This window comes from Amblyomma americanum, chromosome 1, assembly GCF_052857255.1.
Source record: "Amblyomma americanum isolate KBUSLIRL-KWMA chromosome 1, ASM5285725v1, whole genome shotgun sequence".
Taxonomy (NCBI): Eukaryota; Metazoa; Arthropoda; class Arachnida; order Ixodida; family Ixodidae; genus Amblyomma; species Amblyomma americanum.
The window spans coordinates 16,588,312-16,651,868 of record NC_135497.1 but is presented as its reverse complement, the minus strand read 5'-3'; the positions used below and the strand labels follow the sequence as shown (position 1 = coordinate 16,651,868).

The following is a 63,557-nucleotide window of genomic DNA, read 5'->3' as shown; positions in this document are numbered from 1 at the left end:
GAATATGCATTAGTAGCATGGAAGCCCCATCAAAAGGTAATGTGGGCCAAAATAGAGAAGGTGCAGCGCCGGGCGGCGCGCTTTATTTGCTCGAAATATAGAAGGACAGACTCAGTTTCTGCGATGTTAAAGTCTTGCGGTCTTGAATTATTGGAAGATCGGTGCAAGAGACAGAGAGTAAAAACGTTATTTCAAATAATTAACGGCGAACTAAAAATTAATAAAGACTTGTATTTAAAACCTCCAGGCAGACTGAGCTCCCGCTTAAATCATAGTGAAGCTATTCGACCATACTTGTCCCGAACCAATGCCTTTCGTTGTTCGTTCTTTCCAGAGTCAATAGAGCTGTGGAACAAGCTGCCTACAGAAATTGTTCGCAGTTCTGATAGCGCATTGTTTACGAATGCAATCAACGTTCTTCACTAAAACTGTACCGTGTGGATATTGTAAAGTGCTTTTTCTTTTCTCTTTTCTCTATTTTTTCTTTTTTTTTCTGTTTGTGCGCGTGCGGCAGCTGGGTGAACATTTGAATACATAGTCTGTATATCATATCTTGTGTTATATCCTTAGGGCGCTGTAGTGCATGTGCATATTTCTTTTTGTATCTGGCAGTTTTTTTTTGCATGAACGTATATGTAACATCCCTCCCTGTAATGACCCTCAACTGAGGGTTGACAGTATTTCTAAATAAATAAAAAATAAAATGTATGCACATAAAAAAGTACACACAATACTTTCATAAGTGCCCATAAAATAAAGTGTGTTGAGCTGCGATGATGTTTCCAGCAATTCTATATTTTAGTAAAAGAACATCCTAAAATATTGTATGAATATCTACTAGTTGATATCCACATGCAGTAGTTCACACAATATCCACAGAATATCAACAAATGACATTGGACGTGGCGCTCGGCTGCTGGCCCTAAAGATGCGGGCTCGATCCCGGCTGCGCCGGTGCACGGAATTTCGATGGAGGCGAGATTTAAGAGGCCCGTGTACTGTGCGATGTCAGTGCACGGTAAATAGCCCCAAGTTGTCGCAATTTCCGGAGCCCTTCACTGCGGCGTCCCTTATAGCCTGAGTCGCTTTGGAGACGTTAAACCCCTACAAACCATAAACTATCTTATGCTTACATTCACAGCGCAAAGACGAACACGGATATGAGGGGAGACACCACAATGCGCCAAAGACAGCACAAACGTCGCTTTGTGGTGTGTCCCCTCATATCCGTGTTCGTCTTTGCGCTGTGAATGTAAGCTTGAAATACCAACTCGCCCAGCAACTGATCTTAAACTATCTTAGTCTAGCGATGCAACGGAGGTAGGCCGCAGCGATTCGCGGAGCTCGGCGCAGCAACCACCTGTTTCTATAGACGCAGATCCGGTTCCTGGGGGCGCCGTTCCTAACCACTGGCAACACGCAGCGAAACTTTGGTTCGCTCTTGTCGCGCCACAGATAGAAGTTGATGACGACGCTCTGCAGTGCTCAGCGCGAGTGTGTGCTTCAGTTTGACACGAGTCGTGTTCGGCTGCGGCCATGCCTAGTCGCCTCGCGCAGTGGTCTTTGAAGCTGACATGCTCGTGCCGCCGCGAGTTCGTCTCAGAGTCGTGGATATATGTTTTTATTTTTTTAAAGCGAAAGCTTTACTTGCCTAATAAAATGAAAATTGGTTTATGAGGAAAGTAAATGGCGCAGTAACTGTCTCACACATCTCGGTGTACACCTGAACCGCTCCGTAAGGGAAGAGATAAAGGAGGGAGTGAAATAAGAAAGGAAGAAAGAGGGGCCGCAGGGGAGGTATCCGGGTAATTTCTACCACCTGGGGACCACCCGGAGATATTCACCTACGTCAGCAAGTACGTCCGCTCGTTGCCTGCCTGTTTTGCGTCGCAAGCCCGGTCCTCACCACTCAGTCGGCCTGATCAGCCCCTTTCTTGCCATTCTCCGCCTTTTGACCGCGTTGGGATTGACCTCTACGGACCGCTTCCTTACACTGATGCTGACAACCGCTGAGTTGCTGAGTCCGGCGCGTCTTTCTGTCCGAGGTCGTGGGATCTATGCTCAAGCAATGCAAGGTCGCTCACCATACCGCAACGGCCTACCATCTGCAGACTAGCGGTTTGGCGAAATGGTTTAACCACACCCTGGGCGATATGCTGTCCACGTACGTGTCTCCTTCCGACCATTCCGACTGGGGCTCCCCTTCGCCACCTACGCCTGCAGCACCGCCGCGCAGACCACCACTGGCTTCTCACTGTTTTTTCTCCTCTACGGGTGAGAGCCTTCCTCACAGCTAGATACTGCGCTTCCTTGCCGGCCTGACGAGTCTGAGTGCACCAACATTTCAGAAGCTGCCTAACATGCCGAAGAGTGTCGTCAGCTCGCTCGGTCATTAACGTTGGGCGAGCAGGGGTGTCAAAAATTCTGCTTCGACACCACCCACACTGACAACAGTTTTTTACCCGTCTCTCGTCTGGCTTCGCGTGCCTTCTACCACACGCGGCCTCTCTTCAAAGCTTCTCCCCAAGTATCAGGGACCTTACCGCGTCGTAGAGCGCATTTCCTCGGCGAACTACATTGTAGACCCGCAACAGATCGGCGCCGATGTAACTGCGAGGCTGTTCATGTGTCCCGCTTGAAGCCGTGCAATGACCCGTGTGTTTTGTTGTCTCTCTGACTTCTTCTTCTTCTTCTTCTTCTTCTCCTCAAGTAATATGGCACATACCCACGTGGGGGGATTGGCCAAGGTATAGGGTAGAATGCCAATGAAGCATTTGCGCGGGGAAGGAAACGTCAGAAGACTGAATCAAGAAAAAAAAAATTGGGAAAAATAAAATGAATTCAAGAGGTATGAGTCATCCGGAATAGAATCAATCTAGCCTTTTTGGACATGCGAAAGAATTTTGTGTATAGCTAACAGGATAATCGATTAGTTGCACTTATGTAATCGTGAAGGTAGCCGCATACACTGCTTAACGGGAATCCCTGGGCACTCGCACCGAACGATAGAAGAACTGTAAGAGACAGAGGCAGTCCAAGTCTCGAAAGAGGAACCTCCAGATATTGCTTTCTCTGAACCGCGAACCGCCGGCAAGAGAGGAGAAAATGATCGATTGATTCAACTTGCCCACATGATACACAAAGGTTTGTCGCAGCGAACCCGCACCTGCATAAGTACAAGTTTAAGTGAGGGATTCTACATCGCAGGAGCGTCATGGACACTTCACAAAGCTTTGACTTACACCACCGGATATTCCATGGGTACTTTAGGTGTTGAAAGTCCACGGTATTCAGCAACGGATCACTCAAAGTGGCTGAAATATGTTGGAACCGCTGGAAACGTGAAGCTGCTAACAGAATGAGGTGAGGGACGGGATATATTACAGGTGCGCTGAGAGCTGACCTTGCCAATAAATCAGCCACCTCGTTAAAATAGACGCCTGAATGCCCAGGTACCCAGACCAAACGGATCTCGCGCACTGTGCTCGGAACAAAAAACCTAAGTGAACGAGTCAAGAAAGATTTTTCCGAATTTTGGAGAGAGACAATAACTGAAAGGCAGTCTGTGAGAATAAGAACCCGTGCGACATGTCTGGGAATTTTGAGAAGAGCCAAACCAATGGCCAAAAACTCTGCGAAGAATATAGGAGTATAATCAGGGATACGAACGGAGTAGCTCCAATCTAGATCCTGCGAATATATGCCAATCGCCGCCTTCTCACAGCTGCCGGAGGCATCAGTGGAGAGAACAGTATGATGTGGAAAATTCTGTAGGTGTTCAGAAAGAAGACCATTTAGGGTATGTGCGGGCATATGCTTCGCAAGGGACGGGAAAATAAAGTCGTAATAGAAGACGGGATCAGCCTGCGTGTCAGCAACTCGTTGCAAGGAGATCAGATCAACCTGAAGCGGAGCTAACAGATTCTGCGTGAACCTAACTTGCGGAAGCTGATAACGTGGCCAGTGATTAGTCAAAAAAAGGTGTGGTTGGGATACAAAAATTGGAACACTAACGCCTGGGGCCGGGTCAAAAGACTTGAGGAAAGTACGCACTGTTAGAAGTTGGAAGCGGGAATAGAGGTTGGGGATACGCGCTTCCAGATAAAGGACAGCGTTGGACGCTGATTTTGGGAGCCCGAGGCATAGCCGTAGGGCACGTCTTTCCAGTAAGGCTAATGGCTGCAGCTTGTAGTTCGCGCTACCAGAGAACAAGGGGCAACCAAATTCCAGAATCGGTCTCATATAAGCCTTATAGAGCAACAGTAGCGTGTCACGACGCATGCCAAACTTTTTATTGCCAACTCGGGTCAAACGGCCCAGTGCACGTTCCCCTTTAATAACATTATTCTTAATATGGTGTCGCCAGTCCAAATTTTGGTCATAAGTAACACCTAGGTATTTAACCGACTCCACCTGCGGAATTGGAGTGGAGCGGTAGGCTAGCGAGATGTACATAGGAGCGTCGGGTGGAAATACCAGCACGCCGCATTTGCTGACATTAAGTGATAAATTGATTTGGTCCAACCAGACTTCAAGAGCATTAAGATATGCCTGCAAATACCCGTAGAGCACATGAATATCATTTGCTGATGCGAAAAAAGCTATATCATCTGCGTATACATAAACTGTAACGTTAGGATGAATGGGGATGTCCCGAACTAATATGTTGAAAAGCAGCGGAGAAAGAACAGAGCCTTGCGGCACACCTCTTGATTGACCATAGGTATTAGAACAAAAAGATCCGTCTGTACAGAAGAAAAATCTATCTTTTAGAAATTCACAAATCCAGGCGTAGAGGTAATGCGGTGGTTGTAGTTGAGCAAGCTTGTTAATGAGGACTGTGTGCTCCACGCTGTCATAGGCCTTCGCAACGTCAAGCGTCACCAAGGCCGAAACTTCTCTCTGGCGCATTGAGAGTCGTATTCGGCTCTCGAGATCCACATGCGCGGACCATATGGAACAACCGCGACGAAAGCCAATCTGTGCGGGGCTGAGGCCGTTAATATGATGAACATGCTTTGTGAGGCGACTGTGTACTACTCTTTCTATTAGCTTTACTAAATTTGAGGTTAAAGCAATCGGCCGAATATTGTCTAATTGAAATCCATTGTCTGCATTTTTTAAAAGTAAAATTATTTTCGCAATTTTCCAACTGTGAGGAATCCAAGAGGTTTCCAATGACGCATTTACAATATCTAGAAGGTGAGTTGGAAAGTCGTGCGCTAAAATCTTTAACATGCCCACAGTAATCCCGTCAGATCCCGGAGCAGCAGAGTGCATCGAGGAAACAATTTGCAGGAGCTCCGACACGTCGACCTCAGGATAGTCCGAGCTGGGGGTGAGAGTGTGCAAAAGTTCTGCTTTCTGTACCTGGAAACGTAAGGCCAGCCCCTGCGCGATGCGTTCAAGGTTTTGCTTAGCCTCCTGCGGAGACATTACCATTGACCTTATGCGATTGGAGGCCGGAGAGCTGTTATTCCGCGCCATGAATCTATAGAGAGCCTTCTTATTCTGGGGTTTTGAGAGATACGTGTTTAAATTTTGATTATAATCCTCCTTTGCCTTTTTAACAGTTCGTTTGAAACATGCAGAGAAGAACTTATAATTTATCCAATTAGCTGGGCTCTGATTATAGGAAAGGCTTTTCCAGGCTGCTTTTCTACGACGATAAGCTTTCTCGCACTCCTCCGTCCACCAAGGAGACGGCTGTCTGGCAGGAGCAGTAGTGCACACCGAGAATACAGAACTCTCAGCAGCATCTTGCAGAAAGGTAATTGTCCGCTGAGCTCTTTGTGCTCGACCTGAGCTAACTATGGAGGGGAGTGAGGCAGATATCAATTTTTTGTACATAATGTGGTTTAGAAATTTCATGGTTGCACCACCTTTTCTGATAGGCGAGGATATAATAGAAAAGGTTATTGGAAAGTGGTCACTAGATGTACCTGATTCTTCAGTTGACCATGCAGATACGCCAACCCCACGAGATGCTAATGTTAAATCTATGATTGAACGGGATCCTCCACGCATAAAGGTTACTGCTCCGGAATTACAGCAGCGCACTGCATTCATTGACATCCAGGACCACAGAAGCTGGCCGCAGGAGTCAGAGCGACTATCCCAGGCACTGTGGTGCGAATTAAAATCTCCTGCGATGACTGTGCTGTTTGCGCCGCTCAGTAAGGTGTCCAAACAGTCTGTCCTGTGAACACCGATTGGGAAGTAGACGTTAGCAATAGTGACTTTGGCGCACTGTGGAAGGGAGATTTCAACCGCCAACAACTCACAGTCAGGGCGCATAACTGTCTGCGAGATTGATGCCCGGTGACATATTTTCGTAGAGATCATAGTTATTAACCCACCACCCCTGCCATTAACGCGATCTACCCTGAAAACACGAAATTTTTTAAATGTGAATGATTTAAGTGGTGAGAGCCACGTTTCTTGTAAAATCACAATATCTGGATTATGTTTATGAAGAAGTAATTCAAGATCCGGTAAAGAAGAAAGTACGGAGCGACAATTCCACTGCATAACTTTTAGACCCGCCATGATTATCGACTGGTTAAAGAGGCATCAACAGCCTCCTTCAGCACATCAGTCTGGGGAATTAATTTGGGGGGTCCTTTCTTTGCTTTGACTTGCGGAACAGCTGACTTCGAGGGTGAAGAAGAAGCTCGACGCTTCTGGGAAGTGGTGAGCATTTCAACGTCCATACTACAAGGATCTACGTGAGCGACACTGTCAGGAGCGCTGTTGGCAGGCGGTACTTGGGGCACGGTAGGAGGCGACATGGAATGATTCTTACTAGCAGCACTCGGGAGTGATGCCGGCGTAGCCGCCGAAACATGTGATTCAGTAGGCAGAGATTGGCCAGCAACAAGTTGAGATAGAGCCTCGGTGAAACTGCCCAGCATTCGCTCGACCACCACAGAAAGAGCCTGTTCTACTGAGGACACTATTGAAGTAGTCAAACTTGACGGTATATCAGCAACAGAGCTTCGCGCACGGCTGGCATATGTATTACCCCTCCGATCCAGAAGTGCATAAGCATCTGCTCTCGAACATCGTTTCGCTTGAATGATATCGAGCAGGCTTTGTTCGTCGGCTCGTTTCGAGCAGTTGACATCATCAGCTGAGTGGTTGCCCTTGCATAGGCAACACTGGGGCTGATCAGAGGCGCAGCTGTCATCTGAATGCCCTTCTCCACAAACCCGGCAGCGGGTCGCCGACTTACACGCTTTACCACTGTGACCGAAACCCCAACAGTTGTTGCACTGAAGAGGACGGGGCTGCAGAGGGTCCACACGATACACTATCGGCCAAACCTTGAGTTCAGAAGGACAGGAGGAACCAGCAAACGTAGTGATAACTGACTCTGTCGCAACACGCACACCATTGAATTCTCTACTGCACCGGTAGACAGAAAGAACCCCCACACCTGCATCCTGAAACTCCTTCAGTATATCCTGCGGGGAAGATGCTGGGTCCACGCCACGAACAATACCTTTGGAACATGCGAGCTGTTCCGGGATGAAGGCTTTAACCGCTAAGGACTGAAATATTTTGCACTGGAGCAGGTCTGTGACACAATCAATGTCAGCGGACCTGCAAACAATGCCTCTCCGGCCGAACGGTCGCACCTCAGAGATCTGGAGGTAGTGGGTAGTGAGAGATCTTAGCTCCTGCTGAAGGACCTTGGGGCTTTTCATCTTGATCGTTCCCTCACCGATCGGCACGAAAGCCACAGGGATGATGTCAATTCCATTTTTACGAAAATTTTCTAGCGGCAAGCTTTGGGTGGGCAAGCTGGCAAACCAGGTTGCCGTCCCTCCACCCGGGGAGGTCAGCGACATACCTAAGCCAAACGCACCCTCAAATGCACATTAACCTGGCCTACAGACCTAACCTGAGACCTGGCCAAATCCCCCACAGAGAACGGCCTCACCAGAGATGACCACGTAGGCACCACCAGGGAACCACAGTTGAGCTCGAAGCCAAGCACCAGCAAGAACACGTCAGCAAGCAAAGAGCCTTCGCTTCTTCGAAGAGACGACGCTTCTTCGTGGTCCGTATCTTCTTCTTCTTCTCTCTGACTTGCTTGGATGGCTTCGCCTTCAGCCGGCGGTGATTGTAACGAGGAAGATGGACAGTAGCGGCAGCCGCACCGCCAGCGCACAGCGCGAGATTGTTGTGCTGATGGTCAGAGGTCGGACCGCCATTCTGGCCAGCTCTCCTTAGGCTATTTTCCCTGTAAATCCCGTTAGACTTAACAATTTGCGCATTCTGGCCATCAGCCAAACGTGCTAGAAGCTGCGTTGTGTGATTAAATATGAAATGCCTGCAGCTCTATTCGTGATACAAACGAGGCGAACACTACGGCTGTTTTTTCAGTGTGAAAGCACTTCTAACCACACACCCCGGGTTTCAGTGGTGTGTATCTGTGTATGAGTGCGAAACGTCTCGTAGAAAGTGTAACTGGCTCATACACACCTCAATATCGCTTCGAGTAGCCCGTGGTGTCCACGTAAAAATTGAGACAGTTTGTGCCTTTCCTTATCTCAGAACAAATGAAAGGTTTAGAAGAGTTTTTTGTTTTGTTTATGAAGAAGGCAAAATGGCGCAGGAACTGTCTCACATATCTCAATGGACACCTTAACCGCACGGTAAGGGAAGGAAGGAAGGTGGGAGTGAAAGAAGAAAGAGGTGCCTAGTGGTGGCTCCGGAACGATTTCAACAACCTGGAGATCTGCAATGCGCACCGACATCGCAGAGCACACGGGCGCCTTTTGATTTTATCCTCCAGCGAAACGCGGCCGCTGTGGCTGGGTTCAAGTCCGGGAACCCCGGCCCACTAGCGAAGCCTTTGTTTCTTTTGATGAAAGTAAAGGCGTGTAACCAGCTCCCTGTGTCAGTGGACAGAATCGAACTTGAAGTACGTGGATGTGGTCTTCAACTGCAAAAACTATGCTTTCGCACAACATTTCGTGCTTAGTAACGCTGAACCGCCAGCCATTTTTTTTAACTACTCTGAGGTACACTTCGTGGAAGCTCGTGTGAATGAGTGAGTAGTCGAGTGCAGTCGTGAGTACTCGTGTGAGAACTCGTACTCGTTTGAGTACTCGTGTGAGTAGTCAAGTACAGTCGTATCTTCTTGCTATTTTTTGTTTTCGGTGGAATTGTGGTATAAGAAAAAGGTGCCGCAATGCGAGGAGGTGCAAGCAAAATCACGGGCCGTTTTCCTTGGGGTCAACCACGAATTATCGTGCGCTAGCACCATTAACCCTGGTTTCGCATGGTTTAACCTGACTTTTGCATGATTTTGCTTGACCTGAACTCGCTGACTTCGCTGATATATCATATGATGTAAGTTTGCATGATATGGCATCATTTTAGACATTTACTGCGGTGGAATTTGTCATTCTCTGCAATAACGGACCCGTGGGAGTCCTGATTGCGCTCCAGGCGCAGAGGTGCAGCGGCTGAGCTACGCGCCACTGCCCTGCGATGGCAGGTGGCAGCTGGCGATGACGTCACAACGGCACGTGACCGAACTGACCCACGTGCTAGAAGCAGGCTTCGGACAGACAACCGCTTTTCGGCGTAGTGAAAGCGTTAGGGGACTAAAATGGCAAAACAGGAATCGTTCACTACAGGCTCGGGGAGTTGTTGATTGATGTTATTCAGCCCATTTTAGCCACCCGTTTGATTTCCGAGTGGCCTGAATAATGATTCATTTTAAGCGACAGCATAAGAGCCTCACTGCAGCGGAAGGCCGGCATCGCACTGGGGGAAGACACTAACAGAATAAAAAACTTGACAGCTGGGGGAGTGGGATCCGAACTCGCGGCGGCGCTAACAAATCAGTTCCGCTGGCCGCTGCATCATACCCCTACCACCACCACATCTTTCTTAAGCATGATATTCATTACATTGAAAATATATTCCTTTTACATTAAATAATTTACAAAGCTTTGAGGAAACGCCATGAAACACACCGCAAAACACACAGAGCGCTAGAGCGGGGAGCACATCACCCAGAGGGAGGAGTGCCACTGCGATTTATAGTCGGTCGGTTCATACACTTCCCTCAGATGTGGGAGAAATCTTAACACCCTGCCTGTACGGATTGCCAGGCTCTCGAACTGTGCTTGCAGTGTCGTCGTCACGTACCCAGTCTCTCACGCTTTTGTTGAAGAGGAAGAGGGAAATTTTTTATTAGAAAACTATACTGTGCTCGTCTTCTTGAGTGGAGCCCTTAGTCTAGGGCTCCCATGTGCCGCCGCTGTATGCTGCAGGCAGAGCAGTCGTCGCTGGTCTAGCGGGTTCGTGCCGGTCTGAGCGGTCTCAAGAAGCGCTCTCAGTCCGTGGCTCAGTTTGCCACCGCTATTTTCTTGGCACGCTCCATGAGCCGGCGCTGGTCGGTCGGCTCCGTGCTTGAGAGAGCATCTTCCCTAGAGGAAGCGGTGGGGAGGGTTACGGGTGGGACGCCGTCGGGTGCTGTTGTGCAGGCCCAAACGGAATCATGCAGAGTAGGTCGGTGTTCTTCGTAGCTCGGGCATTTTACCGGGTAGAGGGTGGGGAAGAACAAGTGTTTGTGATATAAGCAGAGGGCAACGGAGTGGATTCCAAGCGAATGCAAGCGTAGCAGGGGCGGCAGAAAGTTAGCTGGGCGGATGAGATCAACAAGTTTGCGGGCATAGGGTAGGCGCAGCTGGCACAGGACAGGGTTAATTGGACAGACATGGCAGAGGCTTTTGCCCTGCAGTGCGCGTAGTCAGGTTGACGACACTTATATGCGTTACCTGTAAAGTGCTGAGTCAGGCTGCATTGCAAAATGAATATGAGTCTTGAGTCACAACTATGACTATGAGTCATGACTAGGCCTTTGTACGTTTCGTTTCATCGTTGATGATTGTACGTGTTAGCTACATGTGTTTGTGACATCGCACACCGGTCTGCTTTAGCATCCTAATTTCGTGCCATAGATTGCGGGAAACGGCGAATTTCGTACCGTGGACGGAGACACACCCGCCGCGGTGGCTCAGTGGTTAGGGCGCTCGGCTACTGATCCGGAGTACCCGGGTTCGAACCCGACCACGGCGGCTGCATTTCGATGGAGGCGAAACGCAAAGGCGCCCGTGTGCTGTGCGATGTCAGTGCACGCTAAAGATCCCTAAGTGGTCGAAATTATTCCGGAGCCCTCCACTACGGCACCTATTTCTTCCTTCATTCCTACCATCCTTCCTTCCCTTACGGTTCAGTTTAGGTGTCCACCGAGACGTGAGACTTCTGCTGCTCCATTTCATTTACTAAGAAGCCATTCACTAACGGGTGTTTGATATGCGAATGCAGGAGTGACCACGATGGAGACGCTTGCAGCGTTTGACTGTAGAATGTTTACTGCCTGGAAAAATTTTAAACACGAATTTATGTACGTGCGCAGAGATGATCGAAGCACGCGATCCGCAACCGAACTGCTCTTCCGCGTGGTCTAGCAGCCGCTGCGCTGATCAAGCAATCAATGCGCTTGCGCATCGGAGGGTCAGACAAAGATCACCGTTGCCCATCATCCCTCCTTTCTCGATGGCCTGAGCGTGGCCTTTCTGCGGCTAGAATTCTGCTCTAGTAGCTTTAGTGGCACTCCCAGCATCGTTACTGTTCCACTATCTCGTACTGTGTTTCTTTCTCTTGAACAAGGACGACCGTGTGTTAATTGATCTTTATATAGCGTTGTTCGGAAGCGACGAGCCTTCGCACTATGCGTACACCGGTGCGATTTATGGGCGCATGGAATGATGAATCAACCTTTATTAAGCCTGAAATAAATCGGTGGTGCACGCACGCACCAGACGGGGTGGTTCCCTAGTTACGGGACCCATACGTTTCCAGCAGCTTCTGGCCCCTGTCGGTCAGTGCGAGCTGAATCGGTAGGGCGAGGCTGGATAACAAGGTCTTCCATTGCTCAAGGAGTTGGGGATTGGGGGTGTTGGCGGAAGGGCAGAAGGGGGGGAGGGGTCTTGAGTTTTTTGCACTCGGCCAAGACGTGCGGCAGGGCGCCCTTTTCTCATTTGCAAGAGGAACAGAGCATATCGTGTTCCGCAGGGTACATGCGGTTCATCAGTACGGGATGCGCAAGCGGTGCCGCCTGCGCTCGACGCAGGATCGTCTGTTGTTGCCTGGTGAGTTTGGTGTACGGTTCTGGCAGTCTGCACTTTTTCTCGCGGTACATCCGGATAAATGTCCCGAAAGCTGGCGACCGGGTGCGGTAGCTCTTCCGGCTCGTGCTCGGCCCGGATTGACATTTCTCGGGCATGGTAGTCGGCGATGATGTTGCCTGCTACCTGCGAGTGAGCCGGGGCCCACACGAGCTCTGTGGCTCTTGGCTCTTCCCGGAGGCTTGCACTTGGATAGAATGGCTCGGGCCACGGAGGAGATTGCCCCTCTGCGGAAGCTTCCGTAGGCTGTCTTTGAGTCGGTGACCACGGTGTCTACGTTCGGCTGTGCGAGTGCGAGGGCCACGGCCGCTTCTTCGGTAACTAAGGGGTGTGTTGCCTTCAGGGACGCGCTGACGATCAGCCTGTCTTTTGACCTAACCACCACCGCTGCCCGGTCACTGTGTTTTCGGAGCGAGGCGTCCGCGTAGAGGATACTGAGGTTCTCTTCAAGCTTCCGGGCTATGGCTTTGGCCAGCACGGTGCGCCTCTCGTCGTCCTTGCCCGGCGTCATGTTCCGCGGAAGGGGTTTGGTCTGAATGGTCGTATTCCAGTCCTCCAGAAAGGCCGCCTTGATGGGTACTGGCTCGATCTGCCATCCTATCTTGCGTAGGACGGCTCGTCCGTTTTCCGTGTGACTGAGCCGGATTCTCTGATTAGAGAGGTGGGCTTCGATGAGCTCCTCCACCTTGTTGCGGGTGCCCATGTCTAGCAGTCTTTGCGTGGACGAGTATATGGGCATGCCCAGTGCTTGCTTCATTGCTTTACGAAGCATCGTGTTGAGGGTGTCCCTATTCGCCTTCGACAGCTGGAGATACGGGGCGGAGTAGGTAACCCGCGACACGACGAACGCGCGTACCAGGCGCATGGCATCGTCCTCATTAAGGCCTCGGTTTCTGTTAGATACTCACCGGTAAAAATGGGTACAAGCCACCCCCGGCCCGGCGCCCGGCGTCTTCAGGGCTGTGTGCTTGGAGGAGGCTCCGCAAACCCCGCTGCGCCCCTTCGGAGGCAAACCCAGTTTCGAACAACAAATTAAAAACTCGGTTCACCTTCACTGTTGACGACCTTCAGAATTGCATATATTCTTGGGCCCCTGCAATCAGAAATAAACGGTCAATTAGGTAAATTTAGTTAGTCAAGCGTTGATTAGCGTGCACTATCAGGTACATAATGTCCTTCATGCTGTAGAATCAACTTGCCAAAACCGCACTGTCGTATAGGTCGCGGTTTTTTGTAGAAAAATCTGCAGATATTTAATGGAAACACCTGATATGGTGGCGAGCAGCAAACAGGCCCTAAGGGAGAAAAAAAAACATTTTGCTGGGCTATGGGCGGCGTACTGCCTACTGCTACATTCATAATTGCTCTTGAAAACAAGAAGGATCTTATCAATGGAGAAAGAGACCTCTTCCGCTGTCATTCCACCGTCCGTCGCGGTTTGTGTGAGGTCAAGACGCGAGGCACTAACGTTCTCGTGAGGAAACGCGTGCCTTGCGAGCTTTTATCTCGTGAACTACGCTGCTAGCAATTGTCACCGCAGATTCTAAAGCAACTCCAGTATTGCTTGAGCAGTGGAAGAGATCTCTTCTATGTTTGTGCTACAGAGCGGTGCAGTGTTGGTGTAGACACGGAAAACTGTCCTCTCAATAGTTTGTTTCCGCAGATTTGTATGTTCTCTATGTTTTTCATTGCAATAACACAGCGCGAAAATCGTTGTCGACTTTCTATGGCTCTGCTTATTAACGTGTATGATACGCTGACGCGAGCAGGTGGAAAATTTACTTACGCCTGTGGCCACAGCCTTTACGGTGGGGCTTAGATGCGGGGCTAAATCGCTCAGGTCATGGAGTGCAATTTTCAGAAATATGCTTTTTGAGATAAAATGCTCATTTTTTCGCGATCATCTATAGCGACGGCAATGGCGGGGTCATAATACGTGTGAGAATTTAATCCCGGGGGCATTCAACTAATATATGCTAATTGGCTTTTTAGTTCCATTCCTTAGGCGCTGGGTAATTGTAGCGGACAGTCAGGGCGCAGTTACTTTTGGAATGCCTTCCAACCGAATGTCATTCGACTCGACTGCCGAACTTACGCTGCCACACGGGGCGGCATTCGGTTCAGATGATATTTGGGTCCACGGGGCTCCGCGGTGACATTCGAGATTTTGAATGCCTTCGAAACGCGGACACAGCCCGCACCAACCAATAGCCGTCGCCTCGCACACACCTGCGCCGCACTACTGTGGCTGTTTTTTCTGCTGCTTGTTTGGGAAAAAAGCTCCTGCGCTCGCTCAGTGAGTGCTTGAAGGTCCAACACTGGGCGTGATGGTGGAATTTGCCGCAGGGCGCCGGGGAGGCTGCGCACAGTGCTCGTTCGCGAAAGAGAATCTGCGCTTTAGTTCCAGCCCCGCCGCGGTGGCTCAGTGGTTAGGGCGCTCGACTACTGATCCGGAGTTCCCGGGTTCGAACCCGACCGCGGCGGCTGCGTTTTTATGGAGGAAAAACGCTAAGGCGCCCGTGTGCTGTGCGATGTCAGTGCACGTTAAAGATCCCCAGGTGGTCGAAATTATTCCGGAGCCCTCCACTACGGCACCTATTCTTCCTTTCTTCTTTCACTCCCTCCTTTATCCCTTCCCTTACGGCGCGGTTCAGGTGTCCAAAGATATATGAGACAGATACTGCGCCATTTCCTTTCCCCAAAAAACCAATTATTAATTATTATTATTTTAGTTCCATTAAGTAATCTCCTCTTCTATACCGGTGTTACCTGTGCTTGTTTATGCAGTGCGGCAATCTGTGGAGAGCGCCGATACGATCGCACTCCTGAGGGAAACACTTGGCAGCCGGGTTGTTGACAATCGGCTATCAGAAGCTACAATGCAGGCAGACTATCTACCGGAGCCGTCAAAATGCTGGCTGCCGGCCCTTCACCGGCAGAGCCAATTAACCAAATCTGGACTCCCGCCTGCAAGGGCCTCCGAGAAAACGAGACACCGCACGCAATTGGCCCGAGGACTCGCACGCCGGGATGCCGGTGTGGTCTCGTCGAGCAGAGAGCCATTTTAGACCGACGAGGAGCTGAACACGTACCAAGGTATTCTTAGTCAATACAGATTATGAAGGCAGACGCTACCTCGAGCACGCAAAGGGCTCAGCAAAAAGGACGATGTCATACGGGAAAAGTTACAGTGGGGGGTTTTTCCCAATCCACTAGCAATAGGACTGGCGCCTTTATCGGTGATAATCACCCTGACATGCGATTGATGCTGAGGCGACATTCTTAGCATTGCGGTCTCAGTTGTGTGACCGATTAGTGTTAATTCGATCGCGGCTCTCGTGACCGGGCCTGCGAAGGGTGCCGGAGTGCAACCTTGAAACGGTTACAACCTAATTGCAGACATGGTCCACATGGTGTGGACATGCCCTAGCTACAACGAACGAGACAGGAATATAGTGTCCTGCTAGGCTTTTATGATCAGCCAGAGAGAAGAAGACCAAAAGAAAGTCATCCATCGTACACCGCTGAATCGCAAGGGAACCACCGCATTGGATGTGTACGGTGGAGGAAAAGCTATTTCACCGAAAGGTGTTTTGGGCACGTAGGCCCTTGGGCACCCGCACGACCCCATTGCACTCAGAGGTTCACGAATCCATGATGGTCCGGAATAATTTCGACCCCCTGGCGATCGTTAACGTCCACTGATATCGCAATATCATAAAATTCCTTTCGCATTTGCAGAAACAGAAAAGTGATTGTCGCACCCGTGGATCTGAGACATGGCTGATACCACGCAGACGTACAAATTATATGCTACAGTCGCTCACGCACAAGTTGCCGTGCTTGCTTAACAAATTACTGTCTGCAAATTTTGACTTAAGCGCATGTAATAGAAAACAGACACGAGAAATTTTTTTCTCATCCCAGTTTTTGTGCAGCTAATCGTATTCAATGTATTTTCATTGCCTTTATGTTTTTCGTACTGTATACTTTCTTGTGCTGTGTTTTATTGTGTTTCGAATGTGTTCCAAAGAGTCAATTTCTGTGAAAGTGTAACTGAACATGTGTTCAGAATTTTGTGTTGGCTATATGCTGCTGCCTTGTACGGGCATCAGGCCCCCTCAAGCTGCCAATGGCAGCTTTTTTGCCTGATGACCCCCAACGAGTCGTTGGAAATAAAGTTTTGAAATTGAAAAAAAAAATAGGCGACCGTCATGAGTAGTTTGTCGCCAACGTTCGCAGCGCCTTCGACACCACGGAGCCCGGCACATGTCCGTGCTTGAGGAGAGAGGTGGGGAGAGACAGAAAACTTCAACACAACGAAGTAATGGGGCGCACGCACTGCGCTGGCCTCCCGCACGATGCTGGTGGAAAAAAATCTTTCTGAGGAAAGAAAAGCGTAGCGAGGGGTCGACCTCGCGAGAGAGGAAAATGGTGTGATCTCTTTAAACGCATTCGCCGCCAAGCAGTTGGCGCGTGCTCCATACCAATCCAGCAGTTTCCGTTATTACCTCTCCCCTATACTTTTTTCCTGTGCCCTCATCTCTTTCATTTCATTTCTCCATTCTGCCTGCTATCTTGTATTTCCGCTGCCCCAGATCAGGTACTTCACTATCGATGGCAGATGCCGGGGCTAGCAAAAATATTTGCCTTCCGTTTTATTTTATTTTAATAAAACCACTTGCTACGACTACTACCGAAGTGCGCTCAATAAAACGCTACCGTGCACTCCACTCGACTCCGTCCCTCAGCGGCGCAAGAGTCATGGATTCACGGCTGCACCCGCCGCGGTGGCTCGGTGGGTAGCGCGTTCGGCTACTGAGCCAGAGTACCGGAGTTCGATCCCGACCACGGTGGCCGCGTTTCGATAGAGGCGAAATGCAAAGGCGACCGTCTGCTGTGCAATGTCTGTCCACGTTAAAGATCCCCAGGTGGTTGAAATTATTCCGGAGCCCTCCACTACCTCTTTCTCTCTTTTTTCTTTCACTTCCACCTTCCTTCCGATATGACGCGGTTCGGGTGTTCACCGAGATATGTGAGACAATTAGTGCGCCATTTGCTTGCCTCAAAAACCAATTTACTATTCACGGCATGCAGCCCCAGCGTTTTTAGAAGGCCCGGTAACGAGAGTTAATTGTTAATTCGTTGTTGGGGAAAGGAAATGGCGCAGTATCTGTCTCATATAACGTTGGACACCTGAACCACGCCTTAAGGGAAGCGATAAAGGAGGGAGTGAGAGAAGAAAGGAAGAAAGAGGTGTCCGTAGTGGAGGGCTCCGGAATAATTTCGACCACCTGGGGATCTTTAACGTGCACTGACATCACAGAGCACACGGGCGCCTTTGCGTTTTTCCTCCATAAAAACGCAGCAGCCGCCGCGGTCGGGTTCACCCGGTAATGAAATTTGGTTTTTGGGGAAAGGAAATGACGTATCTGTCACATCTTTCTGGACACCTGAACCGGGCCGTAAGAGGGGGAATTAAAGAGGGAGTGAAAGAAGAAAGGAAGAGGTGCCGTAGTGGAGGGCTCCGGAATAATTTCGACCAACTGGGGTTCTTTAACGTGCACTAACATCGCACAGCACACGGGCGCCTTTGTGTTTCGCCTCCATCGAAACTCGGCCGCCGCGGTCGGGTTTGAAGCCGGGTACTCCGCATCAGTAGCTGAGTGCCCTAAACACTGAGCCACCATGATCATCATCACTATCATTACCATGAGCCTGACTGCACCCACTGCAGGGCAAAGGCCTCTGATATGTCTCTCCATTAACCCTGTCCTTTGACAGCCGCAGCCACCATACGCCAGCAAACTTCTTAATCTCATCCGCCCACCTAACCTTCTGGCGCCCCCTGCTACAATTGCCTTCTCTTGGAATCCACTCCGTTACCCTTAAGGACCAGCGGTTATCTTGCGATCGCATGCCCTGCCGAAGCCCATTTCTTCCAATTGATTTCGACTAGAATGTCATTAACCCTCGTTTGTTCCCTCAACCACTCTGCCCGCTTCCGGTCTCTTAACGTTACACCTATCATTTTCCTTTTCATGGCTCGCTGCGCTATCCTTAAGATGAACCCTTTTCATTAGCCTCCACGTTTCTGGCCCGTAGGTGAGTGCCGGTGAGATACAGCTGTTGTACACTTTTCTCTTGAGGAATATTGGGAAACTGCAATTCATGATGTTAGAGAGCCTGCCATAAGCACTCCACCTCTTTTTTATCTTTATATTTATTTCTCTCTGATGATATGGATCAGTTGTCATTACCTGCCCTGAGTAGGCGTATTCTTTTACCACTTCCAGCACCTCGCTTCTAATCGTGAACTGCTGTTCCCTTGCTGGACTGATGAGCATTACTTTGGTTTTCTGCATGTTAGTATTTAGACCCAGTTTTCTGCTCTGCCTGTCCAACTCATTGATAATGATTTGCAGTTCACCTCCTGATTGACTCAGGAAGGCAATGTCATCAGCGAATCGGAGATTATTTAGCTATTCTTCATTAACTCTTATTCCCAGCTGTTCCCTATTCAGGCCTCGGAATACCTCCTGTAAACAGGTGGTGAATAGCATTGGCGAGATCGGGTCTCCTTGCCTGACGCCCTTCCATATTGCAATTTTATTGCTGACTTTCTGGAGGACCATGGTAGCTGTGCAGTTGTTATATATATATATATATATATATATATATATATATATATATATATATATATATATATATATATATATATATATATATATATATATATATATATATATATATATAGTCTTGAGAAAGGACAGGCTCTGTCCGAAACGTCGACTCAAAATAAATCTATGGCTAAATGAAGCGTTTTCAACTTTGAATTATATATATATATATATATATATATATATATATATATATATATATATATATATATATATATATATATATATATATATATATATATATATATATATATATATATGTGTGTGTGTGTGTGTGTGTGTGTGTGTGTGTGTGTGTGTGTGTGGTGTGTGTGTGTGTGTGTGTGTGTGTGTGCATGTAGATAACGGTAATCGAGGTCCGGTCCCATGACCATTTTTTGTTTTCAATTAAATTTTTATATGTGATGGGTAAATGTGTCCACACAAAGGAATGAACCTTAGTTTTGCAAGGAACTTCGTAGTTTTTTCGGAAAAAAATCGTATGTCACAAGAGGTGGAGAATGTCGTTTTTGCCACTTCGCAAAGGTGCAAGTTTGGAGCATCACTGCATGCACAATAAAATGTTTCCGCGCATAAGTATTTTTTCAGTACATCATTACAACTTGTACTAAACGAACAAATAAAAAAACGTTTTCTTGCTGTGTCAATCTTCTGAGTAAACAATCACAAATTTCGCTTCCGGAGCTGTGCGGTGCCAAAAAGGCACTTTTCAGGGCAGCCTTAGGGCAAGATGCATAAAGATCTCCCGACTGAATCTTTTTTTCTGCATTTTTCAGCTACTTTTAATCACTTCAGGCAAGTTTTGTAGCTCAACACTAGTCCTATATTTTTTAATATGGCCTCAAAATTGGCAGAAGTTCAAAAATGTCAAAAAAGTGACAACTTTGAATTGAATTTAAAAAAAAAATACACCATCATCGAATTTTATTAAAATTTGCCCTAATAATACTCAATACTTCGTAATTTTAAGGCACCAATAAAGTGTTGCATTATTTTGTTTTAAAGTATAAAAATAAATACAAAACTGAGTTCATGTTTTTGTTACCTAGAATTGCTTATTACTGCCTCTTAGAAATCGTAACTGTCAGAAATTTGAGTTAGCACTCATTGAACGTGGTTACATTTTATATACCACAATATGCGAACCATCCTGAATATTTGTACAGCTTCTACTCGCTTGTTAGCGGCGTTCTTAATGCGTCAAAATGGGAATAAATTCGCTATTTCACCTGACGAACTGGCTGCTGGCGGTCAAGCGTTTTTTTTTTTTGTATTCTCTAATTTATCATCGTAAGGTACATTGGTATGTAATCGATTCTTTAAAAATATTAGATCATTTGTCGGTTCTTAGAAAAATTTTTATATATAAATATTTATATTAATGTGTTTCCGAAGCCTACGTTTCCGTACCTGCATCTGTTTACCTCTGTGTTCAAAGGTTCTACAGGGCAATGTCTGGAGACAGAACGTCGTCTTCTGAGAGGAACAATTTATCTGTAAGATTTTTAATCAGGAGGAGTTTTAACAGGGACGCAATTTGCAAATGGGATGCCGCTTTATGTGCAGATTGCAATTCAGAAAATCGTAACAAGAAATAAACGGCAGCAGTTGAAGTCGGTATGCGGACAATATATTGTCCAGCACGAAGCACAAACCAGATCACAGTCTCTTCCATTCCGAAGCAGTGGTGGAGGCCACGTAGGATGCACTGCCTTCATTTGTTTGAACGTACTTCCACATATGGAGCGTCTGAACTCCAGGCACTTTCTTTGCCATTTTCCATTCTTCCTTCTTCGTTTCGCGAAAGTCTGCAAGCTCCCTCTGTGGGAGCTCTAGAATGGTGATGTTCTTTAGCGTTCCTTGAATTGCGTCTACGAAGACGCTGGCTGTTTGTATGGCCTCACTTGCAGGCTTCCGCAAGTTGTGGTGTGATGCTCGATGTTTCACAAGCCCACCAACGGCGTCGCAAGCATTTTTGCCGTGTCCAGTGGCCGAAAACATCCATTTCGTCTCTTGACATTCACTGCGTTGTAGCTCATGAAACTGATATTTATTCTTGAAGTGAGCGGGAGCCCCGACGCTCACATATGTTATCTTAGTGTAGATTGGCGCGTTGTCTTCGAGGTGTGCTTTGATTTTCGACAGAGCCACGCATGCATGAGCTGAATCATGAGACATATCGTTGGGAATAACGGCGTAGTTCCGAGTCGATTTTCTTGACGTGACAACGCAGGTAAACACGGTCACCGGCTTTTTCTGCCAATGGTACGCTTGCACTGCGTCTAGAAGCACAACTGTCCGGTTTTCGGCGAAATCAAAATGCAAAACAATTGTACCTCTCTTGGAGCTGTGTTTTTCTTCATGTATTGCTCTTGCTTGCACAGATCTAATATAGTTGTGGGGAATCCATTTCAAGGTCATTCTTAGAAATTCTCTTATAAATGATGAAGCGGTCAGAGTCTTTTAACGAGCTCACCGTATTCCCATGAAGCAATCAACACCTCGTCCTTGCTGCTCATTTCAAAATTTTCCGAAGTGAAAATGACATCTTGTCGACAGTGCTCACAATTCCTAAGGAAACACGACGCAGTAGGTTCCTGGCACACGCAGAGACTCTGCATATCTTCGGGAGAAAGCGACCTTCTGGACGCGTTCTGCAGTCCCACGAGGCACAACTGAAAGTTTGCACAGCACACGCAAACACACACTTGCCATTGTGGCGAGCCTTTCACCCACTTAGGACGCAAGGATATGAATTTTGTGAGGCCAACCTGGGAGGCAGGGTGAGCTTGCTTGTATAGGCGGAATGCTTCTCGCAAGGACCGCCTCATGCAGCGTTTAGGTATCCATTCTTTCTCTCCCTCCTTTTCGATTCTCACAACACCCTTTTTGTTCGGAGTCTGCCTAGAGCAATGGAGTTCCATCCATGGTGTAATGTTCTAAAACGGTGGTAATGTCTTCCTGTTGTAGTTTACATCTTGTATATCTCTCCTGTGTTGACCATACGCCTTCCTCATCCACCTTCTTCGATTTTCGGATAGCGTACCTCGTTGCCTCCGGAATAACTTCCTGCACATATTTTACGGTTAGGTTGCGTGGTAGCAGTGTCAGCAGCTGGCAACGCTCTTGAAAGGACGTACACCTATTGTAGGCAGCACGTAGGTTGTCCTCCCAGCTGCTGCATTGCGCACACTTTTCTTCTGAGGCACGCGAAGTCTCTGGGACATTATATGCTGCCTGTATCCCCGATCGTATTTTCGTCACCATAGCTCTTGCCACCTCTTCCTGCTTTCGCTTTGCATAGGAAAGTCTGAGGAGTTTTTTTAGAGCGCTCGGTGGTTTAGGGGCGAGATTTCGCAGGTAAGGCTGACACGAATTTAAATTTTCTACGATTTCTTCCCCAGGGCGGAATTCTGCTAATGTTTCGGTTGACTCTGCCTGCATATTATCTATGTCTTCCTTGAACCGACGGTAGCAATTCTGACAGATGAAGTCACTTTCTCGTACTCGGAGAGCTTCTTCGGGAAGTAGGACTTTTTTTACAGCAGCGACATTGAGTGTCTTTACACTGCGAAAATTACGTACTTTTTCAATTCTCTGTTTGTGCCTTTTTGAGTAGTCGGCACAAAACGTTCGCCGCGGAAATCTCTTCATGAATGCAAAAGCTCACCGCTTCCGGAGATTATCGCGAGACAGAAGAGCAGCTGACGGATGCAGGGCCCAGAGCTGCTTTTCCAAAAAAAAAGGAGATGGACAGATGAATGGATTTTTAACACAGGCTGCCCACCGTCGACACTGATGTTGTTTCGGTCTGGCGTACGAGCTCAGACTGAGATACCAAGTATGCTGGTCGAGGCAGCGCTCCAGCGCAGAGAAAACACGTGAGTACAGAAAACGACCCCACCGGGTCTACCAGGCCTGGAAAACGACACACAAAACTCGAGATCCGAACAACATCCGCTCACAAGGGTTATCTCGGTCGAAGGCTGAAACATAACTGCCAGGCGTTCGGTGCGTTGATGATAGCGGCGGCTAAAGCCTCGGTGCGGCGGCGGCGCACATGGTGCTGTGAAATTCAGGGTCGCGCCGGGCGTTATATAGCTATAGGAGCGGCTGCCAAGCGCGGTTCATCCCTGGATCGGCGGTAGCAGTTAAAGTCACCTTGAGAGTGTGACGGGTGCATTAATTGTTAGCATAAACTGCCCCTACACACACGTCACTCCAAAATAACGTGATGAAATATGCTTACAGTAATTTAGGTCCCACCGTTAGAACACTACGAAAGCGAATAGGAGCTTGAGACCTTTGATTGTAATAGAAAAAAAAAACGCTTACAAATTACACTTATGAACTCAGCAACTGTAGCGTTTAAAATTTACTTACAAAAAACCAATACTAAAACCAGCTTCTGACGATTGCGCATCATAAGAGGGAATACTGAGCAGTCGTAGGGATTGAAATCATGAAGTCCGTTTTGTATTTATTTTCATACTTTAAAACAATATAATGCAACACTTTTTTGGTGCCTTAAAACTGTGAAGTATTGAGTATTATTAGGGCAAATTTTAATAAAATTCGATGATGAAGTTGTTCATTTAAATTCGTCAAACTTGTCACTTTCTTGACGTTTTTGAACTTCTGCCAATTTTGAGGCCATATTGAAAAATATAAGTCAAGTGTAGAGATACAAAACTTGCCTGAAGTGATTAAAAGTAGCTGAAAAATGCAGAGAAAAAGATTCAGTCGGGAGATCTTTACGCATCTTGCCCTAAGGCTCCCCTAAAAAGTGCCTTTTTGGCACCGCACAGCTCCGGAAGCGAAGTTTGCGATTTTTTACTCAGAAGATTGACACAGCAAGAAAACGTTTTTTTTTATTTGTTCGTTTAGTACAAGTTGTAATGATGTACTGAAAAATACTTATGCGCGGAAACAATTTATTGTGCATGCAGTGATGCTCCAAACTTGCAACTTTGCGAAGTGGCAAAAACGACATTCTCCACCTCTTGTGACATACGATTTTTTTCCGTGAAAACTACGAAGTTCCTTGCAAAACTAAGGTTCATTCCTTTGTGTGGACACATTTAAAAATCACATATAAAAATTTAATTGAAAACAAAAATGGTCATGGGACCTCGATTACCATTCTTATCTGAACATGCCCATATATATATATATATATATATATATATATATATATATATATATATAATATATATATATATATATATATATATATATATATATATATCCTCCATTATTTTGAAATAAGGTTCTACTACAACCCTGATTACGAAATGCCTGTATGACTGCTTCGGATCCCACTAGTCGAATGCTTTCTCGCAATCAATGAAGGCTATATATAGGGGTTGGTTATATTCTGCGAATTTGTGTGTCACCAGATAAATAGTGTGAATATGATCTATTGTGCAATATCCTTTACGAAAGCCTGCCTGATCATTTGGTTGATTAAACTCTAAGGTTGTCCGGAGTGTATTAGTGATGACGTCAGTAAATACCTTGTAGGCAACGGATAGTAAGCTGATCGGTCTGAAATCCTAAAGTCCTTGGCGGCTCCTTTTTAATGAAATAAGGTAATGTTTGCATTCTTCCAAGCTTCTGGTACGGTCGAGTTCATAATTAAGGCATTGCGGATACGTTGTGGCTAATTTATCCAGCACGATTTTTCTTCCATACTTCAATAGATCTGCTGTTACCTGATCCTCCCCAGCTGCTTTTTCCTTTCCATTGCACCTAAGGCTTTCTTTGCTTCCTTTTTCGTAACTGGCGGGATGATGCATTGCTGTGCGCTAGTGACTCTCTCATTAACGTTCTGATTACATTTGCTACTCAACGGATTTGTGTAGAACTCTTCGGCTTCATTAACTATCTTATCCATATTGCTAATAACATTACCATCCTTGTCTCTTATCGCATGAATCTGGTTTTTACCTATGCCCAGTTTCCTCTTCACTGCTTTTAGGCTACCTCCTTTCTTTAGAGCATACTTGATTCTCACCATATTAAACTTCCTTATGTCTGCTACCCCCCCCCCCCCCTTGCGCTTATTAGCTTTGATAGCTCTGCCATTTCTATTTTGTCGGTAGGGCTAGACGCCCTCGTGTTTTGGCGTTTCTTAATCAGATCTTTCCTCACCTGAGATAGCTTGCCGGTATCCTGCCGAGCCGTCCTTCCCCCTACTACTGCGCACTCCGTAATGATAGCTGTCAGATTATCGATCATTGTATGGACATCAAGATCGTCTTCCTCAGTTGAAGCCGAATATCTATTCTGCAGCGCTCTCCTAAATTTCTGCACTTTCCCTCTTACCGTTAAACCGTTAATGGACTTCCTCTTCACTAGCTTCTTCCGTTGCCTCTTCAAGTCTAAGCTAATCCCAGACCTTACCATTCTGTGGTCGCTACAGCGCACCTTTCCGAGGACGTCATCCTGAACGATGCCAGGTTGAGCGCATAATATGAAGTTGATTTCATTTTTAGTCTCACCATTGGGGCTCTTCCAGGTCCATTTCCTGTCCTCTCGTTTGCGGAAAAGGTATCCATGATCCATAAGTTACTCCGCCCCATCTGCGAATTCGACTAATAACTATCCCCTGCTATTCATAGAACCTATCCCAAAGTCGCTTACCGTGTGGTCGCCAGCCTGCTTCTTGCCTACCTTCGCATTGAAGTCGCCCATCAGTACAGTGTAGTGTGATTTTACTTTATTCATTGCCGATTCCATGTCTTCATAGAACCTTCATAGAAGATCAGCCACCAGAGCGGGTCATCTACGGAATAATTTCGACCCCCTAGTGATCTTTAAAGTGAATTGAAAAAAAGGACACCGGAACCACAATGTAAGAAAATGAAGGAAAGTGTGGATGAAGGAAGAAAGAGAGAAAGAGATGCCGTAGTTGAAGATACCGGAATAATTTTGACTCCTTGGGAATGTTTAACGTGCACTGATATCGCACAGCACATGGGCGCCTTTTGCGTTTTGCCTCCATCGAAACGCTGCCTCCGCGATGGGGTTCGAACCCGGGTACTCCAGCTGAGTAGCGGAGCGCCCTAACCACTGAGTCAGCGCGACGATAATGAAAGTGGCGCAGTAAGTGTTTAACTTCGAGATGGAAACGTGGTGGCGAGGGAAACCTCAACAGCACCGTGAAAGGAAGGAGGAAGGTCGGATTGGAAGAAAGAGGGAAAGAGTTGAGACGACTGGGAACAGGAAACAAACTGTCGTCGTGTAGGTTTTCCACCTTTGTTGAACGGGCCCCGGTTGCAGACGGGTGATCGCAGGTGTGTCCGGATTGATGCCCGTGATTAGGATTACTGTTTTCTGCCTGAACTTTGCAGTTGTTCACGAAGAATAAAATACTGACAGAAGCACTCAGTTACACCATTGGCTTAACTTTTTGCGGGACCGAATTAGATTGCGACGACACGTTCCTGCTTTGAGCGTACTGATGTTTTTCGCTAGAAGTTACTCAGTGATGCGTTGGGGTTTATTCAGGTTCTGTATCTTAAGAAATGCTTTCTTATTCTTACGCCTGTTTAAAACTGTTTCCTTTATTCTACATACAGCGTGCAATATATAGATGGACAAATTTCGTGAGTGTTCCGAGAAATTCCTTTCAAGCAAACGACGTGGCGTGCACTGTAGCAGACCTTCCAGTGAAGGCCAGCTAGCCGGAAATCAAGGCAGGCAGACATGGAGCCAAGGGGAGACTACGTGACGGAGAGGACGTCCTCAAGTAGGCCGAAAAAGTGGTGGATGTCTCGACAGGTGGCGGTGCCGCCAAGGGCTACGAGCTGTCCCGATATTTGGGAGCGTGACGTCATACTTGCACCTTCGTCCCGACCTGTCCCGACCGGACACAGAAGTGGGCTGAAGAGCGCGCCCTTAAACGCCGCATCCGAGCAGTAACCGTACGCACACTCTCCGAATCCTCTAGCTCACTGAGCTCTGCTCCACTGTCGAAATGAAGGCGTTATTCTGCCTCTGCCTTTCAGCGCTCTGTTTCTATCGACTAACATCAACTTCCCGCTGACTAAGCACATTTTGCCTTTGTTATTAGCTTCGCACTCACTGTTTCCTTCTCTATCGGCAATGTCCTTCACTTAATAATAATAATAATAATTAATTAATTAATAATTGTTTTTTGGGGAAAGGAAACGGCACATTATCTGTCTCATATATCGTTGGACACCTGAACCGCGCCTAAAGAAAGGAATAAGGGAGGGGTGAAAGAAGAAAGAGGTGCCGTTGTGGAGGACTCCGGAATAATTTCGACCACCCGGGGATCTTTAACATGCACTGACATCGCACAGCACACGGGCGCCTTGACGTTTTTCCTCCATAAAAACGCAGCCGCCGCGGTCGGCTTCGAACCCGGGAACTCCGGATCAGCAGCCGAGCTCTCTAACCACTGAGCCACCGTGGCGGCTATAATAATAATAATAATAATAATAATAATAATAATAATAATAATAATAATAATAATAATAATAATAATAATAATAATAATAATAATAATAATATAATAATAATAATAATAATAGTAATAATAATAATAATAATAGTTGGTTTTTGGGAAAAGGAAATGGCGCAGTATCTGTCTCGTATATCGCTGGACACCTGAACCGCGCCGTAAGGGAAGGGATAAAGGAGGGAATGAAAGAAGGAAGGAAGAGAGTGGTCCCGTAGTGGAGGGCCCCGGAATAGTTTCGACCACCTCCCCGGAGAAAAACTCCCGCGGAGAAAAACATAATAAGAGTCCTAGGGATGCGGCTGCAAGCAAGCAGAAAATGCAGCCACACACTCTGCTTGCTCGGAAAGTCAGCCGAACAGGTAGGCAGAATGATAACCAGTCTCCGACCGAAGACATGGAATGAAAGAAGACGCGCTAAAACTAGTACGGAGCCTCATAGTCAGTAGGGTCGTCTACTCGCTGCCATACCACCCCATGATCAAAAGCGAAACGGAATAGACAGAGACAATCCTAAGGAAAGCATACAAGACGGCACTCCACCTACAGAGAAACACATCGAATGAGAAGCTGCTGCAGCTAGGAGTCAGTAACGCCTTTGTGGAGCTGGCAGAAGCACAGCACAAAGCACAGCTGCAACGACTCAGAAACACGGCTACAGGAAGAGCGCTCCTGACAAGGTTGGGTCGCGACCCAAAGGGGCATCTCGATCGATCCGCCGATATACCCGACGAGATCCGTAAAACCCTGCAGGTCAATCCCATTCCGAAAAACATGGACTAAAATCTCCACGCGGCCAGGAGACAGGCGCGGGCAGATTATGTGGAGAGGTTCTTAGCCAAATGAGAAAACACAGTCTTCACGTATGCAACCATGTATCCATGGAATAGACGCGAAAGCTACTACAAGACAGCTTCGGTGGTAGTTGATAACGCAGGCAATCTAATCACCTGCGCAACTACACGTAGCGTCAGGATAGCTGAAGCGGAGGAGGTCGCTGTTGCGCTGGCAGCGGCTGAGGGCTATCGAAAAGACGAATCGTTGGTCATCCTAACGGACTCAAAAGAGACATGCAGAAACTATACGAAAGGTAGGATCTGCGGGGCTGCCTTAGCTATCATTCACGAAGCAGTACACCTCAGAAAAACAGCAGCCCACAAATTAATCTGGATTCCGGCACACACGGGGATAGAAGGAAACGAAAGGGCAGACAGCTTGGCTCGAGAGATCACGTACCGAGCCGAGCGGCCATACGCCCTGGGACAGCACTTCACCGTGGAGATCGGATTTTCAGAATGCCTAAACTATCAAAGAGGCAGGAGAATTAGATACTCCCCGCCACATAAGGGCCTAACACAACAAGAAACAGCTAGTTGGCGGAGGCTGCAAACGGGAACATTCTTTAACCTGCATATACTTAGCAAGATGTATCCTACACAGTATAGGAACACATTCCCGTGGTGCGGGGCAACCCCAACGCTTTACCATATAACCTGGGAGTGTAAGCGAAACTACACGTTCCACCAACACAAAACCCCGAGTGCGGAGCAGTGGGAGAGCCGGCTCACCAGCTGCGAGCTCGCCGCCCAAAGGGCAATGGTGCAACACGCAAGCGAAGCAGCGCGACTCAGTGGAGCCCTGGACTAGGGGCCCAACCCTGCTTTGAAGGTCAAGAGTCTGCAGCGATGCAGACGAAGACCGAACGCTAAACCCTTAATGGACCAAATAAAGTTTTTTCTCTCTCTCTCTCTCTCGCCCACCTCGGATATTTAACGTACACTGACTTCGCACAGCACACGGGCGCCTTAGCGTTTTTCCTCTATAAAAGCGCAGCCGCCGTGGTCGGGTTCGAACCCGGGAACTCCGGATCAGTAGTCGAGCGCCCTAACCACTGAGCCACCTCGGCGGGTGGATCCTTCACTTCGAATCTCTATGCAGGCGACGCCACACGCCGGACAGGTGTCTTCCGCCAGAGAAGTAGAAAGGGTGTCACCTATAATCATGATGATCATCATCAGCCATGCTACGCCCACTGCTTGACGCAGGCCTCTCTGTCGCGAATCGGTAACGCGTCCCCGACTTTCCGAAGGGGAACGCTATCGCGTGCAGGTTCGAACGAAACAACATATAGATCAGAGAATAGAAAATTGGCGGTGGTTTAGCTTTGGTTAAACCTGGTGTGTCGCGATACCTACAGCTGGCTGAGTGGAACTTGGTCAAGTGACCAACCACGTGACGAACCACGTAATCAGCCACGGCGAGGCGCCGCCGGCAGCTGCTTCGTACCACGTGACAACCACATGACAGCGTGGCGGCGCAGCCACAGGGTGGTAGCGCCGCCACGCTGAAGGCTCGAAGTGCTACCGTCATGTAGCTTTTGCTACAAAACGAGCCGTATTATAATTTAAAGGAAAGAGACCAACAACAAACGGAAACGAAAAGAGGAAGAGCACACACGCACAACACGCGTACAACACTACAGGGTGAATCAATGAATGAATGAGATTTTAGAAAGGGGGGGCTCGAGGCCGTACGTTTGTTGGGGAGTTGCGTTGTTAAGGAAGGGAAAAGTAGGGGTCTATTAATAGATGAAGGGACGTCATGGATGGTCTAGCCACGCTTTACGCTGCTTTGTAGAGGCCACTTAGCATATCTGCCAATATCTTCCCAGATGCCCTTCGCTCCGGCTCTGGTCAATGCACGAAATTCCTCGCCATCGGTGGGAATACCACACTTGGCGACGAGGTCGTCGCGTCCCCTGCGGAACTCTGGACAATGGGTGGTACAGGCCAGCACGACACATACAGCCACTGCACGGGCACATCACAACGCCCGTATTGCCCCCTTGATGCCAACGAAGGCCGGTAAGTTAATTACGGATTATGTTTGTCGTGCAGGCGGCATCCGCGATGATCTTATTAATGAAGATGAGCTCATGCCGTGTGAGAGCAGCCGAGGTATTGAGGTAACCCGGTGGTGTGACGGCCGTAAGTCGTGCAGGTTTTCTTTGTTTGCCACGCTCCAGTCTGCAGGGTAGGACAGCCAAGTTGGACATAGCAGCAGGGTCGTCGGTAACTGCGGGGTATACCAGTGGAGGGCGGAACGAGACACTCTCCCGAGCCGCGCTGTGAGCGCACTGGTTCCCGTCGTCATCGCCAAGGGATCCACGCGAGGCGGATGCGCATCTGGCGTGTTGAGAAGGTCGTGATTATCGAAGTAATCTGCTGTGCAACGGGGTGGCTCTAGATTGGTTTGTGGAGCTCGCGTACAGCTTCATGTTAATGAGAGAGTATTAGGATTTTGCGCGATATGTCAGTTAGTAGCAATTGATATCCGACCAGAACGTATTCCTCCTGCGCCTTATATAGCCGAGCAGCTTTATGCACCATCGGGTGCACGAATAGTACGAAAGCCGTTGAAATTGAGATTCTCACGGCGTCGCCATGCCATTGATATGGCGTCGTCCTTCAGGGATGCATCTCCGTATATGTCCTCCTCATCTTGTTCTCTAACAGCGGCAGTGTGTCGAGCTAGGTGGAGCCGTACCGTCGTAAGTGCTCTGTGTGGAGCCGTACCTCTTTAGCGGCGAAGGTGTGGACAAAGCCATGGCGGAACCGGACGGCCTTCACAATCAACCGGTGCCGAGAGTTGCCGGTCCCAGCGTTCTAAAGCGCGTCCCTGTTTCGCGCAAGTTCTGCGTGTTTCGTGCCGAGTTGCAGCTTCCTCAATGATTTTGTGTATAGGAGGAAGGGCCACCGCTTCTTCTAGAGCCGTGATGCGCGTATGTCGTGGTAGACCTGTTATGGTGCACAACCTGGCCCTGCTAGGTCTTCGTGGATTTTCGTGGTCAGTTCGTATGAGGGGTGAGCCGTAGAGAATCTTGCCAACTGCTACCGCGCGAGGCCAGCATCTCACAAGCCTCCTGCCTTGCCCCACCGTATTTGTTTGACATCACGAGCGATGAGATGTAGAGTACTCTTCCAGGTTCTCTTGAGGCGTTTGATCAAAGTACGAGGACTAGCTGTTACAGCTGCTGACGGGCACACCGAGAAGCTTGAGTGATCCTTTATGAAAGTGTGAGCACCTGGCCTGCCATGAGAAGATGCAACTGTTGGGACGGATTAGTACGAGTCATGCCATCAATTCAGAGAGATTCAGTCTTCTCAGGTGCCAGTTCAAGGCCCAGCTCTGTTAGTGAAGTCTCCAGGCTATGCACCGCTGCCTGAAACTCAGCTTGCAAGTGATCGGTGGACTCAAAATCATTCCCCTCTACCCATACTGTTACGTCGTCCGCGTAGATCGCGAATCTTGCTGCACTGTCTTGTTATAGGCGTGTTTGCTGCGTTCGCCATCGCCAAGTTTAACAGTAAAGGGCGTAGGATTGGGCCCCGTGAGGAACTCCCCCTGTCGAGGTCGTGTGTGCAAGGGGGTCCATTCTTGGGTACCACAGTTTATACGCACGCGTCTGCTCTGGATAAAGTTCCACAGTTCAGCGCCGGTTGATTAGGGTAGGCCTGGGCGAGTTCCGCAAGGATGGAATTTTGATCGACTTTGTCAAAAGCTTTTCTAATGTCAACCGCGAGGACGTAATAAGCCACGAGGTGTCGGGATCGAAGTTCGATCAATGACTCGCCGAAGCAGCCATAAGCAATTGTGTGTACTCAAATTGGGGCGAAAGCCGGCTTGCGCAGTGTGGTACCAAGTTGTAGGGTATTCAAGGTAATATTGAATCCTATTGTTGATTAGTCACTCGATCAATTTGCAGACGGTGGAAGTGAGAGCACTTGGTCAGGTTAGAAATGATTGAAGGATCTTTTGCAGGCTTTGGTATGGGGTAAACCAGTGTTAGCTTGGGCTGCTCCGGCACATCCCCTGTCTCCAATGAGCTATTTACTGTTTCTAGGCGCTGCGCATTGGCTGCATCGATACGATTTATAAGCATCTGCCAGGTGACGCCTTGGTGCCCTGGGGCCGAGTGGCTCTTTCCTTGAGCGAGTGCCGCCGACAGTTCCCCTATTTGTGAACGGCCTGTCAAGTTCGTGATTTAGAGTAGACACAGTAACGGAAAGAAGGTTATCAGGAGGTTGGTCTACAATATGTGGAAAGAAGGTCCATATAAGTTGTTCCTCGACATCGGTTGTTGTAAGGAGAGCTGTGCGAAAATGGAAGTCCGCGTTTTTCCTTTTCCAGCCATGCTTCTGTGAAGGGCCCATAGTTTACGGAGCCCTTTTTCTTGCCCCACCTCAGCGCAGACGTGGGGCCAGTTTTCTCCGTCAAGGCGAAGTGTGTAGTATGGTATTGTAGTGGCGACAAAGTTTTTGAAGATACTTGTGGCGCTGGCCGCGTGTACGGTAGCGGTTCGTGAGTACAGAGGCACGCTTCCACATGTTGACTAAGTCGTCGAGATGAGTGGTTGCGTCGCTACATTCTATTTCTTCTGTCGCCACCGCTTTAGCTGTGGTAGCCTCATGGACAAATTGTTGGAAGCTATGGCATTTAAAATGTGACATTTCTCGAAAGCGCTGCCAGTCAAGTGAGGGCAACGTCTTCTTGGCTCGAAGCCATTTGTTGTTGACACGGATGGAAATGGGGAAGTGGTCACTGTTCCATGTAGTATCTAAAATTTGCCAATGTTTTACCGCGCCAGGGGTTGCAAGAGTGAGGTCCGGTGTAGTGTCGGCGTGTCTAGCGTGGAGGCCGACACGTGTGGGCACATGTGGCTCGTTGCCAAGGCGTAAGTTAGAAATATCCATGGCTTCTTCGAGACGACGCCCCCTGCAGTCGGTCGTGGAGTAACCCCAAAGAGCGTTTTTGGCATTGAAGTCACCGCCAACAATAACTGGACTGCGGTGATCGGTTGCAATCAGTTGTTGAATCCATTCATATTTGTCCACTCTGAGCTGTGTGGTAAGAGGCCTTTAGAAGACAGACACCAAAATTATGGGCTTACGGCCCGGAGGCTCATCTTTACAATGACGACCTCACGATATTCATTAATAGCTCCAGAAATGCGGATCAGCGTCACCTCGCAATCTGTGCGAATGAGCTCGGTCGATGTCACGATGGGGAGGCGGGTACTCGCGTCTTGTCTCCTTGCAAAAGTTAATTTTCTCATAGGATAGGGGGGCCTCGGAGAGAGCATCCGGGCTCAAGGGGCCGGCTGCCCAGTTGGTTAGGCCTCGGCAAAATGGTCGACAACTTCATTCTCAGACCCCGCGTGCGCAGGTACCCAATTGCGCAGTAACTGCAATTCTAAGCGCCATCAACCGTCAACTAAGCCGTGAGGGAAGGGATGAAGGCGGGAGTAAAAGAGGGAAATACTGGGATATGCCGATGTGATAAAATGGCACGGACAGCCTTCATTGCTTGTTAATGACCCCCATGGTGTCGAAAACAATCTGGATTCCTACACTACGACACCTCCTTCTCTCTTTCTTTTTTCGCTCCCACCTTCATGCCTTTCTTCACGGCGCGGTTCGGATGTCCGTCAAGGCGTGAGAGAAATACTGCGGCGGTCGAATTTCGATGGAGGGGTTTTGCCTCGATAAACACGCAGCCCGCGCGGTCCGGTTCAGAGCCGGCTACTGATCTGGAGTACCCGGGTTCGAACCCGACCGCGGCGGCGGCGTTTTTATGGAGGCAAAACGATAAGGTGCCCGTGTACTATGCATTATCAGTGCGCGTTAAAGATCCCCAGGTGGTCGAAACTATTCCGGAGCCCTCCACTACGGCACCTCTCTCTTGCTTTCTTCTTGCACTCCCTCCTTTATCCCTTCCCTTACGGCGCGGTTCAGGTGTCCAATGTTATATGAGACAGATACTTCACCATTTCCTTTCCCCCAAAAACCAATTATTATTATTATTATTATTGCACTCCCTCTTTTATCCCTTCCCTAATGGCTTGGTTCAGGTGTCCAACGATATATGAGACAGGTAGTGCTTCCATTTCCTTTCCTCAAAAACCAATTATATTTATTATTAATCCTAGAGGCCCGTGTGCTGTGCGACGTCAGTGAAGGTTAAAGAACCCCAGGTGATCGAAATTTCAGGAGTCAATCACTACGGCGTCCGTCACAGCCTGTGCCCCTTCGGGACTTTAAACCCCATAAACCATAAATCCAATTGCTGAGTCATTTTTTTCCTCGAAAACAACAAAAAATATTTTGGCGAAACTACTTCTAAACCTGGTTGGAGAGCGAAAGCTGTGGTGTTTCCCGAACTAGACGCGGTTTGGAGTTCTTGTCGTTGAGTGCGTTCCGCACATAGGAGAGGCAGTGCGCCCACCAGAGGTTGGAAAATTGTTTTTAGGGAAAGGAAATGGAGCAGTAACTCTCTCTCATATATCGGTGGACACCCGAACCACGCCATAAGGAAGGGATAAATGTGTTTGGGTTGAAGGTCGTTCCCGAGCTCGTACTCGACCGTGGCGGCTGCGCTTTCAAGGAGGCAAAACGCTAAGGCGCCCGTGTGCTGTGTGATGTCACTGCAGGTTGAAGATCCCCAGGTGGTCGCAATTATTCCAGAGCCCTCCGCTGCGGCACCTCTTTCTTCTTTCACTCCCTCCTTTATTCCTTCCCTTACGGTGCGGTTCAGGGGTCCGCCGATATATGCGACAGATACTGCGCCATTTCCTTTCCCCAAAAAACCAATTATTAATTATTATTAAGCCTAGATGTAGCTGGCAACTGCTCGTCAAAGACGCACGCGCAAAGAAGAAAATGAAAAGCGCGCTGAGCAGAATCGCCAAACGCTGCGGGCGTCCCATCTCATTGGTTTCGCTGTGTATTTTTGCTTTTTTTCTCCGCGCTGTGCGTGGACACCCCGTGCGGCGCGTGTTACTACGCCCCGCTTGTAGCTTGCAACGACGCCGGTTTTAGGGCCTTGCAATGTTGTTTCCATCTTTAACTCGGGTTTCGGGCGACGGGCTTTGCGGAAAGTCTGATACTCGCTAATTATTTCTGGGGAATAGTCAGGTTTTTGAAAAAGTTGGTAAGGAGCTACGCGGCCCCTTAGTAGCCTTGCTGCCTTTAATGCGGTATCAGGAATTTAAAAACAGGACGTAACATAATTTTAGCGCACTGTGCTAACTGCTTTTGCGCGGTAGGCGCCATTTTTCATCAAAGCTGTAAACATAAAGCTGTAAAACTTAAAGATCAAAGCTGTAAAACTTAAGTAAGCAATGCTCTCCAGTGGAGATGGTCCTTCGCGAATGCCTTAAAAATCACCACATAATCAAATCACGATTCTGACGACAGCGAAAATGTTCGTGGCGAGAAAACAGAGCCTGCCGAGCAGAAATTTGAACTGAAACGTTGACAGCTATATAGTAATCTTACGAGATATGGAAAACATTAATTTAATAATTAATATCGCGTGGAAAAATGTCCTTGTTCATAATTACTGGGCCTGATTAGAGGTACAAAGAGAGAGAGTTAGAATAGATTTTATTCATAAATATAAAGTAATTATGCCGGTGGTTCACCCAGGTCCAACAAACCATTGGCGAATACGGCCCTCCAGGCCTGACCGATCAGCTGTTGCTGAAGGGGGAGCTCTGTGTGAGCTACGTTCGCCTCCCACTCATCATGCCTGAGTTCCTGTAAAGGTCTGCTGAAACGAACAACTATTCGTGGGTGTCTAACATATGACGCTAAAGTTTCGCCGCGAATATAAAATCGAGTTTTGCTGAATATAGGTTTCCCTTTTCAGCATGGAAAGTTCAGAGTCGAATATATTTGTGCGTGTTAATATTCCTGTGTGACTTTTTAATTTGTCCGCATAGGACTATTCTTGCCACCGTGCGTACGTCCTGAAGTGCTTACGATGATCTCTCAGCGGGGGTCATCCATGGAGGGTGACCGAAGCCCTTCTTTCAGTAGCTTCTGAGTAAGCTTGATAGGTGCGCCGTTTCCCTAGAATGGCGTTCGGCTCCAGATATCAAGGTCAGGGAATCAAAAACCTGCCGGGGCGACCATATTTTCGAAGAGGGGAAATGCAGAACTGCGTGTGTGCTCTGGGACATCGGTGCCTGTCAACGAAATCCAACTGCCCTACAGAGGAAGTCCTCCATTATAGCTTCCCCTTTTTTGTTTCTTCTTCCCCTCCCTCCTTCCATTCGACTCCAAAGCGGTGGAGGCGTCCATGGGAAGAGCGCCAATTAACCGTGGCTTTCCTTTCTTGGAATAAAGGTGTACATTTGCGTGCGTTTTTTTTCCTGATCTCTTCCCGTTCGCAAAACTGTGCAACCGTGGCCCAAATCAACGGTGCTCATTATCATTTCGGTTTGATTTATGGTTTATGGGCGTCTAACGCCCCAAACCGAATCGGGCTATGAGGGACGCCGTAGTGAGGGGCTCCGGAAATTTCGACCACCTGGGGTCCTTTAACGTGCACTGACATCGCACAGCACACCGGCCTCTGGAATTTCTCCTCAATCGAAATTCGACTCCCCCGGCTAGGATCGAACACGCGTCTTTTGGATCAGCAGCCGAACGCCATAACCGCTGAGCCACCGCGGCGGCATGATTTCGTATCATTTTGAGCATAGCAAGTGGACGAAATCCAGCGCCCTCCATTACGGCATCTATCTCCCTCTTTCTTCGTTCACTTCCACCTTCTTCCCTTCCCTCCCGGCGCGATTTGTCTCCACCAAGAAGTGAAACAGTTACTGCGCCATTTTCTTTCCTGAAAAAAAAAAAACCCACTAACCCACCCAACCTAAGCGCGCCTCCTTCTCTAAGAATGGCCGTTCCACGGTGCTTGCGAGCCGATGTAGCCACACCTGGCAGCTTGAACTCAATGCCCGCTGAATGGCAACTTCAGGGCTCCAACTTTCTGCACGGAAATGAAGCCACAAAGTCACAGGCGCTCGCGCTGCGCTTTCTGATACCACAGTCAAAGGTGTACCCACTGTGATGACTAAACACGTTTCGGACCTTGAGTCAACTTAGTCACAAAGGGTGGCCGGCGTACATTAGGGTACATACGCTTCGAAGCTTCGAGAACACCCATGACTTCCTTCATGCCTGGTTAGCCCAGAGAAATCGCCTTAGTGGAACAAAAAAGCCACCGCATACGAGGTGCAGTAAGCGGAACACTTTGTGCTCTTTTAGAGAATAAAAAGTTCTGCAGTCGTCTCAGGAAGGGTGAACGAAAAGCTAAGCAAAAAAAAAACCGGCATGGGCGACTGCAAAACAAAGCCCTCCATCCGTCCTCTATGGGGTCACACTCGCGGCATCATTTTGTGCGTCTGTTACCATGTATTCCTGCAGGAAACATCGCGAACCAAGCATTACCGCCAATATTTTCTCGTGAAATGCCGCGTGTCCTAACATTAGACGTAATAATAGTAAGAACGTCTTCATTACTGCAGTAAGATAATATGAGATGTAGCCTGTCTTACGACAGAAAGACTGCGAGCCGGCCGCAAAGGTTCCATGGAACCACCTTCGCCGACTGCGCTGTTTGTTTTTTGTAATATTAGGCAGTGAATATTGACACTTCTCAGCGCCAATTAACTGCCTGTTTTCGTGTTTCACGAAAGTGCTTTAACTTTTTCATATTGCCTCGAAAATCCAGCCGTGATCGCCACACGTTCCTGTAGACGCAGGGTTTTAAACTTGCATTTCCGGCCTTTTTTCTTTTTTTATTAGGCTTCGTAAATATGCTTCACCTATTGTCCAACCAACAAAGACGACTTAACGCTCAAAATTGCAATTTATTTTTCAAAGCGGAAAATTAATAAAAAACCAATCAGTAATCTCCAAAACTGTCGCAAAGCGCGTCTCCGTAAACCCCTGTTAAAGATGCACAGAACTAAACGCAGGCCTTTGAAGCAAGCGTTCGTTGGCAATTCCAAATATGGGCATAGCTCCTTCGCGCTGGCAGAGGTGTCCACCATCGACACTGTGTTTGCTTTTGTCTGTTATTAGTTTAATTGCTCGGAAAGTTAATGCGCAATAGTTGCGCACGCGCAGGAGGAGGGAAAGGGAAGGCAACGTGCCGTCTGCAAAGCCATGCAACGCTGGCGCTTGCAAAGAAAAAACAGACAAAAGCGTAGAGAGAAGGTAGAGAGAAAGGAGGAAAAGCACCTAGGTACCGCCTGCAACGTGTGACCTCTCTTCAGAGCTCGACATTCTTTTGAGTGGTACGGATGAGTGCATCTACTTTTTCGATTTGATGCCGCGATAACCACTGCGCATTTTCCTGTCGCTTGCAGACAATGGACGACAGTGACTGGACCTGGGACGGGGACGGCTTCCAGCCGACCAAGAGGCCGAAGCTCGAGGGGTCATCCTCGACCAGGAAGTCGAAGCGTCCACGACAAAAAGGATCGGGAGGAGATCGCAGTCGAGCCAAGCCTCGCGGTAAGTGGTGCTGGGCGGATAGCCGCCATATTGACCTACTTTTTCGACCTGCGCGGGCTTTCAAGATGACCGGGACCGGGTCGCGCTAAGCCTATCTGTACGGCGTCTGCGGTCTGTTACTGCAAGTTTTTCGCCTTTGCGCCAATATTTACGCGCGCTTCTTATCGGCGCTCGCTGGCGCATTTGCGCGGATGCTTGCGATGACAACGGTATTTCATTAGCGCCGGCTTAGCTGCGCGAGATGATGAAGGCTCGCATGGCGCGAGCCATCCGCCGCTCCTGCCAGGGCACGTTTCGGCCGTTCTTCTTGAAACATGGCGTAAGGATTTGAGGGCGCCATGTTTAGCGCGCTGGGCAGGCGTAATTTTTTTTGTTCAGCGAGTTTGGCCACATCCTGTATTAGTTTTTATGTTATGATTAGCGTTTCGGTAGATTGAGACACGACTGGTTGAGTTTTTTTATTTAATTTTCATTGCTCAGATTCATTGAGTGATTGACTGGTTCAATCATCACTGAATTATTTGACTGATCGATAAATATGTATAGTGTATGATTGACTTAATTGATTGAGCGATAGATTTACTGAGCGACTGATTGATTGATGTGCTATATATATGGACATGGTTGAAAACGTGATTGTCCTTGTGTTCTTTCTTTGTCCGTTTGTCTTTTACGCCGCTATTCAAACATTTATGACAAGAAACTTGCCCCACTTTCTCCCATTAGCAGATGGGGTTTAACGTCCCAGTATTTAATATCTGTTCTCCCATTGCTGGTTTCTGTCCACCACACCTGATGGCCCTCAGTCAGTGTTCTGCGCTCATGCTGTGACCCTGACTTGTACAGTCGTCCGCACACCCTTCCAGAGCGCAAGGTGTTCGGCTAGGAGTTCGAGCTGTAGAGAGGTCTGCGGACGACTGTACTTCCGCATTAGAGCTGGCTACCAGGTTGTCCCCCTTATGCGAGCTTATGAGCTCCTGGAATTCTTCGGGTGGTGGGTCTGTGGGGCAGTCCCGAAAGATGTGTTCTGTCGTGGCTCTCTCGCCACAAAGCTACGCAGGCTATGAGGATTGCGGTAGCGCAGTGAAGGGTTATGGATTAGTACCGACCAGCTGGTTCTCCTTAACGTGCGTTGGCATCGCGCAGTACACGAGACGCATTTGCTTCGCCTCCATGGAAGCTTACCTTCACGTGACCGTTTGATCAGTCAATTGATCGGTTGATTGATTCATTCATTAGTTATTGACTATCAACTGATTGAACGAGTCATGTGCTATCTGATAGAATAATTGATTTAATTCCATAGTTTGATCAACTGACCGAATTATCAGTGAATTGACTGATTGCTCGCATGATTGATTTGATCTATGCTGATCAAATGATCGACTTTTTATTCAGCGACATTGGCTATATTCTGTATTAGTTTTTATATTATTATTATTATTATTATTATTATTATTATTAACGCTTGGCCGATTGCGACATGACTCGTTGAGTTTAGTGATCTTTGTTCTGATTCATTCTGTAGTTGACTGATTGAATCATTACTGATTTTATAGTCAGAGTGATCCATTTATTAAGTTATCATTAGATTTATTGAATGGCCAACCGAATGATTTAATGCGATGTATTGGTCAAAATGCCGATTGATCAATCGTTTGCTTGACTGATTGACTGACTATTTTAATTTGTTGAAAGATTGCCCGAATGATCATATATTTGATTGAATGAATGATCTGAATTATAGATATAATTGCCCGAATGATCCATTCAATAATCGATTAATCAAACTACTGATTGATTGATTAATTAATTGATCGGCTGATTAATTGATTGGATGATCGAATGATTGGTCTAATTTAATGTGCTGATCAAGTGACCGATTGATTAGTCGGCCAAATAATCAGTCAGTCATTTGGCTTCTTGATGAAGTGACTGATTTGTAGATTGTTTTAAATATTTAATTTGATATGCTCGTCAACTGCTCAACTGCGTAATCACCGATTCTTCCATTCATTCATTGAAGGTCTGACTGATTGATTGGTAGATTAGTCGATCGGCTGCTTGGTTTAATTTGATGTATTGACCAATTAATCAATTTCAGTAATTGATTTTTATTGATCTATTCATTCATTCTTGACTAATCGATTTTTATGAATTTGTTGATTCATTCATTGCTTGAGTGGATGACTAGATTATTTGATATAATAAATCAATGACTCTCTCTCCACTGAATAAGTTATTTGACTGATCGTTTTAGTTACTGTCATTGATTTAATTTCAGGTTCATTTAATTTTCTATGTTGTTCAACTGAGCGATTAATCAATCATTTAGCTGATTAGTAGATCAGTTGGTTAATTTAATTTGTCATTTTGATCATTTTGGCAATTGATCAGTCATTTGATTGATTGATTGATTGATTGATTGATTGATTGATTGATTGATTAAATGAAAGCTTACCCTAGGCGCTTGTTTTCTGCTGCTTCGAGTTTTGAGCGTGCATGTTTGGGGAAAATTGCAGGCAATGGGTGGTCTTTGTATATAAACCAGCTACCACAACACTCTTCGCGTTTTTTTTTCATTGCTGCTGTTTTTGTTTTTGTTGTTGCTTTTTTGTTCTTAATGCGCCTGGGCTTAGTTATTTTCCCTGTCTGTCCTGTCCGAAGCTGCCCCAGTATATTTAGCGTTTTTTTTTTGCGTCTGGAGTGTATTACAGAGATATTTTTGCGCATTTTTGCCTTGTATAGTGTGTTTCTGGGCAATGTCCCGTGCGACCATTGTTTTTTTTTTATATATTCCACCCTGTGTTAGGCACGGTAGCTTGATGGGAGAAAAAAGACGGGGGATGTGCGGTGCGATGGCGGTGCACTACACGTTAAAGATTTCCAACTGGTCGAAATTATTCCGGAGCCCTCCACTATGGCACCTCTTTCTTCCTTCTTCTTTGACTCCCTCATTTATCCGTACCTCTAAGGCGTGCTTCAGGTATCCACCGAGATATGTGATATGTTACGGCACCACTTCCTTTCGTCAAAACGAAAAAAAAATATTTCGGAGAGTTCAGCCTATCGGTGCTGAGGATTGATCTTGGTATGCCAGAGGTTTGTTATATTGATCACTTTTTGGGATTTAAATTAAAAGCGGACGGCACCTGGACCCAATCGAATGCAGAAATTCGCGTGATTTTCGAGTTATCTCTCTAAATTCCCAATTTAGTCCGCCTTCCTTAGTCAACTTATCTGTTGGACTTAGGCTGAGGTAGATTTTAACGCGACAGCGTTAAGGAGCTCGTGTCACAGAAAAGGCGGTGTCGTCGGCGTCGGCGTCTTTGGCAGTGAGCGAAGAATGGGGCATCTCGGTGGACACCTGAACCGAAAGGGAAGTGATTTTAACGCGACAGCGTTAAGAATTGATTGATTGATTGATTGATTACTAGATTGATTAGTTGAATGAATGATTAATTGATCGATCGATAGATAAATCGATCAGTCAGTCAATCAGGCCATCAATCCATCAACAATCAAATTCCGTCCATTACAGTGCGCTTCACGTGCCCACATCGATCGATCGACTGATTGAGCGATCGATTTACTGGTCAATTGATCAACTGATTGATCATTTATTGATCATCGATCGATCGGTCGATTGATTTTTTCTTTCCTTACGGCGCGATCCGGGTGTCCAGCGAGAAATGTGAGACAGGCGTCATTTCCTTTACCCGCCGCGGTAGCTCAGTGGTTAGGGCGCTCGACTACTGATCCGGAGTTCCCGGGTTCGAACCCGACAGCGGCGGCTGCGTTTTTATGGAGGCAAAACGCTAAGGCGTCCGTGTGCTGTGTGATGTCAGTGCACGGTGAAGATCCCCAGGTGGTCGAAATTATGCCGGAGCCCTCCACTACGGCACCTATTTCTCTTTATCTTTCACTCCCTCCTTCATCCCTTCCCTTACGGCGCGGTTCAGGTGTCCAACGATATATGCGACAGATACTGCGCCATTTCCTTCCCCCCCCCCCAAAAAAAAACAATTATTATTTTTATTTCCTTTCCTTAAAAGCAATTCGTTTCATTTTCCTTCCGTTACGGCCCGGTTCTCCGCCGAGATATGTGAGACAGGTGTCCTTTCCTTAAATTGTCCAACGGGCCATGCGTCGCGCCGAACGGGAGATGGCGTTCGTTGTACTGACACGCTGTCGCGACTCACTCTTGAAGACGAACCTTAAGCGTCCTCCGATTCTTTTGAGACATCCGGGAGACACCTGACGCTGTTGCAACGAGTACTCAACTCTCTCTTTCTGACCACATAAAAATCCTGGCATCTTACACGTATCTTTTAACAGAGTCAGTGGTAAGGCTCTATAAAAACCCGAGAACTTCACAAGGCGCAGGCGATGTTCAAACCTATAAAAAAACACTGAGTTATGTGTTGTTTTTCATATATATTTTATTTCTTTTCTATTTCATATACTACTTTTATTTTAGTACTGTGTTAATTTAAGGAAATCCTTCACCATAAGTTCCACAGCTCAGTGCTCCAGTGACTTTACGATTATTATTTCAACAGCTGCCCCTTTGGAGTCTGGCGAGCTTTGTTGCCGAATCTTAGGTTTACTACATCGGTCATGATAGTATCGAGTGAAAGGTTTAAATCATTTGCTGCAGACAAATTTTTTGAGAGGCAGTAAATAGCCTTCAGTTTCTTTCGCTGGAAAGTGTGTGAATAAATTTACCCGAAGCTATATACTATAACGAAGACTGCACTGCGTTTCCACACGTAGTGATGTTGGGGAAACCTGCTCATCAGCCATCGAGGTCGTGAGTTCGACTTCCGGTAGCGGCGGCTGCCTGCCAGAGCTTTATGCAGCTTTTTTAGTCGAGCAAGAAAAACTACCCATATCATGAGGGTTCAGCACTCAGCACTGCAGCCTGTTTTTTTTTTTCGTGAATTGCATTCTGTTCACGCGGCGCGGTGGCTCAGTGGTTAGGGCTCTCGGCAACTAATCCGGAGTTCCCGGATTTGAACCCGACCTCTGCGGCTGCGTTTCGATGGAGGCAAAACGCTAAGGCACCCGTGTAATGTGCATTCTCAGAGCAGGTTAAAAGATTCGCGGGTGGTCTAAATTATTCTGGAGCCCACCACTACGGGACCTCTTTCTTCATTTCTTCTTTCACTCCCTCCTTTATCCCTTCCCTTACGGCGCGGTTCAGGTGTCCGCCTATATGTGAGACAGATACTGCACCATTTCCTTTCCCCAAAAACCATTTTTAATTTTCTGTTCTGTTCATCAGTCTCTCCTTCATCCCTTCTCTTACGGCGTGGCACAGGTGTCCGCCATGGTGTGAGACTGATACTGCGCCATATCCTTTCCGCAACAACCAATTTTCATTTCCATTAGTAACGCGATGTACACGAATTCGGAATTCCTATGGTAATTTCTAGTTTTCAGTGCCACACAGTAAGAAGTGGCAGCCCTGGGAACTAGAAGCCCTTGTCCAGATTTTCTGATCTTTCAAAATTCACCTTCGCTAAACCTGATTGAGATTCCCGCGCTTCGAACATTTGGTTATGTGCTGGAAAATGCCAAGCATAATGAAACATATCAAGCGTCCAAAGCACAGAGGAAAGTTATACATTGCCGCACCACGTAGTTATAGCGGGTGTCTCGCCTAAAATGCTCTGCATGTTTTAAAGATAATGTAACAGGGGCTTTTTGATTTAGAAGGGCGCTTTTGTTTTCAGTATACATGGTCAGCGGCGTTGCGCGTCAGAATAAACCTAAGACGTGCTAACTAGTAGCCTAGTTAATAGTTAACTTTTTGCTGTTACTCTTACTACCACCGTTAGTCTCTTTTTTATTCTTCAGCCCACTATAAGTAAGATCTATATTGGCTTTTAGAATTTCAAAAACCCAGTTACCCTAGGCGCTGTGGTACGAAAAAATTTCCTTAATTCGACAAGGTACATGCATTGGAGGGGTTCCTTTGCCTTCAACCTTCTCGAAAGCGCATGTATTTTGGCACGATATAGGCAAAGTTTGTTGGGCCACACTGCCGAGGGTAATTGCGTTGTTAAAATTCTAAAAAAAACTGTATAGATTTTACTTCAGGTAGGCTACAAGTTTCTCACTAAATAAGCAGACCAACAATACAAGTTAGAAAACTACCTATCAAATATTAGTTAAGCAGCCTAATAATTAACGTTTCTTGTGTTCTGATGCGCTACACCCCTGAAAATGCAATGGCGAAAAAGCGCTCTTCTAAATAAAAGCGCCTATTTAAAAATCAGTGCAAAACACCTTAGTTGCAACACCCTGTATATGTGCACGGCCATCCCTTAGGCCCCTCTGTCTATATTCGCCGCCAGTATTTATTTTTCCGCGGATAAATGATAGCTTTCTCGTCGATTCCATGCAAGGCATGCGTCTCGAAATCATAAACGACGAAATAGTCATAGAAGTGTATGAGCAAAGCTACACTGTAAACAAAAAGGAGTAAAAAGGGAGTAAGCTGCCCTCCAGCGCACTCTAGAGGGCAGCTCACTTTCTTTAGTCCCACCTCGGCATATTAGTGTTTACAGTGTAGCGCGCAGGGTGAAGTGCCCCGCAAACCAACGCCTGCTATCCCACGCTTTAACGCAGAGCGCTCGAAGCACCCCCTCAAGAAAAATGAAGAATGTGGCGCGAAACGGGGACGCCGTGGCCGGGATCGCGTCCCCACGAAGGAGAAGAAGAAGCTGGGCTCGTCGGCCGTTGCCCAGCCGCCACCCGGTACCACGATGGAGTGCGGCCACGTGCCCAATACAGAGGAAGAGCCGCCGGCAGTGGTGATGAGCCAGATGGCATTCCTCTATCTCGCGTCCGGGAAGCACTAGCATGTAAAGCCTTTGTAGAAAATGTACTATCGTCATGGAAAGAAACGCTAACAACGAAGCGCCTACATGCTCCTGTGTTCGACTTTATTCCATCGCGCTTTTACATCGCCCCCTTACAAAATCTTCTTTAGAGTCTATAGACTGTCTATAGACTTCTGTCTATGGAGCCTATAGACTCTTTACAGTCGAACCCTGCAGAAGAGACGATTGGCAATAAAAATACTATAGACTTTCTATAGGCAATCTACAGATTTATGGCCATACTTTTTCGGCAGACTTTTGTCTATAGATGGTCTATAGACTATGATTACACAAAAATAAACATGTATAGAAAGGCAGTATAGTCTATAAGATGTTTGTAGACTATGTATACACAATTTCTGTAGGGGGTGACAGCAAAACACGTTAGGCCCGTCCATGATACATTCCAGGAGGAATCTAACGTCTTTGTCGTACGAGCGGGGTAAAAGCGCGATGCAAACAAATTCAAACAGCGCAGCGTGTAGCCGTTGCATTGTTTGCGCTTCTTTCCATCGCGATAGTACAGCTCCGGGGGGTGGGGGGGGGGGGGGGGGGTGTTCGCTTGCTTCTAAGACGCCTAGTGGGGCTCTCTAATAATTCCTCCTAGGATTCCTAAGCTAAGGACGAGTAAGAACACGAGCTCCTACAACCATGGAGGCATTTAGAACGCTGAAGTTGCAGAACCAGCCAAAACGCATGCGCAGAAGTATACCCGGTGAGCTGTATATTCTCGGCGAAGGAGTGTTCGCTGGAGGCATTCGAGAGCTGGGCAGAATTACGGCACTGATGACGTGGCAACGATCTCGTGGCAGTCAGAAACTACAGCTGAGTTACATGCGGTCCATTCCTCGAGAACGGTGAAAACAATGAGCCGACGCTGAGGCAGCGATCGAATATTGGCGTTAACACACCTGACATAGGTCGCCGGTTCGAATCTCTGCCAGGACGTTGGTTCTAACTTGACTAGTAAGTTTAAGCTGCACCGAGCGCGACATCGTGTGCCACAACCACGAACACTCGGGGACAAACGGCTGAGCCGCAATACTCATACAACAGAGGCGTTCAGTGGGGCTAGTTCGTACAGATGCATCTTTTGTAAAACAGTGCGAACAACGTCGGAAAAAAGCGCGAAGGACACGGGACGAGCGCTGTCCCGTGTTTTTCTTGTTCTTGTGCGACGTTGTTCGCGCTGTTTTACAAAAGATGCTCATATGAAGGTTCGTAAAGACGTGGAACTGGGTGCATATAGTTCGCCGGTTCGAATCCCTGCTGCGAGCTAAGCTCTAACCGTACTAGCAAGTTTGTGTAAAAATGGCTGAATTTTGCGACGCAATCAGGAAAATTCTGCGGCAAATGGTTTTCCTTTTAACCCAATGTCAGGAGTGCTGCCCACTTTGACGCCTGCTGGAGGGATATATACACCGGCCGACTTAGTTTAATTCTCATTTGTGGTGCTCAGGCATGACGCTGTCACCTGTTATTATTTAATTCCATTATGTAACCACCTCGGTTACCATGGCAGCCAGTGGTTTACGATTTGCTTTATAACGCGTAACGCTGTGACCCGAAACGCGAGAAGTAGAGCTTCCCTCTCTATGTGATGTCGTTGCTACGGAGGCCGCCATCTTGTATTCTATCCGTGGAATCAGCACCACTCGGAGGCCGACCAGTAGAGTTAATGGTCAAAACCTTCTGGCCGGTCATCGCAGCAAGGGTCTGAAATAGCGCATGTCATCTCTTCTTAGCACTGGGGGGCTTATTATGGCGCGATCTAAGTACAGCGCGCCGTCGGATGGTTGGCTTCAAACCAACGCCGTCCGCCACCAATGCGCGTAGGCTGTGGTTGTGCTTCTGCTTCGTTCACAAAATCACCGCTGCCTAAGCTGCTTGGCTGAGTCTTTCCCGTCTCGGCCTAATGTAACGCAAGCATTTCTTTCATGGCTGCATTGAAGTAACCTAAGCTGCACGGCACGGCAGAATCTATATCCTATGTCTAATAACCTCGCCTGTGTCTTACTCGCAGTACAACGAAGACCTATTGGAAGACCTTGCCAGGGAGTACTTGGAAACCATCAAGCCGGACCTGAGCACTGTCGTAAGGCTCAAAGGGAGGGACTCTTCCCTTACCAGCCACAGCCGCCGGTCCCGCTCCTTGGGATACGTGGATACCACGAAGAGGCGCCGTGGTGAGAGACTTGTGCCTCTTTCGAACACAACTTTCGTGATGATCAGAGTTACTGCGCAAGTACCTAGAGCTGAGCTTAGACCTGTGAAGTTGTTGCAGAAGGCATCCAAGTTGGGCGGCAAAGCCTCACTTCATGTTTGCAGGAGATGCTTTGCGGGGACGGGGAAATCTTCGAGAGGTTACCGTCGACAGTCTCATTCCCCCATATTTTACCGTGGACACTGCTCGTTTATGCTGGGTGTTTCACTTCGGAATTTGCACAATTTTTAAAAACAAGCTTCCAGAGTTAAAAGATCGCTTTTTTTGGCATAGCATTGTCAGTGGTGTAATACATCAGAAAACAGTTGAGACGTGCTACTAGCAGGCTGGTGAACTAATTCTGAATGGTTAACTTTTTAACTATTTACGGTGCGTTACTTTTTTATTGATGATTAATTAGAACAACCTGACCGCCCTAAACTGTTGCCGACTCCAACACCGAACGTGCAATATGTAAATGAGTTTGGATACTGCGGCCTCGAATGACTCACGCTTGACGTGAGCTAAATAAAACCGGCGCCACAGGGTGCAAGCTGTAAGAAAGGATTTCTCCAAATATTTTATATTCTACGTTAAACAATGATACTGGACGGTAAAACAAGCCAACAAGACAGGCGTCAAGCAATGCAAAAACGTATTGTGGAATTTGCTACTCAAGCCATACCGTGATTCAGTGTTTTTCTGGGACATACTGCAGCAAACAATCAAAACGGATATTGAGATTTCGCCTTAGAATATAAGGCTCTTCCCGGCCCTGATAAACTCCGGGATTCCGTGCTATCTCTTAATGATGACTGGACTTTTTAGCCTGCGGAAGAACCGCATGATGGATTGACACACAGATCCCCCTCTATCATCTAAGCCTCTGTTTAGTGAGCAGTGCGCCTTGGTGCGGGGGGTTTATGCGGCGTAGGACAGACAGCCTGAATGGTCGCCAATTCTTGACGCATGTGTATGCTTCCCGGCATTTTGGTGTGCTTATAGAGTGCAGTGTAAGAAGACATGAAAGCATGTGTCGGCATTGCGGAATAGTATGGTTGCCCGTAAAGCATTTGGTAGCGTAGCGGGCTTGATTTCTGTGCAATGGAGAAAAAATAATCGTGCTCTCACGCAGTGGGCAGCGAACCAGATCTATTCCCGCCGCGGTGGGTTCGAGTCTCAGTGGCGGCAAAACTTTTAATTTTTAATTTTTTAGAGGTAGAGGTCAAGGCCTCAAATCGGCATTAATTTTTTACAGCCTTGGTCGTGAAGTTGAGCTTTGCCTCTAAAAGGTAATTAGAACACCATCTGGTTAGACCTCACCGGACAGTGCTTTAGCTATCTCATTCTAGTCTGTTACTGTGTGTCAAAAGAACGAAAACTTCTCTGCTTTAGCGAATATAGAGAGTCTAGAAGATTAAGGTTGCGATGCGAAATTTGTGTGGCAAATAATGAAGTTAAGTGGAATGAGCTCTCCAGATCGATTTCTATGCGTATTATCAAAAAGAGAAAAAGAAATTCTAACAAACTTTTATTTTGAACTTCTGACCGCTTATTACCAGTTGGCAGATTACAAGTTGTACATGGCTGCTGTACATTACATTTGCATCGTACTGTCGTTGCTTTACATAGCTGTGGCCTTTGCGCAAACGGCGCGTACACTCTAAACATGAATACGCCTATAGGAGAGTAAACAGGTAGTAAGCTCTCTACTAGCGCTCTTCATTTTATAAAAAAGGTTGTGGTGAAGGACAGGTTACTCGCTTTTCACTCCTTTCTCTTTTAGAGTGTACCGTTGACGCAGCATTTCAGTTTATGCACTCTGCCACATTCGTCCTTTTGACCAGGCCGGATTTGTGAGACGCTGTTTAAATGCGTGCCCTGTCGCCCCATTCGAAATCCTTCCACGGTGATGAAATAAGGTGGGCCCTCTTGATAGAGAGAAGGCGCGCAATGCTTGGCTGCATTTCGCGTGCGAGGAGACACTTCCGCTAAGCCTCGAAATGAACTCTAACCGCGGCATCGCCGGGCGTGGCCGGGCAGCTTCTTCAGAGCCCGCCAAACGTTCCGGCCGCACCCGCACCATGTCCAGCCCCGCCGGCACGTGCACCGTGGCCAAGCTGCCTCCGGGTCCCCTGGCCGAGCTGCTCCCTGCTGGCACCATCGTCCGCAGGCCTCCGGGCAAGCTGGTGCAGCTGGTGGCGCAGGCGATCCATGAAAGCCCGCTACAGGTTCTGCGTGTACGGCACGTGTACGAGGCGTTGAAGTAAGTCCCTCGTTTTCTTTTTTGGGGGGAGGGTGTTGTGGAGACCTCCTGCTAAATTGCGACCAGCGGCTGCAGTAACGTTACTTGTGATTCAGTAAGAGCCGGCTTGACCTCCTGGTTTATACCAGTCCATGGTCGACAGTGGCTGGGCAGATGGTTGTTGATAATCACAAAGTGAACAACGGACGGGAAAGCGTTAGGGTGCTTGCCAATCTTTCGACAAAAGGACTCGCCTTCGTCTGGGCGAAGACAAGTCTTCTTGTCGAAACATTGGCAAGCACCCAGAGCCTTTGTCCTCCACCGTTCAATTTATGATAGGCGCATACCACAGCATGAAGTACCGTGTCATAAGCAATCGTCTTGTTCTGTACTTGGTAATAATGAATGGTGTGTGGTCTTGCCTAACCTTTTTGTCTTAGCTCTTCCTTTAAAGCGTCTTTAGCGTAACCCGCGTAAAATGTAAGCTCAAGCAAGCTTTGGGTTCGGAAGCCCAAGTGCTTGGCTGGCCTCCTCTCTATGCACGGACATAAAATAACCGAGAAAAAGTATTTCATAGGTACGAGGATATCGGCGCTAACTCTGTTCTTGTCTAAGACCCCGTTAAATGATAGCGCGCCAACCCGCGTTATGGAGCCGAGTATCGCATGCTACACCAAGTTGAAACTACTGCTTTAGACTCTAAACATAAGGGAGTGAAAATGGAGTAGGCTTCCCTTTAGGGCACACAGGCAGGGACACTTCATCGCGCAATAAATTTTTGTCCTCTAGGGCACTCCCATTTACAAAGAGATTGGTGCGGCAAAAAACCGCTTACTCCCTTCTTACTTTCATATAGGCGTATTCATGTGTAGAGTGTGTAAAACCTAACTCTTGTCTTTAGCAGCAGCGCGAAGCATATGCAGAGAAAGTCAAAACGCGATTAGCTGCGATCAGCGCTTCAGGTTTTGGTCACTGTATGCGAGGCGCAGTTGCAGCGAGTCCTGACCTCCTGACCACAGGGAATTCCCTCGTATGCGGGATGCACAGGGTTCGAATCCCTGTACCGGCGAGGGCTCAAACGGTTTTCTACTGACTACGGCTCTCGCACGGGTGGAGCACATGGATAACCTAGCAGACATGTCCGCTTATGTTCGCACTGGTTGGTTGGAGCCCCAAATACGCATCTGGCTGCTGTGTGACCACGGATCTGACCCGCGTTTCCTGTCATGTTATTTGAGCTGAAACCGCGAGTCGCGTACACGTGAGGAGACGATCATTAGCTGATACTGAAAACGATATTTTAATGAACCTCTGCCGGTTACATGACTACGGCCACTACCGTGACTGCTTGCTTCACGGTCACTTGGCTTATGACAACAGGGCCCAGTTACAAGCACCACACTCTGGTCATAGTTGCCAGCACTAGACTACACTGGAAACACCACATCGCGTTTGCCATCGAGTAAATAACCGTAATCTAAGCGTGAATATGACAAAAGTTGTCCTGTAGGGTTAAATTCTGAGGTATTTCTAAAAGGAGGAACCACGGCTGTGTTTGTGCTGAACGGGTATGGCAGCATCTACGCAACTAGCGAGATGCGAGGCGGCGGAGACAGCGTCTGTCACTTTTATCAGAAAAAACAGAAAGACATGGCCTGTGTACGCCACGCTCATGTGCCACCTTCAGTGTGCGCCAGCTTCGGTGTATAGAGGCATGCTCGAGTGTGTGTATTGTCATTGAGAAACTACAGTTCCGGGTCGAATGTTCCCGTGTGTTTCTTTGACGGCGTTCTCGCTCTTTTTTGTTTGTTCCCCCAATTTGCAGGAAGAGATATCCATATTTCATGTTTATGGATAAGAAGGACGAGACAACCTGGAAGGTGAGCAAAGCTCCGAGATTGATTCAAAAATCTTCACTGATATGCGGTTTTCCATTTGGGCACTGAAACTCCCTTGGACGTCCTGGAGGCAATTAAGACGTCCTCCGGACGTTCAGTGGAGTTTTAGTGCCCATTGGGTGTGCCAGAATTTTTCACCTGAGAGAGCGGAGAGCTGTCACTCTCCTTGTGGGATAGTACTTGGCGAAAAAAAAAACAACTTCGGGGTAAGAAAAGGAAAAGTGCACAAACACGAAAATAAAAGTTCCATTATGAAACTTCAGCAAACCGATTTCTAGTGATTTATATACCATTAGATTTTAAGTATGACTCAAAGAACAGTGTTTTGTAGACAGCTAAGCAAAAAGTTTAACGCTTGGTTTGTGTACAGGTACAAGCCGTAACAAATTCGCACTCGATGATCACAACGTGCGGTACCTCTTGGCACTGAGCTTGAAAAGAATACTACAGGGACTTTGGGAGCCACTCAGCGCATTAGGGGTTTTTAGTGAAAATAAATTATTTGCTTCTTCGTCGCTATACTGAAGTTGGAGCAAACGCAGCAAAAGATACATTGAGAAAAGTGGTATAAGAAAAACTTTTTTTTCGCCCATCCATTCGAACTGTTAATGGCAGTGATGAACAAAGCTTCGCTATCGCATGCTAGATGTGAACGAGTGTGTAGCATACAGTCGAGAGACCTCGAAAACTAAAAGCGCTGACGTCGTTTGAAAAATGGCCGGTCTCGGCGACATCTGAATTTCACATTTTAGCTTTCTAATCTAACAAAGACTCCTTTTCCAGTTAAAGCAGCCTATTTTTCAATAGAATGGGGTTATCTATAGTTACAGATCAGCTTAGTTCGTCCATTGATTACATTGATTACAAATGAACAGCTGCGTGTCATACTGCTGGAACAGTCGCGAGTAAAAAAGATTAGTACAGTGACGTCACCGGAGCGATGAAAATAGCACCGCGCGGTGAAGCGGCGCCATGCTTTGTGAACACACCTAGCACTTTAGTTATCGGCGTGTTCTTAGCCCCAGCGCCAAGTGTTGCTGTATGCCACTCCTGTGGCACGTCCCTAATTCCAATCTTCTTTACTCGTGGCTGTACAGTCTTCGTCACGATTAGCGGGAACACGAGAACTCCTTAATGGCATCGCCTAGCACAAGCCCGTTCTAGTGGGACTGTCTGGGATATATGTGCAATGTGCGCCTCTCATGCCCTGTTCATGTATACGCTGTTTCCTCGCAGCGCCGCTAGAATGCATTGGTAGTAAGCGAGGCCGCGTGCTAGCGTGTTCCCGCTAACCACGATGAAGGGAGTGGAGACCTCCACACACACACACTTGTCAAGGAACGCTCGAACGATGGACCGGGATGCACCGGCGGTACTTGAAAGTGCCATAGGGCTCGAAACATCGCCATATCGGGCATAAACATTCGCATGAATCATGGCTTACTTGTCGTGTCTCTCAAAAAGTGCATCGAGCCCGGCAAGTAGCGACGAATGTCACAAGCGCACAACACACCGCACCGTTCTAGCGTTCTGTAGAGAAGTGTGTGGATATGTCTTTGCCTATAAAACCGGGGCCACTTGTTTGAAATGAGTGACCCACTCCTGTGTCCACTGTCGCAGAGCTCTGTCCGGCACGCCCTCTCCCAGCGATGGTTTAAGAAGGTGCACACGCACCCACCGGACAGAAACGCCGCGCATGGCAAAAGCAATTTTTGGGAGATCAACTACCACAACAGGTACGCATCGCCTCAAGTGCGCCTACGGAATAGTGGGCTGCGGAGGCATAGAGCGGCGAGCTTCGATGGCCGACGCCTCGTCTGAATGCGATAGCATCAGAAGCGTCATCGGGTAGACAGTTACTGGCTGCAGGGAAGTGACATGTTTAGATGGGAGCATTCCCATTTGCTGGAATGAATTGACATCACCAGATGGGAGCATTCCCGCCTGCTGTAGAGAAAAAACGTCAGCAGACCGGTGGTCACGTCACTTCCACTGAAGATAGACATCAACAGCTGCTGATGCTATCGCACTGCCAACACAAAATGAAAAATAGGCGTCCCTGTGAATTTTTCTTTTTTTTGTGGTGGTTGGGCGAGGCAGTTCTGGCTAGTAAAATGCCTCATCATATGATCGTTGCTCTCTCCTTCGCTGGACTTCCGGCATACTGTGCACTCAGTGTGCGAAGGCTATGTGGCGCACCCTGATTGTAAATATATAGCACGGAAAAGGGGAGAGAAAATTTTTACGCTTTTAGTTTTTCTCGAGCCGGCAATTCATAGAGGAGAATTCGCCGCGGCCATCCTGCAAGCAGCAGACCTCTTTGACCGCAACAGCTTGTGAAACCCATTGACTGGCCGTGTTCTTACCCGAAAGGAAGATGTGCTCTAGCTCATTAGTCGAATTTGAAGGAATATTAACGAGAACAAAAACACACCCCACACACGGAAGGAGACCAGGACCCACACAAACCTCCTTATCCTCCTATGCCTTCTCCTCTTTCCAGCCGCCAAGGCGGCTCAGTGGTTATGGCGCTCGGCAGCTGACCCGAAAGACGCTGGTTCGATTTCGGCCGCGGCGGTCGAATTTCTATGGAGACGAAATTCTGGAAAGCCGTGTGCTGTGCGATGTCAGTGCACGTTAAAGAACCCCAGGTGGTCGAAATTTCCGGATCTCTTTATTACAGCGTCTGTCATAGCCTGAATCGATTTGGACGTTAATACCCATAAACGAAACCAAACCTCCTTACCTTGTTTCCGCGTCTTTTTACCCTAGTTACTATCCCCTCCGGCTGGGAGCAGGCAAAGCTCCTCTCGCCATTGCGGCGCATCACTCTTGTCTTCATTGGGTATTGCGGCCATTGCACACTGTGACATGTTGCGCGCTAGCACCCCTTGAAAGATGGAGGAGTGTGAGGACGAAAGAAGGCAAGCTATGCTTTCGGTGGGTCGGTGCTTCGACGAAACACGAAGCCAGTGACAACGAATACGAACGTCACTTCGTTCTTTTCATTTCACTTGTTGGTAACATCGAGGAATCGCTGAAATTACATATTGGAGTGGTCAAGTTCATGGCATATTAAACAGAAAATAAGAAACCCGGCAGAAAAGCGAAGCACAAATTATTGTGGCGTTTTGCAATGTTAGCTAACGTATTTTTAAAATACTGATGGTGTTCAGGACGAGTGGTTTGGGGTAGCGGCTCTAACGCCTATAGATGTGCGATAGACAAAGCTCTCTGAACAGCCCTCACACCCTCCCACTTCCATCCTAACCGGTGCACTTGCAGGCCGCGCGGATGGGCCATGCCGGAGGAGGAGGAAATGTCGAGCACTGGCTTCGGGGAGTCCCCAGAGCCTACGCCGTCCGTGTGGTCGCAGGACCTGGACATGGAGCTTGACCTGCTGCCGCCCTTGCAGTCTCCTCCGCCCCAACAGCAGGCGTGCACACCTTATCAGGTGTTGCTGTCGCCACAAACGGCGATGCAGAGGCAGCAGCCGCCTGTGGCGCGGCCTATGCCGACCCATTCATCAGCGCCAACCCTCCAGTCAAGCAGCGCGGAACCCTCCTTGATGTCTCCCCTCTACATGCTTCACATGTCGCCGCCGGCCTGGTGCACCGGCATGGACGAGATTCCTGTTGGCAGCGAGTTGGGCCCGCTTTGTGCTCAAGTACGTACTCGGCAGCATCGACGAGATTCCGATTGGCAGCCAGTTGGGCCAGCTTTGTGCTAAAGTATACATACTCGGCAGATGTAGTCAGGTGGGCAGACGACGTTAGGAAGTCTGCAGGAACAGTGTGAACCACAACAGTATCCGCCGCGGTGGCTCGGTTGTTAGGGCGCTCGGCTACTGAGCCCCATTTCCTGGGATGAAACCCCGCCACGGCAGCTGCGTTTCGATGGAGGCAAAACACAAAGGCGCCCGTGTGCTGTGCGATGTCAGTGCACGTTAAAGATCCCCAGGTGGTCTAAATTATTCCGGAGCCCTCCACTACGGCACTTCTCTCTTCCTTTCCTCTTTCACTCCCTCCTTCATCCTTTCCCTTACGGCGTGTTTCAGGTGTCAAATGATAAATGAGACAGATACTGCGCCATTTTTATTTCCCCCCAAAACCAATTATTATTATCGTGGAGTCAAAGGCTAATGACCTCTCGAGGGTCATTTAAACATCCCGCAATATCAACACATAACAACAGTGATTATGTCACAACACAGTTCCTCATTGGTCTTCATGGACGTGGCGTCATTCCACTACCTGTACGCAGTGCTTGCGAAGAGATAAGAATTGCTGCTGGCTGAGCTCCGGTCAAACCTGGTATGTGCGCGATAGCTGACCCGAAGAATACGCAGCTTCGCTCACGGCTTGTCGCTGTCATTTTTCCGCTTCTTGACGGCGTCGTTTGGAGAGCCGTCCCTCTCGTTGTTCGGCGTCTCGGCCGCGCGCTTGGCATTCACGGCTTTTTGGGCTCGTTGTTGACTCGCCTTATACCACGCCACAACTTCGGGATCTGTCGACGTGGCTTCCCGCAGTCGCCGTTGATGTCGGTCGCAGTATACACGCCGACTTTCCGCTTCTTCGCCCATTGTTCATCTGAAGAACGAGCGTTTCGCATCCTATGCTTATCAAGGGGCCGAGCAATGACGCGCATCTGTTGCGCAACTGCGCATGCGCGATGCAACGATGCGTAGTCGTTGGCAGCTGCTGCGGCGATGCCGCAACTCTGACGTTACGAGTGGCGTACCTGTTGCTCGGCGCATGCACACTAACGGCTCCTGCTCGACCCTGTGCCTTGGCTTTACATGGCGTAGTCAAGCTTTTGTTTCAATATTGCTTCGAAAACTATTGCGCTGATAAGGAAAATGGTCGAGCCTGTACTCGAAGCGCTGCCCTTTGGTCGTGAGCCGGGCACGCTACCCCTGGTCCAGTAAGAAAAATTCGTCCGAGTTGGGTCAAGGGAGACCTTGTGTCCTGAGGTATATCACGAATTTAAAAAAGATCCTGAATAAAACAAGTAAGGCTACTGCTACACCATTGCTAAGCCCAAAATATTGCGCGAAAGCAGTTTCCTGAAGGTGGACACCACTGCCACGTACCTCAAAGTACAATAGTGGTATCCACTGACCCAGGGAGCCAGTTACACATGCTACTCAAGAGGGTTCACACACGTAGACTAAGGAGACACATCCAGTTCAGTTCAGTTTATTACCTTAAGGACCCCCGTGGGGGTATTACATAAGGGGTGGATTATACAAAAAAAAAATAAGTACAATGGTTGCCATGTGGGTTCAACATACAATATGATCTGTTAGTGCTTTGGAAAAGTTGGATGGGCAGGTGATAGCGGCGATGCTGTGGGAAAGGCCGTTCCAATCTAATGCTGCTCGGGGGAAGAAGGAGGCAGCGAACATGGTCGTATGGGTCCGAGGCCGGGCAACTTGAAGAATGTGACCAGTGCGATGCGATCAAAGAAATCAAATAAGGACCAGTGACAGTATTTTCGAAGTTATGTGCAAAAAGGACCCCAGGACCCGTATGGCAGAGCTGTGTCCCCAAATTTTTTTTTGTAGGGGGCTTAGATTGGCTAATGATAATGGTTGCGCTCTGGATATTATAAATATCTCCACTACCTAGTAGCAGGAGATCAAAACACGTGGTCTTATGCTGCTCTTGCAGAAGACTTCCACCTAATTGAGTTATTCCGTACCCTTCAAGAGAGCAATGTAGAGCATGACGGCAGGCCTTTCTTGTGGATAACGAGTCCCCTGCTCCGCTCACACTGTGTGGTATCCTTCCTCTCTTCAGAATGCACAGAGCCGTTTGAAACGCGTGGTGATTAGGATTGGTTTTTTGTGGACTTGACTGTCGTCTCCTTGGCTGTCGTAATTTCCGCAGAGTCCACAGACGTCACCTAACGCAAAAAACTACTACCCACGGACAGCCTCCGCCTCCTAACATCCACCCAGAAAGCTACGCAGTTGTTATACAGGATGGTTCGCCTAAGCCGTTACATAATTTTTTTTCAATATGCTTTTTGAGTCAGAGTCCTTATCTCGCCTTAGCAACGCCAGCGTTGTAGTACACTAGAATACAGTGGAGACGTGCTAAATATTAGCCTCGTTAACTAATACTGTCACGTAGGCTATTTCCGTAGGTTAACAGCCTTGCAGGTAGATCAAGGACTAAGCCCGAAGAATTAGGTGCCGCAGCGGTAAGCAAAAGCGGCCGAGGAGAGAGCACGAGCCGCGCACTTGTTTACCTCAGTAAACATTGCAAATGCCCACGCGGGTATTTGCCGGGTTCCCCCCATCTAAATTTCTACCTTCACAGATCTGACCTGGCGGCTTCCCCATTGTGCCCTTTTTGTGCCGAACCTGAGACATGTCACTTCCTGCTGTTCTGCCGCCGCTTCTCTCATATGGGGAAGCGTCTTTTGCAAACTCCATTTCATCAACTCGGCTTGCCTGTGTCTTCCGGAGTTGTTCTTTCTATTGGCGCTTCTTTGCTTGGCTGAAGAGATAGGAGTGTGCGCTCTGCTGTGCAAAATTTTCTTCAAGAAACGCAGCGACTCCCATTCTAATTTCTTTTTCCGTCAGTCAGTACGACATTGAAACATTACAGGCATTGTATACTATTATGTACATTTAGCCATTGTCCCATCCTCGATCTCCAAGTTAACAGGACCCCTGTCCTTCCGTCTTCCCATCTATCAGAACACATACTATTACCACTCCTTTTCCCGTCAAAACTTTCCTGTATCCAGCAATTAACTGCCTGTATCTTGGCCATTCCCCTGTAGTGGGCATGTGCCTGCAACGTCTGAGGCCTTCCTTCCTTCCCTCCCACTCGGGGGGATTGGCCAAGGTGTAGTGGCATAAACAAAGAAATTTCGTTAGGAGATTACGACAAAATTATTTTACCATCAAGCGTGAATTTTGAAAAATTTATCAATAATAACGACAGAAGAATATTTAATGTTAAATAACAGACAGAATTCTGGTGAATACAGAAGAGCTCGAAGAATATTAATAGAATGTCCAAAATCCTCGTTGTTCCCTTCAGCGCTGGAGGTAATATTGAATATTTACTTGCTTAAGAGTTGCAGTTCGGCTTGTTAATTATTGCGAGGTATGTAGCCCACCGTAAGTAATATGATTATCACTTTCTAGAATTTCGAAAGCGCTGTTACTCTTGGCGCTGCCTCCCCAACAAATGTCGTCACATTGCGCGAAATACATGCGCTTTCGAGAAGCTTGCAGACAAAACAACCTGTCTAGTGCAAGAGTTCGAAAGAGGCAAAATTTCTTAGGCCACAGTGGCGAGGGTAGCCATTTTTTCATTATTTTTAAAACTGATATGGATATTATGGTGGACTACACGCCTTTGAATGATTAATGAGTTTAACAGCAACACTCACTATGTTAACTATTCTATACTAGTTAACCATTCGGCTAGTTAGCACGCCTTAGCTGTATTCTGACGTCCTGCACCACTGACAATGTTACGCCAACAAAATCATCCTAACTCAAAACGCCTATTTTTAAAAACTGTGTAGAATGTTAGGTGAAAATGTGCACAACAAAAGTACGCAGTAGACGTACGTGCAGTTACAACAGTATTGCATCCGTACACGAGAACGTTGCCATGTGGACCAATTGATATACTCTATTGGTCCGCGTAGCATGGAAGTCTACACCGCTGTTTATAAAATTGGGAACATTGCGCTGTAGCGGAAAAGTTTTGTAAATACGCCGCCAGTGGACGCTGACTGTCAATTTTTCCAAGATTTAGTGTACAGGCTCCTATATTTGCGCGTTTGTTTTCCCTGCGCCGCTCACAATTGTATTGGCTAAGCACGATCACCTGATTGAAAAGCATCCATGTGACAGCCCATTCAGTCAGCTGGTGTTCTAGTGCTTTGCGGCATTTTATTTTGACGGAGTGCTCATATTCAGTGAAAAGAATTTTTTCTTGTCAATAACGCGCAATTCCATCACAAGTGTTCGCTATTTCTTGAAAAAAAAATTGTGAATTGTGGCGTTTGCAACACATGGCGCCACACATCCACTTGGCGAGTATTTTGTGCCTTATCTTTGCTCGCCGCAACTTACGCACAACACGCCGGTGGAACCGACCAGCGGGAGCTTTGGCCATTCTTCGCCACACCAGAAGCCGCAGCTGGCTCTTGCACAGGAACCGCATACGCGACCAGAACTCTCTTTTTCTCGTCAGGAAAAGCATCAAGAGCAAGAAGCAGTGATGCCTCAGGAGCAGTCCCTTCCGCGACTGGGACCATCAAATTCGCAAGAGGGAACCCTGCCGCATCCGGAGCTGCCTCTGCCCCCGCAGTTCCCGTGGCCACCGCAAGAGCCCCCACTGCCAGGAGGACCCACTTCGCCCCCTCGACAAGAAGAGACCGGGCCATGGGGCACGGGACCTGGATTCCGGCCGCGATCTGGGCGGCTACAATTGCCGGGGTGGCCATACGTAAGGGAGCCTGTGTTTGCGGCGATCGCCAACCCAAGGAGGGCCGTCATGATGGAGGACGGGACGTGGTACATCCTGGTGTATCCGGCGTTTGCCGAGAACGACGAATGCTTAGTCCGAGCCGTATGGCATTGGGAGGAAGGAACTCCCGCGGATGCCGTTGCACTGTAACCAAGCCTGCGGCACCTGCAGATAGCAGCCAGCACCTGGGCGACGGGCTGGCGCCTTCCATACTCGGGTTCTGACAGGATGATTTTCACGGCGTAACTGCGACCAGGGCAGTCATCTTAAGAGTCGGCATTTGTTATTAGAGAGATTTAGCATAGCGGTGACATATTAGCGTAGACGTATACTGGCTTACCGGACACCTCCTGCTCACCAGCATTGGCACGGTGGAGCCAGGCAGGGCCACTGTGCGTGCGCAGGCTGTGTCCTGTAAACTGGTATACACCTGCGCTAGTAAGTCTCCGCCAAGCTAAATCTCTCTATTAGCTTTCTCCACTACGCAAAAGAGAATGCGGGTTTCTTTTTAAATTTTTCTTTCTTTCGGAGCACGGGTGGAGACCAGTATCGTGTCCTCGTAGTACAAGGTAAAGCGGCGGTTAAAAGAAGTGGTTTTTCCCGTTACGTGTTTTTAAGACGTTCCTTAACACTTGGTCTCATAGTCAGGGTACAAATCTTGCGGTCACTCCGTGAGTGTCCGCGAAATTCAGGCGAACTATAACGTTTTAGACCCTGAACCCTCGGCTATTTGATGCGCCGTTCAAGAAACTGTGTAGTCGTTTACGGCATTTTTTTTTGCCTCTCGGAGCGAAGCTAGATTTCGATGGGGTCAACCCATCGCTGCTAGACAATGGCAGCTTTTACATGTTTTAATATTTCCTAGTATTTTTGATGATGCTGCTGCGTGTTTAAATTTTCTTGCCAAGCATGAGGTGAATCATTTCTCTATCTGACCCTTAATGTCGTGTGCCTTATATCACTCTGCAGGCAGCACCTAGGTGATATATGGCACCTTTCTGAAGGTAGAGCTGGGAGTGATCCACTCCGACCGCTAGCTAGGTGCGAGTTCAAAAGTGGTCATCGTTTGCAGTCGAGTGCTGAAATATGCAATTTTTTGATTCTGGGCTTGCTCTATAATTTGGTTCTATGTTGGGTTGTAGATTCATGGCCCCAGCTGATTTTTTTTCAGTTTTCATGTTGGATGTTAATATAGTTCGCTGCCATCTTTAGTGCACCAGGTGTTTAAGGGAAGGTGATAACTATTTTTTTAAATAAGGTTCTTGAGGTAACGAGAAGCAATTTGCGGCATAGTATTATGAGTGTTAGCGGAGGTCAAAAAACAGGCGAATCATCTTAACTAGCTAAGTGATCAACTGAATTAGAATACTTAACTTCTTAAATATTACCAATAGGCACCTGATTGCAATTAGATATATGTAGCCGGCCGTTAGTAATAGCCATATAAGTCTTTAGAATTTCGAAAACGCCATTACTCTCGCCGCTGTGGCACAACAAAATTTGGCTATTTTAACTAGTTGCGACCACTGAAGGCGTTGCTTTGCCTGCATACTTTCCGAAAGTGCACATATTTTAGCACGATTAATCCAAATTCTGTCGTGCCACAGCGGTGAGAGCAATGGCATTTTCGAAATTCTAAAAAACTAATATGGCTATTATTAACGGCCGGCTACAAATCTATATTTGCAGTCAGGTGCCTATTGCTAAAGGTTAGAAAGTTGCCTATTACAATTTAGTTAATCACTTAGACAGTTAAATGATTCGCCTTTTTTTTGACGTCCTCCAATGCTGGCATTACTATGCCGGAAAAGCTTCTGTTTACCTCAAAAACCCTGTTTTTACTCACTAGTGATAACCTTCCCTGAAACACCTGGTATATTACTGGCCACCTTTAGACCACCGAAGTCTCTTGTTTCCTTTGTTCATTGGCCGTTGAGTGTGAGGATTATTGTCCCTAATGGACCAGGTATGATCTCATTTTTTTTCATTTTCTGCATTTTTTATTGTACAGTTATTTGTGTGTAGCTATGTGTCTGTTATGCTTGGTTCGTATCTGGTAAGCAAGGCGGACGAAGCTCGTTTTCTGAATAAAATTTTAGAAGCAAAGAAAAGTCTGGTTTCGATTTGTGGGCGACACATTGTGCGCGCACTCCAGGTGGTCTCAGCCGTTGTGCAACTTGAAAGGTCACCGTGTGACCTGTTCTTAACTTTTTGATCTGATAATTGCATTACGACCTTCAGACCTCTCCCTCTCTGCTATGAGGGGTCGCCTATATTGGTGCAGAAATGGATTTTACGTGACTCACGACAGATGTTTCACCCATTCCTGCATATGCACCGCGCAGTTCACTTGGATAACCATTAAGGTTATTTCTCATGTGTAGCAGTAGAGGCCACACTTGTGTTGAAAAGCGGCTATTGTATACATGCATGACATGACATAACGTGCGCCATAGTGGTGATTCAGGCATAGCTTTGCCATGCAGGCCAGAAGAAGCCCTTCTTGCAGTGGTCCTGGTTCCAAAAATGGCGGCTGCTGTGATGTCTATGCAAGCTATATTACCCTGTATACATGGCTGTTTCTTGCAAGTTGTTCGTAGGACCGTAGGCAGTGCGGCTAGATTACACTTGTAGCATTGAAGAGAGAAGGGAGTGAGAACAGAGAGAGAGAGAGCCATAAGGGTAGGTACAGCGTTTCTCAGAAGTCTACAAGCAATCGTGTCTGCTCCTGAGCCATGTAGTGTGGTTCGTTTTTGCGTAGCCAATCTTCGCGCCTCAAATTTGAGCTGGACTCGAGCGCCTTCGCAACTCTGGCAATTATGAGGACTACGGTGGTGCAAAGGCGTACAAAGGCTTAACTCCATTGATTGATTGATAGAATTTTTATTTTAGCAATAGAAATTGCCGGAGCCTTGGGTGGTCCGCCTATTCCGGCAGCCCATTGGCCTGCGCCGCAGCATGGGCCCTGCGAACCAGTCCTGTTTGCTGGTCGGTGGTCCTCGCTGTGCAGAATGGCCTCCCACTGCCCCAAATTGCGATTCGGAAGTGTGTCTGTAGCAGAATTGAGT

General features: G+C 47.7%; 1 protein-coding gene across 1 annotated transcript; it reads left to right on the top strand.

Annotated features, from left to right (window-relative positions):
• The first annotated feature begins 38,508 nt into the window (after positions 1-38,508).
• Positions 38,509-60,639, top strand: LOC144118316 (uncharacterized). The gene is made up of 8 exons (XM_077651299.1): positions 38,509-38,749; positions 45,386-45,570; positions 47,663-47,825; positions 49,886-50,108; positions 51,913-51,967; positions 53,606-53,721; positions 55,271-55,652; positions 60,214-60,639. The coding sequence occupies exons 1-8, from the start codon at positions 38,605-38,607 to the stop codon at positions 60,637-60,639; spliced, it is 1,695 nt and encodes a 564-aa protein (XP_077507425.1). The 5' UTR covers positions 38,509-38,604.
• Positions 60,640-63,557: the final 2,918 nt, after the last annotated feature.

Coding starts and splice junctions, on each gene's coding strand:
- LOC144118316 (XM_077651299.1), top strand. CDS start 38,605: ATGGACGACAGTGACTGGACCTGGGACGGGGACGGCTTCCAGCCGACC. Junction 51,968..53,605: donor AGGACGAGACAACCTGGAAG/GTGAGCAAAGCT, acceptor CCACTGTCGCAG/AGCTCTGTCCGGCACGCCCT. Junction 55,653..60,213: donor TGGGCCCGCTTTGTGCTCAA/GTACGTACTCGG, acceptor TTTTCTCGTCAG/GAAAAGCATCAAGAGCAAGA.